This window comes from Arachis hypogaea, chromosome 16 (genome assembly GCF_003086295.3).
Source record: "Arachis hypogaea cultivar Tifrunner chromosome 16, arahy.Tifrunner.gnm2.J5K5, whole genome shotgun sequence".
NCBI classification, from domain to species: Eukaryota; Viridiplantae; Streptophyta; class Magnoliopsida; order Fabales; family Fabaceae; genus Arachis; species Arachis hypogaea.
Window position 1 is genome coordinate 136,393,457 of NC_092051.1, and position 72,089 is coordinate 136,465,545.

At 34.0% G+C, this 72,089-nt stretch overlaps 4 protein-coding genes across 4 annotated transcripts; all 4 read right to left on the reverse strand.

Annotated features, from left to right (window-relative positions):
- Positions 1 to 1,786: 1,786 nt before the first annotated feature.
- On the reverse strand, positions 1,787 to 4,435 carry LOC112755177 (cytochrome P450 82A4-like). Its single transcript, XM_025803097.3, has 2 exons — positions 3,247 to 4,435; positions 1,787 to 2,563 (listed from the first exon to the last, which is right to left on the reverse strand). Exons 1-2 carry the CDS (start codon positions 4,210 to 4,212, stop codon positions 1,931 to 1,933), a joined length of 1,599 nt encoding a protein of 532 aa, XP_025658882.1. The 5' UTR covers positions 4,213 to 4,435; the 3' UTR covers positions 1,787 to 1,930.
- A 7,209-nt stretch (positions 4,436 to 11,644) lies between these two features.
- On the reverse strand, positions 11,645 to 13,790 carry LOC112757640 (uncharacterized). Its single transcript, XM_025806193.1, has 5 exons — positions 13,455 to 13,790; positions 13,004 to 13,413; positions 12,606 to 12,917; positions 12,413 to 12,509; positions 11,645 to 12,313 (listed from the first exon to the last, which is right to left on the reverse strand). The coding sequence occupies exons 1-5, from the start codon at positions 13,788 to 13,790 to the stop codon at positions 11,645 to 11,647; spliced, it is 1,824 nt and encodes a 607-aa protein (XP_025661978.1).
- Positions 13,791 to 16,330: 2,540 nt separating this feature from the next.
- LOC112757641 (uncharacterized) lies at positions 16,331 to 17,614 on the reverse strand. Its single transcript, XM_025806194.1, has one exon. The coding sequence runs from the start codon at positions 17,612 to 17,614 to the stop codon at positions 16,331 to 16,333; it is 1,284 nt and encodes a 427-aa protein (XP_025661979.1).
- Positions 17,615 to 29,357: 11,743 nt separating this feature from the next.
- On the reverse strand, positions 29,358 to 33,778 carry LOC112755179 (GDSL esterase/lipase At5g14450). The gene is made up of 5 exons (XM_025803100.2): positions 33,488 to 33,778; positions 32,867 to 33,073; positions 32,627 to 32,790; positions 31,762 to 32,128; positions 29,358 to 29,661 (listed from the first exon to the last, which is right to left on the reverse strand). The coding sequence occupies exons 1-5, from the start codon at positions 33,741 to 33,743 to the stop codon at positions 29,411 to 29,413; spliced, it is 1,245 nt and encodes a 414-aa protein (XP_025658885.1). The 5' UTR covers positions 33,744 to 33,778; the 3' UTR covers positions 29,358 to 29,410.
- Between the last annotated feature and the right edge of the window lie 38,311 nt (positions 33,779 to 72,089).

A 72,089-nucleotide genomic window follows, 5' to 3' on the forward strand; every position in this document is an offset into this window, starting at 1 on the left:
CAGAATGTTTCTTTTTCATACTAAATGGATGTTCTTTTATATATTTTTCAAATTTTTTTGTATTACAAATGTGAATGTCTCTATTTCTTTAAGAATTTCATAATTTTTTTAAATTTTATAGATATTTAATTATTTTTGCTAAAATATAACTGAATATTTCTTTTGTTAATTATTAGGATGTTTTTTTTATATTAAATGAATATTTTTTTATATTTCTGTAATTGAGATGAAGCGAAAGAGAAGAAAAGGAACATTTCTTCTTCCATGAAAGCTTTGAGGAACAAGGAGCAAACACAATCTGGCTACCCAAACAAGACACGAGGCTACTCCTTTCATACCACAGGGACAGTTGCTGCCGCTTAATAATAATAAAAGCTAGTTCCATAGATCTTGTATGGAATAATAGGCTTCAATTTTCTGATGCAGTACTGCTATTCCCTTCGGAAAAGCAAAAAAAAAAAAAGAAACAGAGGAAAAAACATTGAAAAAGAGATTGAAAATTAACCAAAAAAAAAAAAACAAGAATAACAAACGGGAGGTGGACTTCGTGTTGAATCAGTTGTCTTGGATGCGCTTGTTGAGGGCGTCGCGGAGAGCATGGAAGTCGCCGGCGCTTCCAGCAGTATTGGTGAGAGAGAGAGGTTTGTGTGTATGATTGTTGTAGGTGGGTAGATTAATGTGAGAGAGAAGAGGAAGATTTTTATAGGTTTTAATTAGATTTATTTAATCAATTTTGAATTTTTTAAATTTTGAATTTAAAAAATTTAAAATTAATAATTAATATAAATTAATATGATTTTGTTTAGTTTTTGGCTGGTAACCTCTTGGTTCCATATACTTTTTCATATTAAAATTGAATTAAATAATATGTATATTCATATATAAATATATAATAACTGATTTTAGTAGCTGATTTTAGTATGTAAATAGTATTTTTGTTTGATATATATTTTACGCAAGTAGTTAATTTTAATATATATCTAATATCATTGGCTAAAAAATAAATGCTTAATTGTTGTCGTGTTACTTAGGAGATGGGATTATATTAGGTAATCAATGACTTTTTTGAACATAAACAACGAATTTTTAAATTGGCCTAATTCAAGTAAAACACACTAAATCTCCAAATTACTCACCTAAATTTTAATATTAAAATAACCATATGCACACTTAATAAATTGAACATCCGATATATCAATTATTTATATTGTTTAATATTTTCATTCTCTACTTATACTTTTTTTTTTTTTAAATTCTACTATGCTCTTTATCCTTAGTTTGTGGGTAATACCCTAAACTATTACTCCTTTTAATTTCACACTTATTGGAGTAGAGAGATATTTATGACTTATAATATATCGAAAAGAGAAAGTATAGGGAGCCAATGACCTAAACGTACAATGTGTACAATGAAGGTTTAGAAAGTATTAGAGATATTATTATTAGTGTTACATTGTCCTGTCAAGTTATGTTTTTGGGATGAGTGGTTTCAGGACATGGTATAAGAATTCTAGATCCGGAAGGTCAAGGGTTCAAACCTTGGTGAATCCAAAATTAGCTTTTTATAACATGAGATGTTTATTATCCCTGGTATCTGGATGGTTATCCCTGGTATTCGGATGGTTATTCTGTATAGTATAGGTGATGTTCATTTGATTCATAAACCAAAGATTTAGCCCATTGTACACTTAGACCATTGGCTCCCTAGCACTACTTGGTAATTTTGCATGGCATCCTATGATTTATATAAAACAACATAAAATAAAAATGAACATTATTACCTATATATTGTTTTTGAAATATGCTCGTTTTTATTCAAACATGACAAAATAAGTAAAATGACGAAGGCCCTAAAGATTATTCATTATTATCACAATACAAGATTATTCAAGGATCTTTTGCATTATTTAACTAATTAAGATATCATACATCACATGGCTTTATAATAAAGATTGGGAGGTAAACGCGGTTTGATAAGAACCTTCAATGGAGTAACTTTGATGTTGGTTATCTCAACCACTGAAGTCATATCAACAGGCTCATTGGATAATTTTGAGATTTCAAAAGAGTGAAGAAAGCTTGCTAGAGTCAAATGTGCACTTCGCAGGCCAAATGATATTCCAGGACATATCCTTCTACCACTCCCAAAAGGTATATACTCAAAATGGTTCCCTTTTGCATCAACATCCTTATGAGTAGTGAGGAACCTCTCTGGCTTGAACTCCAATGGATCTTCCCAAATGCTTGGGTCTACTTGGATCTTCCAAATATTTGTTAGTAGTCGAGTTCCCTTCCTCACATGGTAGCCACCAAGGGTGCAATCTTCTCTAAATTCGCGGATTCCTGAGAGAGGAGAAGGTGGATACAACCTTAGTGTCTCCTTAACCACAGCTTGAAGGTACACCAACTTGTTTATGTCTGACTCGTTTATGCACCTTTCTTTTCCAACATGAATGTCCATTTCTTCTCTTAGTTTTTCCAAGGTACGAGGATTGTTCAGTAACAAACATATTGCCCATATATTAGTAACACTGCTAGTGTCGGTTGCTCCCAAAATTAATGCCTACAAGTTCATTGAGCGTACATTATATAAGAAGTAATGCTATTTATTTTAGTCGTGAGTGTGGTAAAATGTATATTATTAGGTGCAAGTTAAAAAAAAGTAATATAATAGGTTGATCAAATTTCGCACAATGTGACAAAATGAAATAGGATTTTATTTAAATTTTAACTTATGTTCTATTTCATAACGATGAAAAGTGATAAATCTTATACAAGTATACAAAATATAAGTATAAAAATATTTATTTGTGTATAATAAAGTGTAGAAAAAATATATTGTTTTACATGCATAGCACATTGACAATGACTACTCTCATAATATTCATATAATATTCATATCATATTGGTATTTTAGCAATTTTTAATCATATAATATTCATATCATATTGGTGTTTTAGTAACGATTAAAAATTACTAAATACTAATATACTTAAAAAATTTTCTTTTTTTTTTTATTTATTCCAACCTATTGCTAGCATATTGACTATTGTCCCTCTCATAACTCCCAAATTAGTTTATTACAATTTTGTCCCTTCCTCAATTTTTATTCCTTCTATTACCAACTTGGGTCTCTAACATTGTAACCCTATATTGATTAGTTTCTTAAGTCTCAGATAAAGCATCGGTTAGAAAATTACATAAAAGTCATCAACACTTATTGTTTTTTTGTAAGGAAGCACATACCATTGTTGTTGCTTTAATGATGGTATCACAATCAAACCCTTGAATTGTTGTTCCATCAATCAAAGAAAGCATGACATCTATGAAATCCTTATCACCTTCATTATTTGTTTTACCTGTAACCCTATTCTGCCGATGCTCTTGTATCCACCCACTCACCACACCATCCAATTGCTTCACATTCTCTTTCATGGCTGTCTCAACGCCTCCAAAATCAAACCACCTCAAAAAAGGAACAGCATCTCCAACAGTGAACGTTCCAATCAGCCTCATGAATTCCCTTAACGCTTTCAAACATCTCTGTGCTTCTTCCTCATTAACCACAGCAGTTTCCCCAAAATACCGATTCCCAGCTACGATTCTGAGAGCCGTATTGAAAGCTAACTCATGGAACCATTGCTTCAATTCCACTTGTGAAAAGTCAGAACTGTCCTTCTTCCGCGTCCAAACATTGAAGAGCTCTTTAATCGATGTCTGGACTTCAGAGACGCGGACATGACTGAGAAGGTCAATTTGGTAATTTGAAAGGAACCCTAGAGTGACGATTTTCCGAATCTCGCGCCAATAGGGACCGTAAGGTGCGAACCCAAACATGGCGTGGTTGTATGTCATGGTTTCAACGGCAACGAGATTGGGACGATATGACACGGCCAAATCGTTTGTGGTGAAACACTCTTTTGCGGTTTCTGAGTTGTTGATGACTAGTACTCGGGGGTGACCGATTTTGATGGTGAAAAGGGGTCCGTACTTGTCAGCGATGGAACCGAAGAGATGGTGAGTTGCTTTGGAACCGCTCAGTAATGGGAGGTGACCGAGTAAAGGCCATGCACCGTCAACCATAGGGGGTTCTCTTCTTCTCGTTTGAGAAGCTTTGGAGCGATGAAAAAAGAAGAAGCAGCAAAGCGTGGTGATGATCACACAAAAGAGTCCAATTGCAACTACGGTTTGGGAATTTTGAGTCAAATCCATTTGTTGTCTTATGGTATTGCAGTTGTTCTCACGATCTTGGGGGAGAGATGTTTTTAGTTTACGAGCATATTACTCAATGTATAATTGTATATATCTCTCTTTTAGATGGTTTTAAGTCTTTAGCTAGCCTTTGTTTTCAGGTGTAGGGATTGGGAGAGTGACTCAGTCGTATTATGTTTGTTGGTAGAGAGACTGGTATTAAATTTTTTATTTCTGTTCCAAAATTTTAGTATTTTAGTTTTTTTTTTAAATGTTCTTACATAGGGGACTAAAATTTTTAGAGATGAAGACTAAAACTTTAATAACATTTTATATCTAAAATACCTTCATTTTAATTAATTAATTCTAATTTTACCATATGTATAAATTAAATTAGAATTTCATTCTTATTTCAATTTCTGTCTCCTACTTTGCATCAAACAGAATACTGAGATTTATTTCAATCTCTATTTCTTAGTCTTTATCTCTCAGTCTCAGTCCTTCCGTTTCTGTCTCTCCACCAAACACTACCTAAGGATGTCATCAAATTATTAGGACTATGCTACGTATACACTAAATTAACCAAAAAAATCAATCATCAGAATAAAATACATATTAAAATATATATATTAAAAATGAATTAAATTATATATATTTATATACAAATATACTGGTGACTGATTTTATTAGTGATTAATTTTAATATACAGATAATATTTTTAAATTATAAAAGAGAAATGTTAGAACAAAAATAAATTTATTGTTTTTTGCCTATTAATCAGTAATATTTAAAAATATTAGTAACAAATATAATTAGATTAATAATTAAAAATAATAAATTTCATTACTTTTTAAATTTTTTGTTATATAATATTATTATATAAATTTAATTTTTATATTATAATATGAATTTAATTTTTATGTAATATTATTATAAAAAATTATATAGACAATAATATATTGTCATATTAAATTAAATTATTTTAAATAAATTTTAACTATTATTTTCGCATAAAAATATTTTTATGTGAGTATTTATTATCTTAATTTTTATGGATTATTTTTGTTAATTAGTGTAAGACTTTTATATATAATAAATAATTTTTATAATATACTACTTAAAAAAATTATCTTATCAACGTATAAATTTAATTGGATAATCATATAAAATTATTTAAATGATCAGTATATTAAAATTAAATTTTTATTATATTATATGTGGGTCAATTTTTATTTTTAAATTTAAAATAATTTGAATAGATGTAAAAATAATAAAAATAAAAATAAATATTTATTACTATATTAAATTATATTTTTTAAAATTTTAATAAATATAAAATAATTCAAAAAATACTTCCTCGGGTATTTTCAAAAATATCTCAACTTTAAAAAGTTACAAATGACAAATGCATACAAATACACGTTGATATTTTTATTTATTAAATACAAAATATTTTACCAAATGTAACCTAACTATTTCATCAACGGTTAGATATAGATATATAAGATATATAAGATGTGATTTCATTGTAAGTAAAATTCATATCTTATTTAATAATGAATAAAAGTTAAGAGTCTTTAATACTTAATTAATATGTTTATATAATATTAAATCATTTCACTTTTTTAAAGTAAGAATTTATAAGGTAAGAGTAAGATACTCAATGATTAATCATTCAGTTATGTAATATGTATATAAATTAATAATTAAATTAATTATTTCTTTAAAAAATATATATTAAAATAAATATATATTATATATTAAAAATAAATTAAATAACATACCCCTCTCTCTCTCTCTCTCTATATATATATATATAGACCTAGATTTTTAGAAATTAAATAATAAATTAATTATGATTTATTTTATTTATTCAGGATATTAATTTTAGAAATTTATATATTGATTGGACATTTTCTTATTATTGATTTGAAAGTTTGAGTAATTGAAAAATAATGAGAATTTTAGATAAATGGTTTAAGTTGAATAATTAGATTTTGAACTCTATTTTATGATTTTAAAAAAAATTAATTATGTTATCTTTAATTATTGAATTAGAATATTTATTTGAAAATAAATAAAGTTAATAATTAAATAGTATTTTTACAAATATTATTATTGGATTAAATTTGGTTTCAAATTATTACTTTATTCTCCTAATTTTTATAAAATTACCGAATTATCCCTAAATCCAATTATACAAAACCCTAATTGAGACACTAACCTTAAATTCCCTAAACTAGCCGCCTTTACCCTTTTACCCTTTCCTTTTCTTCCTAATCTAGCACACACTACACAACAGCAGTAAAAAAAAAAACAAAAGAAAGAAAAGAGAGACAGAGAGTTGGAGTGAGGGAGCTGAATGGAAAGGGAAAAGAGAGAGAGCGTTTGGGAACCGAGAGAAAGAGAACGACGGGGAAGAGGAGAGGGATCTGCTGCGCCGCCACCGCTATCCCGTCACTGTGGCCATTGAGTCACCGTCATAGAGCTGAGTCGCGAAGAGAGAGTTCACGAGAGAGAGAAAGCGATGTGGAGGGCGAGAGTCGCAAGCCTGGGACCGTCGTGACCGTCGCATCACTGCCATCGTCGCGCCAGCCATCGCCGCAGTCGGTGATGAAGCCTGTCACCACCATCCGCACCTCCATGGTCGCCGCCGAGCTTGCTCCCCCGTTGCGGAGGAAGAGATGCGCGCGAGGAGAAGGCCGCGGGTCACTGTCCTCGAAGCTTCCGTCGTCACCGTGCAGAGTTGCCGCCATCTCATCATCGCGGGCTGCTGCTGCTGCGCATGTGATGTCGCTGCCTCTGGGTCCGTCACCGTCGAGGCTGGTCGCGGGCAGAAGAAGGAGAAGAGACCTCCGTCGCCGCCGAGCCAAACGCAGGAGGGAGAAGGAGCCCGTGGGAGAGGAGCTTGTTACCGCCGCTTCTGCCGCCGGAGAACACCTCTGCCGCCACTGAGATCTGCCGCCGGTAAGGTTTTAAGTTGGTTTTTGTTTCCTTTGAATTTTCGGGAGCTTAATCATCGCTGTATGTCTATTTCAGTCGCCATTGCCGGGGTTCTGGTTACCGCTACTGTTCAAGGTGGTTGCCGGAGCTGCCGCCAAACCGGTTCAACGACCGTCGCTGTTTCATTTTCTTAGTTCGGTGAGTATTTATGTTTCGAAAACCCGTGTTAATATTCTGCTATGTTTGGTTATAAACTGTGAGGTTCTGGTAACGTAGGGTCGTGTTTTGAGCGTTGCATGTCGCTTTTAAGTTGCTGTGAATGCTGCGAAAGTAATCAGGGACCAAGTTTGCGGTTGCTGTTGGTTTTGAGTTAAGAGAAATAGTTTCGTTGACGCGTTTTGAGTTATGGTTTCGACGAGTCGAGGTAGGGGTTTTTTTTAAAATCTAATTTACATTACAGAGTTGTGATAAATAGATATTGATGCAAAAAGATATATTTCTGTGATTATATTTGTCTTGTGGATGTGATGGTTTGTTGGACTGGATTATTGGGTGCTTGATTGCTTGAGTGAAGTACGGTTGTTGATAAGAAATGGATTTGGAAGGTTATTTACTTGATTATTATGAAAAGTGGTTTTCTTGGTTTGAAGTTAAAGCGGTTTGATTTTGAATCGGTCTGATTTTATAAATAATTTAATATTTGAGCTGGTTTGACTTTAAAAAGTGTTTTATTATTGGAATTGGTCTGATTTAAAAATACTTTGATACTGGAATTGGTTAAATTTTGGAAAGTGATTGAGATTTGGAAATGGTTGAGAAAGGATTTGAGAAATGTTTGGATGGGACCCGAAAAGGGTGGCAGTGTCCGAGTTCTAAAGGAAATGCTGCTGAAATTTTATAAAATTGGAAGTTTTATTTGAAGTAATTAATTAAAAAGATTTGTTTTTAAACATTCTATGTTTTAAGATTGATTTATTTATCAAAGAAAGAATTATGTTTTGAATTAGGATTGTTAATGAATGGGATGGAAAGAAGGATGATGAGGATTGATGAGGATTTTTCTTGAAATATGGTTTTTGAATGAATTTGGAAATGAGATTTGGATTGATGAATGATTATGATGTTGAGAATGTTGAGATATGATCTTTAAATTATTTATAGGCTTATGAATTTAAAATATCTGAGATACGAGGTTCCCTGGATTAAGTGCCGTGGCTTGCCACCACGTGTACTAGGTTGAAAACTCGATACTCTGTTGACCCTACGACGTAAGTGTGACCGGGTACTATATAAATTCCCGGGAATGTTACCCCCATTGAGCATTATTGATTATTTGAGAAAAAGCTATGCATAGACTCTTGGGGATGCATGTCGGGGGACAGTCTAAGGACAATTCAGACTTGTCGGGTTGGCTGGATAACCGACAGATGAGCCTCATCAGCCATAGGACAGGCATGCATCATATGCATTTGTATGCTTTGCTTGGGTTTGAACTTGTTTTGGTTTGCCTAATTGCTAAACTGTTCTTAACTGCTACTTGAACTATTTGATGTAACTGCTGCCTACTTGTGCTTTCCTTGTCTGTCTTGCCTGTGTTTGTCCTGGCGTGCTACATTTGAGAATGAACTTGGGTGCTGAATTAATGATTGTGTTGTTTGATTGCGTAGTTGGTTTTTGATTGAGATCTTCTTATAAGAAAGGAAAGGTTTCGGATTCCTGAAAGATTAAACATTGTTTCTTTGAAAAGGTTTTGAACGATTATCTATTGGTTTTTAAAAGATTCATAAGGCAATGATAATCACTGAGCTAGAAAACAATTTTCTTGTTGAATATCTTCTTATGACAACTTTGAAACTCCATGGTGAGGCCATGTGGTTAGGTTCTCACCCCCCTACAGCTTTACCTTTTCAGGAACCGGATGAAGAAGCATTAAGAAGAGTTAAACTGCGTTTGGTTTTATATGTTGTTGTATTAATTAGATTATTTTCTTCCCTCGTCTTTGTTATTACAATTTTGTAAGAGGGATAGGAGTTTGTATGATTTATATATATTATATTATAAAATATTATGTAAGAAGTCTTGTATATGAATCTATGCCTGCTTGTTTTTTTTAAGATAAAATATTTATTTCCAGTTTTCAAAGAAATCAGCGATACGGTGTTGAGTCATAGGCTCCTATTTTAATATTAAGTATATAAAGTAGTCGTAATACTTATTGCTATCAGAGTAGCGCAGGTGGAAGCGTGACATTCTGGTAATGAGGGTGTTACAGATTATTTTAGTGATTTATATTTTAAATGCATATAACATTTTTATTAATCATTATTAAAAGAAGTATAATATAATTTTTTCATTAATGACAAGAAAACCGATAGATAGCGACGGTTATTTAGTAGCAATTTTATTAAACCGCTGCTAAATAAAATATGCCAGCAGTTCTTGTAGCGATTTTAGGAGACGCTACCAAATGATCATATTTTGCAGCGTTTTTTTGGTAACCGCTGCAAAATGTATCCATTTCGTAGCGGTTTTTGTAGTGGTTTGCGGGGACGCTGCTAAATAATGTCATTTTTCAGCGGTTTTTCTGTAACCCCTGCTAAATGTCCAGTTGTTGACTACATTGATACTCGTTTTGCAGCGATTTTTTTTCAACCGTTGCAATATTCTTTGTAACTTAAATTTTTTTTGTATAAACATTATTGCCTTCTTATAACTGTTCTAATCCTCGCTATTTTTTTTAACGAAAAAATAAGGTTCAAATACTGCAACTTAATTAATGCATTAAATAAATTTTCAATATTGTGTTACATAAAAAATAATTCATTAATTAAAAAAAATTTATACATGAATAACTAAAAACGAATTTACGAATCAAGTTTTCTCTTATAGTATCAGCCATTTTGAGTTTGTATTTAACCATAACTGGTAACATAAAAATCAAGTGAACGTCCGATTTCATATACTCAAAACAAAGTTCAATGGAGCATAAAAATCAGAATTACTAAAGTAGACAAACAAGTTTTGAGTCAAAATTTCTCATCAACATCGTATTGACCTGGCCAGAAATACTCTGTCAAAAAAGCGCTGCAGTGACGTGATAACAGATCTGATAAGTCATCTCCAAACCATGGCATCTTGTTCAGATCGAAACCCTTTTTGCAGCATGTACGGCATCTTCTCTGTGTTGGGTGTTTAAAATTTCATCGTCTTCTTCTGGAACCCTATTAAGCTCAACATCCCTGGAGATGTCATATCCACCGGAGGAGATAGCATCTAAATCGTCTTCTGAATCAGTGTCTGTTCCATCTAGAGTGTCAGCAACTATTTCGCCTGAATATTCAGCTGACACTGAATATATGAACATACAACCAACAACATATTAATCTACTTAAAAGATAATGATAACTTCCAAGTCATTCTAGTTATTAAGGAAAAAAAATTTCGGAATTATGGAAAGAGGACTTTCAAAATTAACAAATACAAAATTAACTATTACCGTCTCCTTCGTCAGTAGTTTGGACAGATTTCTTGGAAAGAAGCTCTCTAATAGCACGTTCTATATACTTTAATTCCTCTTTGGAAGCAATCTCCAACTCAACACCATGCGAGTTATTAAAGCGCATCTGCACCATAATATAATGTATAGTTGATGGTCTATTTTATAAAGCATATTGTGTCTCTGTAATTCACTTTCTGTGCTAGAAATTTATTTCCAACCTTTAATTCAGCAAGTATGTCTGCAGATGTCCTACCAGCTACAAATGTCACAAAAACATAGCCAAATTTCTCCTCGTACCTTGATCCCCATTCATGAAGTTCCTACAAATTTTAGCATGAACGGAACAACTATCACTGGTTAAATGTCATAAGCATATAACAACTTAAAATACTTATTTTTCAAATAATGTTTAACTCAAGTGTTTAAGGGTACGGCTAATGAACATACCTGCACAGTAGCTTCGTTCGCCGCTTTCAAGTATTCATTAGAACAAGATCGAGCTGATAAAGCCTCCAACCAAGACCTAACATTCAACTTTCGGGATCATATGTCTCTGAAAATCGTAATTGCATGTTCCAATGAAGAGAATAGAGAGGCCAAAGTCATTTTGTTAGCGAATGTTGTGCCTGCACAGCACAATGAAAAATCCTCCGTTTTCATTTCTCCTGTTACAACACTATTTTATATTAACTATATTTGTCAATAATAACAATATTGTAATTCAAGATAATTTACTCGATGTCATAATTTTCTTTGTTGGAGGTTAAGAACAATAACAATGATGATGAGAACAACAAAGCCTTGACAACTAACTTTTAAAAGCAAAAATCGTTGGAAGAAATGAGGAACTGGTGGCATTCATTAAAATCAACTTGAAATGAAAACTTAATTTAAATACAAAAACACAAATAGTATGTAACTAGCAAACTACGTACATCATAAACACTGTTAAACTTATCAAACACACACAGATACTCTGAAAATGTTGCACATGTTTTGCCATATTTTCACTATGGCACATAATCTATGTTATCAGAACCATCTGCTACTGGGTCTTCTATATCATCATCCCTTGTCAACTGTAAATCACTGATGTCACCTGCTGCTGACATGTTCAACCCGGGTTGAGGAGAAAAAGCAGCTTCAGCATCCTCATTCTCTCCTTCCATGTCATACAAGTCTCGTGGTTTTACATGAACCACTACACTCCATTCTTGATCTACTTCATCACGTACATAGTACACGAGCTGAGCTTCTGATGCCAATATGTACGATTTATCCTCTTCTCGATCACCGGTGTGAATTGGACGAGCGAAATTAACGCTGGTAAGGCCCAGATGGTCTTCTTTAATTCCTTTGCTCGTAGTTGTATCAGCCCAAATACATTTGAACAAAACTACTGTGAAATGGCAGCTGTAGTTCAGTTCGATTATGTCCACAATTTTTCCATAATATGGAACACTACCAACAGCCACTCTGTTGTCACGCATGCTGTCATAACTTCTTATATTTGATGAGACATAAACTCTACTATTTTGTGTTTTCAGCCCGTCTTCCTTTGTGATAGTTCTAAACTTGTACCCATTAACGTTGTATGCCCCAAACCGTCTTGCCTGAAGCATGGGACCACATGCCAGCAACTTCATTTCTTTCGAATGTACAGTACTGTCCATTGGAACCTAGCACCATAAATTAGAGTTTGTTCGTATAAAAAATTGGAATTTACAATTTATAATTCTAGGGCACAAATAAGTTGGTCAGGTTAAATTTCTACGAACCTCACGCTTGAATCGACAAGGAAATTCTGCATGCACAACACGGTCTATCTTAGAGTGCAACCTTGTTTGATCCCGTAATTTTCGCTTGGTTTCTGACCTAAATTTACTTTACGACATAACAAGAAATTAGTCCAACGACTAAGTGTTTGAAATTGGTTATAATCGTGCTTAATGATTACATGTGCATACTTACTCAATAAATGGAGCGACGGCCTCGCAATTGACTAGCACATGACGATGTGCCTGATCTCTTTCCATTGGGGTCAGTACAAAATGTGATACAGCCCCTGAAGCTTTTCCAATTTCAGGGAACATAGTACATCCTATATTGTTTGTAATATCAACAGGTCGATCGTCAACTCGCGCTGGTCGGTTGATTCTAGTCTCAGTATTATCCAAATATCTGGAGCAGAATGTCAAAATCTCCTCGGATAAATAGCCCTCCGCAATTGAGCCTTCAGCTTGTGCCCTGTTACGCACGTATTGGTTCAATCGTCCCAAGTACCTTTTACATAAATACGACATAACGCTTAGTATATACGTAACGAAATTGGAAAAAGATGTCTTAAATGCGTATAGTAGCACGCTAACCTTTCTATTGGATACATCCACCGATAATGTACCGGGCCACCAAGTTTTAGTTCATCAACGAGGTGCACCGTAAGGTGAACCATGACAGTGAAGAAGGACGGAGGAAATATCATTTCCATCTGACACAGAGTTTGCACAACATGATTCTGAAGGGCACCAAGCTGCATAGGATTTACAGCTTTTCCATAGAGTTCTCGTAAAAATGAGGACAGATTCGCAATCACATTCGATACTGGACTTGGCAATGCATTCTTCACCAAAATTGGAAGTAATTGTTCCATTAGAATGTGGCAGTCGTGACTCTTCAACCCATACAACTTGCGCTGCCGGATGTCAACACAACGAGCAATATTGCTCGAGTAACCATCTAGAAAAATCACCTTCTGTAGAGCCTTCAGGAATACATCCTTCTGTGGATTCGACATTGTGAAGATTGCTGAATGATATTTACCACTTCGTCCGGCCACAATTCAGGCCTTATGCCCATGCTTTGTAAATCTTTGCGAGCTTTAAGATTATCTTTTGATTTGACGCTATCGTTTAAGATAGTGTAGACCACATTGTCACAAATGTTCTTCTCTATGTGCATCACGTCAAGGTTATGACGCAACATGTGATCCTTCCAGTACGGGAGTTCAAAGAACACACTTCTCTTTTTCCAAACTGAGTCATCTTGATCTGCATCTTCACCAATGCGTCTTCTTTTGGCTGTCAGAGTTGGGTTCTTCCCAAACGAAACTTGCATGTTACACTGCTGCCTTAAGACATCTGTTCTAGAATACTTCATTGGTGGATCTCTGCTTTCAACTTGTTCGTCAAATCTAATCCGGTCTACTCTATATTTATGGCCCTGATTCAAGAAGCGGCGATGGCTCGTGTAACACCAGTTTCGACTGAATGTTAGTCGCTGAGCCTTAGTGTCCACGTTACACGTGGGACAAGCTAACCCACTATACGTGTTTGATGCACAGAAAACTTGTCTCACAACAAATTTCCTTCGGCAAGTGTACCGAATTTGTCGTCAAGTAAAAACTCACAATAGAGTGAGGTCGAATCCCACAAGGATTGATTGATCAAGCAACTTTAATTAGAGGAATGCTCTAGTTGAGCGAATCCAGGATTTGAGTTTAAAATTGCAGAAAATAAAATGGCAGAAAGTTAAATGACAGAAAAAGTAAATGCTAGAATTAAAGCACTGAAGGTAAATGACTGAAGTAAATTGTAGAATTGTAAATGGGAATGGGAGAATTGCTCATAAGAGTAAGTAACAGAAAATAAAGAAAATGGGTAAGATCAGAAATGGGGAGTTCATTGGGCTCAGGAGATGTTGCATTCTCCGGATCAATTTCATTTTCATCTCTTCCTCAATCAATGCACTCATTGATCTCCTTGGCAATCTTAAGTGATTGAATTACAATTTCTTGTAATTCAATCTCTCAAATCTTGATCAATAGCCAATTCCTTGGTCAATTGCTCATGAGAAGAGATGAAGTATGGTCACTGATTATACCACATGCATTTCCCAAATCAGGTGTTGAGAGGATTATAGTCACATATCCATCCAAACCCAATTTGGTCCAGCATGAGAAAGCATTTCTAGCTTGATCTCTTCATTCCTCTTTCAAGGTTCAGAAGAGATCCAAGTATGAATAGCTTCTTTTCCAAGATGACTACCCAATTGGATGAAGATCGAAAGCTTTCAAGTAAAATCAAGAGAAAAGATAGAAGAAGAATAATGAAAACTAGTATTGATCCATCAAATTACAACAGAGATTCCTAACCCAATGAAAAGGGTTTAGTTGTTCATAGCTCTGGAAAATGAAAACAAAGATGGAGAATACATGATAAAACTAGAAGTGCAGAGAAAGTAAATACAGAGAGTAATTCTATGCCAAGAGGCTCCCTATATTTTCCAAACTCCCTAAAATAATTCAAAGTTACTCCTATATATACTACTCTTCTACTCTTCTAGTTGGTTCTTCAAGTCTTGGGTCTGGGCCTTTGGATCTTGAGTTTGAAGCAGTTATCTTCTTCATTGGGCTTGGCTTTACTAGCAGAGAGAAATTGTGAAGTGGGCAAAGACTTTAGCTCAGGACGTTAGTGGTGTTAACGTTCAGTGAAAATATGGGTTCGAGAACGTTAGTGACATTCAACTTTTTCACTAACGTTCCTTACCCAAGTAAGAGCCACGTTAACCTCAACGTTAGTGGTACAAACGTTGCCACTAACGTTGCCTCTTTGTCCTTCACGCACGTTATTGGGACTCAACTTTCCCAATAACGTTGAGAAGCCTCCCCCTTCCCAACGTTAGAGTCCACGTTAACTTAGTTAACGTGGCTCTTTTAACGTAGGCTTGCCAACCTTCGAGAACGTTAGTGACACTTAACATTATCACTAACATTCTAGTGTGCCCCTTAGCTCCCACGTTAGAGTCCACGTTAACTAGGTTAACGTGGCTTCTAATGTGGCCATGCTAGCCATCTCCAACGTTAGTGACAAAGTTGAGTGTCACTAACGTTGGTTCAATATTCTCTTATCCACGTTAGCTTCCACGTTAACTAAGTTAACGTGGGAGTTAACGTGGCTCATGGTGGCAATTGTGGGCTCCTTCCAACGTTAGTGACAATGTTGGGTGTCACTAACGTTGGCGTCACCTCCCTTCCTCACGTTAGCTTCCACGTTAACTAGGTTAACGTGGGAGTTAACGTGGCCTAGTGTAACTTGGCCAACGTTAGTGATAATGTTGAATGTCACTAACGTTGGCTTCCCCCCTTTCTTCTTAACGTTAGAGGCCACGTTAACTAAGTTAACGTGGTGACTAACGTGGCCACTTATGAGCTTGGTCCAACGTTAGTGATAATGTTAAGTGTCACTAACGTTGGCTCTATTCCTTTCTTCCACGTTAGAGTTCACGTTAACTTAGTTAACGTGACTCTTAACGTGGGCAATGATGGCTTCGAGAGCGTTATTGGCAATCACTTTTCTCATTAACTTTGCAAGTTACTCCCATTCCACGTTAGTGTTAACGTTAGTGTAACTAACGTAGCCACTAATGTGGTTCTTCTTTGCTTCCCTTGTCCTGAAATCAAGCAATAAAGTGCATCAAAGTTCTAGTCTAAGTCATGGAAAATGCAACATCCAATTTGTCCTTAAATTCATGCAAAATCCTCATGAAATCATGTAAATTGCACAATGCATACTTGAATCAAGATGTAAGTGAATATCTACCCAAAACCAGCTTATTTCCTAAGGAAATGCATGAAACTACCCTAAAAACAGTAAAGAAAAGGTCAGTGAAACTGGCCAAAATGCCCTGGCATTAGTGTTCTACCCAGATAAATTTCCCAACCCTAGAAAATCGCTAATAGTCCACATTAGCGCCGCACGCATCTTGAAAGTGGTTCCCTTATTAGCATCATAAGTTTCAACGCCATCCCAGAGTTGTTTCAACTTAACCACCAGGGGCTCCAAAGAAACATCGATGTCGTTACCCGGCATTTTAGGACCGGGAATAATCATAGATAGTATAAAAGATGTCTGTTTCATGCATAGCCAGGGAGGAAGATTGTACGGAATAAGAATCATAGGCCAAATGGAATACGTGGTACTCATATCTCTGAAAGGATTAAAACCGTCACTTGCTAAAGCTAAGCGAACACTGCGAGCATCGTTGGAAAAAAAAGGATACTTTGCATCAAAGTCTTTCCATGCTTCAGCGTCCCTTGGATGCCTCAAGTACCCATCGTTATTATCTGCCTCTTTATGCCATAACATGTCAGATGAAGTTTTGCTACACATGAATAACCGTTGCAGTCGTGGTATAAGAGGAAAGTAACAGAGAGTCTTTGCTGGGAGAGGCTTTCCATTTTTTCTGACAGGTATTTTTAATTTCGTAACAGAACCCTTTCGCGTCTTCTGCTTCCATCGTGAAGTCCCACACTGCTTGCATTTCGTCGCGTCCTCATCATCACCCCGATACAGCATGCAATCATTCGGGCATGCATCTACCTTTTTGTACTCAATCCCTAACTTTTGGATAGTTTTCTTGATTTCATACAAAGTGGACGGGAATTTGGCTTGCTCAAATGCATCCCGCAATAAGTCCAGAATCATCGACATAGCCTTGTCACTCACACCACACATACACTTAATGTGATAAAACTTCACTAGGAAAGATAATTTTGAGTATTTCGAGCAGCCGGGATATAACTCCTCCGCTCCATCCGCAAGAAGATCGGAAAAATTATGTGCATCGCGACTTGGACCATCGTACAAGTACGACAACTCTATATCATCGTCTTCTACAGGATTCGCTGTTGTGGTCTCCTCACTTCCAGGAGGCATTGTGAAGTTAAATGCCTCGTGCACCATTTGAAGATATGGATTCACCTCGGGTGTAGGTTTCTCAACTATCGGTGTGCAACTAGAGCTCTCCTCAGATGGTTTCTCACCATGACGCAACCACAAAGTATATCCAGCGGGAAAGGGCTTTATCAACAGGTGGTCGTACGCATCCTCTCTTGTTTGCATAAATTGAAACCCACATTGAGGGCATGGACACTTTATCATGTTATCCGACGATGCATTCGCAAATGCAAAGTCTAGGAACATATTAAGTCCTCGTCTATATTCTATGCTATCCCGTGGCTTAAAAATTCAGGTTTTGTCCATATCTATTATACACCAAATATATGGTTTAATAATTAATGTGAAACAACTTTTTCAAAGCTAAAATAATGTTAAGTATCGTACTGTATTCATTCCGCATGATATAAGAAATATCGTTCTAAAAAACATAACATATATGGTAAAATACGTGTGCAACTACGAACACTAAAATTTATACTAAAATGGAGGTAGTTTGCCAATGGAGAGTATGGGAAATTTGTTAAGATACATAATCCAGCAACAAGGAGATAGTTTGCCACCTGAAATAGCTGCAGATTTGGATTCTTTGAGAAGTGCACCAACCTCATCCCTTGTAAGATGATGTGCGGGCAGCTAATGATTTGAATTATGAAAGTTGGAATCTGAATACTCTTTAATTTTTCACTGTCATAATGACTTTTGAGATATTTATTTGTAGTTTTTCATTTTGGTGACTTTATCGGTAGTTTACAGTCATCGATGCACTGAATTCAAATAATTATTATAATGATTCACTTTTGCATATATTTTTGTTTTGTTTCGTGTGTTGTAGTTTGATTGACTGTTAGTTATTTTAATAAGGTAACACAATTGAGTGGAAGAATGTATAAAGTATAAAAGAATTGGCATATATTAGTGTAAGTTCGGATTTTTTTTTTATAAAAAAAAGTGTAACTCTACATTTGGCAGCGGTTTTAAATCCGCTGCTAGATCTTAACAGAATATTTCAACGAATAGCATTTTGCAGCGGTTAACAACCGCTGCTATCTTCAAGCATACATATTCTTACGATTTTGTAGCGGAAAAAACCGCTGCAAAATTATACTGCTGCAAAATACCATTTAGCAGCGGTTGTTCCAGCGGTTGCTATTAATCGCTGCAAACGATTTAGCCGCACGCTATCTTCCGGCGGGTATATCAACCGCTGCTATCCGTTTGACAGCGGTTAAAAACCGCTGCTAATCCTATGCATAACCACTGTTATTTGTCAAATATGGTGTAGTGATTTTTTTCTTATAAAAGTTAGCCTTTTTTTAATTTTAATTTGTTTTTGTTGTTAAAGAGTTTGTCTCAGATATACCTCATCATAGAAGGAGAGATATTGTCCATATTTTTTTATAGATGAAATATATGTTGAACTCTAAAAAATATCAGACAAGACAATAAATAAGTACCTGTAAAATATATTCGGAAGTTTAAGTTAATAATAATTTAAAGAAGAGAGGAAAAACAACTTAAATGAGTATTATATTTTTATGTATGTTATATTTTTTACATTTTTTTATTTTATATAGACTTACTTGTAGAAAAATGAACATTTTTAAATATTTTCAGTTGTCAAGATATTAGTGAAGATGTGATATTTGAAGTTTTAATGTATATTTTAATTACTTCTCTGAATTATTAAGAATGACGTATAAAGAGATTATTTTTCTATTTTACTTAAATGGTTTTATCTATTTGTTTAATTTGTTCTCTAAACTAGATGACAATTATCAAATAATATGAGATGAATTAAATTATAACTATCGAATTATAGGTATAATGGCTGAATTATATACAATAATTTAACATAAATGATATTATTTATGAATCATAAAAATTTTAATATTTTTTTGACTTAATTTTTAAATTATAATTTTTATTGGTCGAATTATAGTGACCAAATTAAATTTTTAGTAGTGGTTGTAGTTTATATATCCTTTTCATTTTTTTTGGTGCTATTAGTTATATCTTTTTATTTATTAGTTACCTATTTTTAAATATATTCTTCATATGATTTAGCTATAAATATATGTGAATTCTGATCTTCAATAAAACCGACTCATATATACTTTCTAATAATTAAAAGTTTTCCCAAATAGTTTATTTATGCAAATGTAAAATAACCTTTTTTTGAAAGATAAGAATTTTCTTTCCAAAAGGTTATTGAAACACGGCCTTAAAAAATATGGAAGAAAGTATGGATAAGCACAACATCCTCGCTAGATAATGTTTAACCACGAGATAAGTACAATTTGTGTTTTTTAGAAATGGCATGTGAACAAATCTTTTAAGTCTAACAAAATCTTATTATATTTGTATTTTTTTAACAGAGTATGCACGTTCACGTTCTTCTTCTCTCTTTTTTTTTTTCTTTCTCGTTTTTTTCTTTTTTTTTTTTGTCTTCTTCTTTTACGTCTTTTACTTTCTTTTTTTTTTTTTTACTTTTCTTCTTTTTTTTTTTCTCTTTCTGTATCTTCTTGTCTTTCTTTTTTCTTATTTTTTATATTTTAAAATTTTATTTTATTTAATAAAAAAGAAAAGAAAAAATAATAAAGAATTACAAGGAAAAAAAATGCATAGAAAACAAAAACTATAAAAAAATTTGTCACGATAAATATATACAATTTTTTATGATAAACACAGATTTTTTATTAGAAAGGTAATATTATCTAACACCATCAAAATCCGGTCAGTAATGGAGAAAGATAACATTACAATAGAGGTTTACAACAACAAAATTTATCTCACTCGGTGAATAGATTACACATATAGAGAATGAATTTTTTATTTTTTTTCATTTAATTATTGTTTTAAAATATGATCTCTCATTAATTATTTTTTAAATGAGACTAAAAAATATATATAAAATATTATACTTAACAAAATAATTAAAAAAATATTGAAAGGATTCATTCCCACATAAACGATATCATTATATTTTAACATGTTTAAATTTATATTGGATTATTTATATGTAGATTTTATTTTACTATCTCATTAAAATTTTTTTGTCTTTTTTTATCTTTAATTATTAGTCTATCTTTCATCTGATTTATCGTTCTAAGCTCACATGGTCAGTTTGTCATTTTTCTGCATATTCAGATCACCTAAGACGAAATAATTTTACTATCTTTTAATAATTGATGTCATTCTAACTTTCTCTTTCATGTCTTTGTTCATTATTATATTATACATTCATTGTGGTCATCACTATCTATTTAAGCATCTTTATTGCAACAACCAAAGTTTATGTTAATGTTCATCCTTCATTGTGTTAGTAAATAAGCTTATGACATTTAAGAGGGGTGAATTGAGTATCCAAAAATCATAATAAATTTTCAGACAAATTAAACAAATTTAAAATGAATATGTGAATAGCTTTGTATTAGTATTTTTTTGAAGGACTTGCAAACGAACTCTAAACACTTATAAGGTTCTCTACTTTTTACAATATTTTATAAATTAAGTAATAGTGAAAATAAAAAAGTTAAAGAGTTGAGAGAAATAAAAATGTCGATATATGCTAGTTCGATCACTTCTCTTGTATCCGACGTCCAATCTTCTCTCACCAGTATTTTTGGAAATGTTTCATTATAATACCAAATTTTAAATGTGCTTGCTAAATCGCAACAAAGAGCACTTTGTATACGTCTGGTAAGAATCGAGTCGCTTAATTAAATAATTTAATTGTTTAAAATAGGATTTAAAAATTTAGAATTTTAATTAAAAAATTTAAATATGATTTTTGGACTTAATAGATTTTTCTGAGTTGAAAAATATAATTTTTTGTAAAAAATTACATAAAAATACGTACCAGTGAGATTGTGTTAAAGTTGTTGATATTGGAATCTTGATGTAGAAATTGTGAAATTGTTGAGTTTACGAAGGATGACTTGATTAAAGTAGATGTTGAATTGATTGAATTGTAATGAAGAGGTAAAATATAGTATTTGGTAGTGTTTTGTGGTGAAATTAAGTAGGCTTTGATTTTGTTTGATTGTGAGTTTTGAAAGTTTGAGAATCTAGCTAACTTTTGGTAAAAATCAAAAGAGTAAAGTATCGTTTTTGTCCCCAACGTTTGGGATAAGTCCTATTTGTGTCCCTAACGTTTAAATCGTTCTATTTGTATCCCTAACGTTTATAAAAGTGATTCAATGTTATCCTACTATCAATTATACTAACAAATCAGATTATATTTTTCAATTATTCTCACTTGAATGTATTCATTCTCAATTAGATCTCACTTGGATGTGTTCGATTTTAATATTATACCCACTCTTTGTGTTTAGATTCAATTATGTCCCTAGAAAAGTGAATTATGTAAATGTTGTAGGAATTAGTTTCAACTTTTGATGAGCTATTTTTCGGAGTGGATCATCAATTCTATCCCAGACATTTGTATTCTAACTTCAAGAAGAGATTTTTAAAACTCAAACTAAAGCGTTCATGATGTGTAATTGACGGCAGGATAACATTGAATCACTTTTACAAACGTTAGGGATACAATTAGGACAATTTAAACGTTAGGGACACAAATAGGATTTACCCCAAACGTTAGAGACAAAAATGATACTTTACTCAAATCAAAATTTTAGTGAACTTTGGCGGATTATAACTTGAAACTTAGTTTTCAAAATTGGTTGAAATTTATCTTAAATTAAAGTTCATTTAAAGATCTTTAAATTGATATAAAGTTTGAGGAAAAATAGAATTTTGTAGAAGAAGTTATGAACGTTTAAAGTTTGGTATTTAAAACTAATTTCTGCAACTTTACAGAATTTTGTAAATCTGGGATGGCATGCATATGCGGATGGGCCAAAAGCAGGGATGCGTACGCGGCCTCCTGCCCATACGCGGGTGATGGTTTCTGTCCAGCACCCCGCGTACACGACTCATGAATGCGTACGCCTGATGGTCCAAAACTGAAGTGTGCGTACGCACACTTGGGCATGCGTATGCACGGATCCTGTTTTGCTGAAAAATGATTTTTTTTTTCATTTTTAAGGGGTTCTCTTACTTTCTACACTTTCTTAAATTGCTGTTTGAGATGGCTACCTAGTATTTAGGCTCTAAGGCCATTAGAGATGAGTTAGTTTGTTGAATTTAGTAATTTTCTATCATGAATTAGAAAACAGAGCCTTAGATTTCTAGAGTACTGAGGATGGATTAGTTGTGTGGGTTGGAAGGGTATTGTATGGATGATGAGTATGATGAGCTGTGGGAATGTGAATTGATAATATTGTGGTGAGTCTGGGACTCAAAGAATAATGATGAATCTATGAATATTGAAAGTGATCACTGAGGAATATGGATATACTGTTTATTACTGGTATTGCTGAGAAGCTATGCGCCTGGCAAGAATGGTTGGTTAATCTCGCTTGTCAAGGTTGCGACGACAGCGTAAGGGCAGTGGTTAGTTCCGCTTACGTTGAGACGTGAGATCTGTGGCTGAGTATCCCGCTCGCATCCTTTCGGAATTATAAGAGTGTGCGCGGACACTATATCCCTGGACCGTGTGCCGGGCACGATATCCCTGGGGGTACCCATTTTATTCGTGACTGAAAGGCAACATCTCCATAGAGATGTGTCGGGTTGGCAGTTGAACCAACAATGTGATATCACAGCCAATATGGCAGGCATTCATCATGTGCATCTTCTATATGGTTGCTTCCTTTGTTTACTTTCATAATATGCCTAATTGTATAACATGCTTAATTGCTTTTTGATTTACCTGCTATACTTGATAATTACTTGTACTTTACTTGTATGAATTATTTGTGTTTTCTACTGGGATTGAGGAGGTTCGGTAAGCGGTGACGATGGGATCGCATGGCGGTTAGGCTGGTGAAGGCTGTGGGACAGCGGTGTAAATGTTAGACTAGAAATCCCCTAAATTAGATTACCTCATTTTATTATGATTTTAAAGTTATGGTTTTAAATTTAGTTATGATTTAAGTTTGAATCTTATGATTGATATGAAGTTCTAGGATTGCCTCTAGCGTCCCGGAGTCTTATATCTTACCATACTGAGAACCTCCGGTTCTTATACCATATTCTTTTGTTGTTTTTCAGATGCAGGTCGTAACCTACCTCGGTAAGTTACGAGATGGTGACAGAGCTGAGAATCTTGATTATCTTTTGGAATCTTTTGATTACTTCTGTTTTTAGTACTCTCGCTTTTGTATCTTTATTTGCCTTAGAGGCTAACTTTGAGAGAGATATGTTGTACACTGTTTTAACTTTCAAAATTCTATATGTCTGTATATAACTAGTCGGCCTAAACTCTGCGGGCCGAGGCTAGTATATTATGATTATTATACTCTTATATATACTTATGCTTTATTATCTTGTATATATACCTTGTACCTTTATGCTTTTAGCTTCGTGTGAACGTTTGCGCTTTTGAAACTCTGTTTTTGAGCTTATTTCTTCATTAGGCTTCTAGAATTACTATTTCTTTCTATATATATTATTGTATAAGCCTTAGAATTATCGTGACCTTTAGTTATCCTTTGCTTTATAGCATGAGGTAATAAGGCTTAGAGTAATTAGGGTGTTACACGTCTCACATAATTTATCACCATTCGTATATTAAGTTATTCAACTTAGAAACACTAGCTAGCTCTAGGAATTTGAAGCAATTCCAACTTTAAGTATGTTTTACTTGAGTACTTAACATACCTCTTCGATATCCTTTCTAATTACAGTGTATAGCAAGTCTCGCACTATGAAAAATTACACTCCAAATCACTCAAACAAAAAAAGATATACAATTCTTCTTTCACAATGAATAGAAAGCAAAAATTTGAAAATTTTTTTAGGAAGAATATGTGTTTAAAAATAAGTTTAATGAACCAAATTTTGAATAGGAAAAACAACAATTTGTACTCATGAACTTTACGAACGTTGACAAAAGTATCCATTAAAGAAAGAAACTAATGTTATACCCATGAAAGATGAGTTCCGTACGACAAAAATATCCAAATCCTAATTTTTTGTTGACTTTTTAATAGAATACTCAAATTACCCCTACCTTTTATCTTCAACCTCAACTCCACACCATCTCTACTTTCTCTCCAAATTCCAACGCCTCCGAAGTCTCCAAAAATAACAATACAAGACTTAAATGTAAGGCACAATTAATTCAAATATATTGTACAAGTATTAGAATGAGAATGAGAATTACCTTCTCATGCGAGGATAGGAATTGGAGACGAGGACAAAATCGATAATTAGGGCATCGACTCGAACTTTGCGCTTGTCAAGGCCTTTGTAGGAGGAGAAGAAGAAAGAGTTCCTGCTACCATGGCCCGTTGGAGATGGCGAACATCGTTCAATAGAGCTATGTCAGTTTCTACCATGGAAGGAGAGCTCCTCTGGCAAGGGCAAGGGCTGAGGAGCAACAGTTTCGGCGAAGAAGTGGAAGATGAGGGTTGAGATCGTATATAGGTGCGGTCATTGATGCTTACAGAACGACCCATGAGAACAATGGCGTAAGAGTCATCGTCGTCCAGATTATCATCTTGCAAGTCCTCCCTTTTGAGACAAATCTTAATACCAAGTCTCTCAGAGAGCTTAGGAGTGAGCTGAAGAGGTAAGACCCAAAGACGTGGTGGAGACACTGACAACAACGGATCTTCAACGGCAGAGGAAGAGGGAGTTGTGGTGATTTCATTGGCGACAGCTGAGTGTGGGTTGGTGAGGATGGCGGCGATAAAGTAGCGGGGGTGGTGACGGAGGGGTTGTTTCTGGAGGACGGAGGAGCTGGAGATGATAGGATTTAGGAAAAAAAGAAATAGTGTGAAGTTGAGGTTAAAGATAAAGAAGTAATTTAAAAATTCTATTAAAAGGTTAACAAAAAATTAGAATTTAAATATTTTTGTCATATGAAATCTATTTTTTTATGAATATAATGTTAATTTTTCTTTTTACGGATATTTTTATCAACATTCACAAAATTTATGAATACAAATAATTGTGTTTTCCTTTTGAATATCTCTTAAATTTAGACAAAAATTCACTTTGAAATGTATAGAAATTGATATGAAACCTTAAGAATATTTAGAAGAAGGACTAAATATCCTATAAGGCTTCAACACATGAATTTATAGCTATGTGACACCTAAGAGACGTTGCATACTTGCATGATTAACGAAAATGAGCTATTTTATCAAAACTATCCGTTAACAACTTTTTTATCATAGAAATTAAAGAATAGATTCTTTCATCAAGCAACTGATTCTGTACTAGCCGTTATAAGAAAATTTTGAATTTTCAAATGAAGGAATGGACCGTGTCCTCCCTTCCGGCCTTCCCTCCTCTACTACCATGTCGGCATTCCTCTGCTTCGTTCCATAGTGCAGTGCCTTTGCCTTCAACCGCCAACGCCTCAATTAACTCTTTCTTCTTTTATTGTTGGTATATCCAACCATTATCTTTCTTCTCCTCTACAATAGATATTGTAGGATAGGATTTAGATCCAACTCGAATTTTATTCGCAGGTTAAAATTTTTATATAAATTCAATTCTACTTTATTCGTGACCCGCAGGTTGAGAATATCTCAACTCTAACCCTACCAATTTTTAACACGCAGATTACTAAAAAAATATAATATTATTATATAACTTGATGATAATTTAAAATATAATTGATTTTTATGTAAAAAAATGTATTAAATTATCAATTAATAATATTCTCTTAATGTCTAAGGATCTTTTGCATTTAGTGAGAGGTCTTTAGTTTAACATTCACTTGAAACATATTTTTATATAAGTATATAACATATACATAATTACATATATAGGATACGAATTGGTGGGTTGGGTTGAGGCTCAACTCGCACGAAAACCCTATCCACACCCTATCCGACCGGATTGGATTGGATTGATATCCACAGATAAGATGTATATTGCGACCAAAGTTGCGAGAACCGGACCGGTCAATAAACCGGTGAGGACACTGGTTCAATGGTTTACTGGTTCGACCAGAGTTCAACCGGAGTTCAACTGGTTTAATTAAATATTAAATAAAATTATTAAAAAAACTATATATAATTTTGAATATATAAATTTAATAATTTCTAACTTAATAAAATTTAAAATTTCACAATTTTACATCATAAATTCTCCATAATTTAATATTAAAAGTTCACAAACAACTTCAATCATCAAAGTTCATAACAAAAAACAACCATTTCTCCAAGGCATGACCCAAATTGCTTCCATTTACACAACATGCAACGATCATATCAATCAAAATCAAAATCAAAGTTTTATTACTCAACGAGAACCATAGTTCACTTGAGCTGCAACTATTCATAACTAAATATGCATTAACAAACATGTTGAATAATGATAAGCGCATGTGAAGGATCATCAGGAACAATAATAATAATAATCATAAGGAGCAGCATGTGAAGAGGATCAAGAAAGGGATAGAGATAGAATTAGACCAATGATTAATGTTCCAATTTGCACCTAGGTCAAAGGCAGTGCCTTGCCACCTCTTTTTCCACTCAAGAAAGGAAGATTAGAGAGTAAAAAAAATAAAAGAAAGATTTTGGAGTATTCATAAGTTTGTTTAGTTTGATCCTCCTTATTAGTCCTCAGAGTTCTTCTCAAATGAATTTCCTTATTTGTTTTTATGATCAAATTATGCTTTCATGCTTATTAGGCTAGTTGTTAATTTAGATGGATATGAGAGACTTAGAATGTAAATTCTAACTTATGTATAATCATATGGAATGTGCATTCCCTTGTGATGTCACTAGAGGCCAGAAATATTTGATGTTCTGCATGTGAGTAGCTAATTAGGAAAGAAGTGGGGGTCATCTCACATGATGGATGCAGAATTCTTCAAATAAGTGAGTCCCACATGGCTGCTTGATCCATCAACCTCAAAGATCTGATCAATCGACACAATATTAATGAGTGAGTGGTGCAACAATTCAGTTTTAGGAAAAAAGCATAGTTGAATAAAATTCAGCTCAGACTTACAACAACATCCAAGTTCCATAGAGAAGCGCGGGTTCCACAACAAACAATAACTTCAGAAAAAACAATCATGAACGGAAAATCAGATTCCAATATAAACAAAACCAAAATTATGAACAGATACCAAAATCATGAATCCAAAATAACCTTAGAAAATCATGAACAAATACCAAAATCATGAAGTTCAGTAAATCAGAAAATCATGAACAGATACCAAAATCATGAACAGAAAATCAGAAGGCAGCGAGGAGGAATAACAGAGTATTACTTACCGGCGGCGAACAACGGCGTCGACAGAGGAGGCGAGGTCGGCAATGACAAGGACGCGGTGGAGGCTGCGGTGGTCAAACCCATCGCTACTGTGGCTGCGGAACGTGGTGGCTGCGGGACGCGGTGGCGGTGGGCTGCTCGATTGGTGGGGGTGGCTGCAATGGTTCTCAGAGAAGAGAGGAGATATGAGTGTGAATTGGTGATTAGGGTTCAGTCGTTCAGACTTCAGCACTTCAGCGTTTAGCCTTTCTTCTTTTTTTTTTTTTTTTTTTTTAATTTTTATAAGCTAAACGACGACGTTTCAGAGGGTGTATTTCCGAACCAGAAACCCTCAAAAAAATCGAACGATTCTACCGGTTCACCGGTTAATCGCCAGTTATACCGATTTTCACTAATTTTTTGCCATGCGGTTTATAGGCTTATCCGGACCGGCTAGGTGACCTGTTTCCGATTAACCCGGTTGAACCGGTCGGTCCGGTTCGATTTTCAGATCCATGATTGCGACCCCTACTCCTCCACCTCAATCGTACTCCAACTAGTAATTTATCTCGATTTTTTCTTAAAAAATAGAGTAAAGTATCGTTTTTGTCCCCAACGTTTGGGGTAAGTCATATTTGTGTCCCTAACGTTTAAATCGTCCTATTTGTATCCTTAACGTTTATAAAAGTGATTCAATGTTATCCTACTATCAATTATACTAACAAATCAAATTATATTTTTCAATTATTCTCACTTGGATGTATTCATTCTCAATTAGGTCTTAGTTGGATGTGTTCGATTTTAATATTATACCCACTATTTGTGTTTAGATTCAATTATGTCCCTAGAAAAGTGAATTATGTAGATATTGTAGGAATTAGTTTCAATATTTGATAAGTTATTTTTCGAAGTAGATCATCGATTCTATCCTAGACATTTGTATTCTAACTTCAAGAAGAGATTTTTAAAACTCAAACTAAAGCGCTCATGATGTGTAATTGACGGCAGAATAACATTGAATCATTTTTACAAATGTTAGGGATACAAATAGGATGATTTAAACGTTAGGAACACAAATAGGATTTACCCAAAACGTTGGGGATAAAAACGATACTTTACTCTAAAAAATATTTACTATTTTTTGTTGTTAATTGTTGGTAAATTTAATTTGATTTAATTTTTTTATATTTTGAATTTGATTTATGTAGGCAAACTAAAGATTGATTCTGTTATCTCTTGGTAATGCTCAGGTCTGGATTTAGCCTTAATTTTTCTCTGGTAATTAAATTACTCCTAAAGGTATTCGGACATTACATATTGTAATACCTTATAACATGTAATGAACAAATAAATAACAAAGATCAAATATAAAACCATAATTTAATTGGAACAATCAATTAATTCAATTTTTATTTTATTTAGGTTAAAAACACTAAACAAAATACACACACACGCAAAAATGGTTGTAATCCTTTACGAAAAACTCAATATTAGTCACAATTGTTTTAACCAATATTATCTGCAAAAAGTTATTAATTTAAAAACTTTTAAAGAATTACGATTTTCGTGCATCACTGGAACAAAAACACTAGTTTCCAATAGTTCTTCCACTAGAAAATACCTTCACCAAAAAGAAAAAAAAATATAATTATTTACCAAATGAGATTATTAAGATGAAAGTCACATAAATAGAGTTAAATTATTGAATAATCAAGTTGCTCAATTGATTTATGGGAATGGTGTCAAATACCACTATGGAGTCCTTTTACAAGAGTGTGTTATAGGAAGTGGAGGATCTGACAATGAACCATTTAATATGCGATTAGCAATCCATCGATTTGCTGCCTCAGTGTAGTGCACACCATCCCAGCTAATGTACTTTGACGGATCTTTACAAGAACCAGCATAAATTTCTTTACCTTTAATCATTGCTTTGTTCCCACAATTTACATGGTACCCATCCTCATGATAACCACAACAAATTTCTGAAGGATCAACAAATCCTGCAATTACATATACAATTAACTATATATTAAGTTGTGATTTTTTTTTTTTAAAAAAAAGAGACCAAACCAATATAATTAATTAATGGAGATTAAACTAACATATATTGATGAGAAATGTTAGATACTTAATATTTTTTATATTTACTCTATGTTTATGATAACATTAATTATTTTTTTATTTTTTTGAGAAAAATGACACCTCCTCTATTTTTAAAATATACACTTTTCTTTTCTGCAATAGTTAAATAAAATACAGTTTAATCGATTTGGCTAAAATACTCTTCAATAATCATTATTATAATTATATATTAGTAAAATTTAATTTATTTTTAATATTTTAACTTGTTACAAAAATATTTAATTTAAATCTTTTTATATATTTCATGATTAATGATAAAATATTAAAAATAAATAAAATTTATTACTTTAACAATAAATATATTATTATTACTATTACATAATATAAAATATTTTAACTTTGTACAAAAATATTTGATCTAAAATTTTTATATATTTCATGATTAATGATAACATATTGAAAATAAATAAAATATAATTTAATATTATTTTTTTTACTCTACAGTAATATTAATAATAATATAAAATATATATTACTAATAATGTAATAAATTTTATTTATTTTTAATATTTTTATTAATCATAAAATATATAAAAAATTTTGAATTAAATATTTTTGTAACAAATTAAAATATTAATGATAAATAAAATTTATACAATAATAATAAGTATTTATTTATATTATTGTTTCTTTTTTTGAATCAATAAAATAATTATCACTAATTTTTATATATATAATTATTGAAAAGTATTTTAATTAAATAAACTAAAATGTATGCTATTTAATTTTTGTAAAAAATGGAGTGTATATCTTAGAAATAGAGTAAAGAAGAGTATTATTTAAATATCTTACACGAGAAGTAAATATCTTTTTATTAAAATTATAATAGAAATTTATGTATAATGATTTTTTATATAAAATTAATAGTTAAAAATTATTAAATAATTTAATATATTTAACTAAATTAATATTTAAAAATTTTTATCTATTAATTTTAAGCAAAAACAATATCACGTGAGTTTTTCCATAAAAAATTTTACCCTAATCGCGCGTTTCTCTGTATTTATATTGAAGTCTTCAATCAAAAGTCAAAACATAGTAACATGTCAAGAATCACCATTTTAATTTATTATATTTTGGGAATAATGCCGTTCTACACTATGTCCATTATATTGTCTGCCAATTCATTTTGTCATTATATCGGTGCTCTACATTTATCTGTGGCAATGTCTGGTATTATGTGTAACATGTCTTCGTTAATCATATATTAGTCTTTTGAAAAAAAAAAAAAAAAAAACAAGAACCATTTAGTATAAGAAATGCATTCAAGTATATGTATGTAAAGAAACGACATGATGAAGTAAATTTCAAATTTATTGTAAGTAATAACCAAATTTTGTATTTGGCAAGAGGGTTATGCATTTAATTTTTAAATTTTTTTGGAAATATTTAAATTAATCATATTTTACAAAAAATGTAAAATTTTAAAGATGTAAAATTTTTAATTTTTTAATCATATTTACAAAAAATCACATCAAAATTTAATTTATAAAGTTCTTTTTGAGAATTTATATATAATATTCTGTTATTTTAATTATATTTTTAAATCTTTCTAACATATTTTTCGTTCATAATTTTTTAAATTATTTTTGTTAATAATATAATTTTCAGGTATCAGTTTAATCGTTTATCCTAAATTATATTGATATACATTATGACATGTACTAAAAAACAAACGGGGTCAACACGCATTTCATGTAATTTTGGAAAATAAGTCCAGGAAAAAAAAAAACTTTGAAGTTCAACATTTTAAGTATCATTTTTTTTTCATTTAGAATTGGTTTTTAAAATTTTTTTGGTATTCATACCAGCACGTATCCATAGAGAACAAGGTGAAAACCGAAGAGAATTCACAAATGGGGAACAAGGGACGTGAGCTCATTTTTATGGAATATTATCATTACAATCCCTAATAAGAAATTCAATTCAGATGGATGAAAAATTAAAAGAAGAGTTACCTTCTCTTTTGGAGTTGCTGATGAGCTCATACTTAGCAGAGAACATGTCCACGTATGTTAAAGATGCATCTGGATACTGTGCCCTCAATTTGAGGACTCCATCCTTGAGCTTACTATTGAAATCTTTGGCTATGTTGTTTGCATATATGACACACCCGTTTTCATCAACTGACCCAGAAACCGCAATGTCGTTTTCTTTTTGGTTTTCTACTGTATTTTCTTTTCTAGGCCAAAAATGTAAACTCCATTTAAAAGTTTGAACTGGAGTATTATTATTTGCATTGTGCTTAGGCATGCTCAGTGGCAAGCAACCAATTGGACCCGTGTTATGTATCCAAAATACCCTTGCTCCTTGTTCATATAATATCTAACATAGGTACACTTAAATTAGTGTTTGCCAAACACAAAAAAATACAGAGAGAAGGAAAAAGTCGGTGCTATTGCCTCATTTAATTATCATAAATGAATAACATACTTTCTAAATATTATAAAATGTATAGGTATGGTATGGTATGCCATGTTAAGATTCAGAAAATAGAAATATTATAATATTTTATTTTATTTTAATATATTACCTGACAAAATTTTTTTTTATGAAAATTCCCAATCCCAAAAAAGACTTTCTAAGCTGTCCCGTTGAATAATTTCTCTATTACAAAAAGTAGCATTAAACTTTTGTTAATTTTTTCCCAGCTAAAGCACAGGTTAACAAAATGCACAAAATGAAACTTAAAAAATACTGTGCGTAATGGATGTATTTGTGTATAAATATATATATTATTTAATTTATTTTTAAGATATATTTTATATATATATATATATATTAATAATTGGTTTTAGTGACAGATTTTAGCGTGACTTTTACCTTAATTTGCTTTAAAAAATTTTCAAGCATGTCAGAGATGAGTGCTTGGGAATCTTGGTGGCCCATGCCAAGAGCGATATCATTTTGCCCAATATCAAATGTGTAGATGGCTTTGGCGAACTCCTCTGGCCTCGGAAAGTTAACCGTGTAAGGATTTTCCTTCTCTGCAAATCACAGCTACATTATAATCCTAATTATATATAATTTAACAATTATGCATATGATGGTAAAATAGAAAACCTTGGTTGAAGAACTTGGCGGTGCGAGCCTTAAACTGGACAAACTGGGCAGTTTGGATTTCGAGTGTGAAAGGAGAACCGCCATCAAAGTAGGTCCTGTTTTGTCGCCTAATGGTTGATGATCCTGCACCAAAGTTTGCGCCATGCCTATAGCTTGTTCCAATTGAATCTATGTATGCACTCAAGTACGGGAAACCAAGCTTCTCCGCTGCATATAATAGTATATACAAGTAATCCATAGTTAGCATCTTTAATATAGTTTTTTCAACAGACTTGATTGGTCAAATGGTTAGTTCACTGAACTGTATAAACAAAATGTTGGATTTTCAAAAGTTATTTTGTGTATGCAGTAACACATTCATCACTAATAATATATATATTACCTTTAAGGATAAAAAAAAGTGATGATGAAGAGAACAGTAATAATCTAAGATCTATGAAAAAGGGGGTACTGGTGGCAATACTCTTGAAAACCAGGCTTTTGGAGGAGTTGTAATTATACATATCCAAACAAATTCAACGTGAAATCGCATATGGATCCCCCGAAAAAATAAAAAATCATAACTAGTGTTTTAATAAACTCAGAAGAAGCATAGAACACAAGCATCAGCAAGAATATTACCAATGAAATCTATAATAAGGCGTCCATCAGAAGCTCTGCCAGCAGCATCATGGAAGAAAGTCTGACCATATGGCAAAATAGCAGGGTAAAATGCAGACGACATGCAACCAGTGTCTGAATTGGAATCACCGAAGTTGAATATAGCTGGAAAATCACAAGCTGGGCTTGCGGGTTTTGGTTCCTCTGCTATTACACTAGGAAACCACGGGAGTATTAGTAACAGAACAAATCCAAACTCAGTTATTAGAGGGCCCATTATTATTGTCCCTACGCTCGCACAAATAATAGGATGCTTCACGTACTCCTCTATTTATACTCATCTTTGCCATCTTGGACACAACATTGTCGCTTTTATTCTAATATATTCTTTGAAGAGAAATCGAGAAAATGACGCCTCCCTTATTGGAAGATATCTAAATGGCATTTTTTGCTTTCTATTTTAAAAAAAGTAAATAATTACTTTTTATTACGAAAGATTTTACTATTCACAAAATTAACCATGAAAAAAATTAAATTGATGTTATACATATGAAAAATTAATATCGTTTGATAAAAATATCCGATCACTAAATTTAACATTGATTCTATTAAAAATTTTATAAAATTCTCAAAATATTCTTTTTATTACCTTCTCTTTCCTAATTTTAGGAAAAGTTTAAGGGCAACAATTTTATTAAATTTTGGCTAGCATGTAACAAATAAAAGAGAAGTGAGTAATCCTACACTATTGGATGAAATCTCACACCATTAAAAACATAATTGATGACTACAAATCACAAAAGTTGCTGCCCCTAACACTCCTCATTCTTTAATCTAACTGAATCTATCATCCAATCCTAATAAGTAATAACAATCCTATAATCCCTCACTTTATTTCCCTCGTTCTTCTTCAATCACCACTTTCGGTTACTTAACTCTCAACTGTCATTCTCGCTGGCTCAGCCTCTAATGAAGGCCAAAGTGTGGGTTTGAAATTTTCGTTATAAGTATAGTTCCAAACCAACAATTGACCCTAATCAAAGTTTAATTCAAAGATGTCACAACCAACACAAAATAACCGAAAATTTTAAATTCCAGGTCGTTCTCCCTAAGAATTGCAATGAAGTGCTCAATTATTGGCTATGAGAAAATGGGGGTTTGAGGACAAAAGGCAAGTAATGTAAATAGCAATTAATGAAAGAAACAAAAATAACTAAATATCAAAAAGAATCAAACTCAAGGCAATTAATCAAAGAAAAGAAAATTCAAGTGCTAAAAATCCCCTTGGCAAGGATTGAGAGTTAAGGTTACCTATCCTAACCATTGACCACAAACATAGATGATTATGAAGAGTTAATCCTACTTAGTCAATCCTAACATCGATGATAAGTCAAATAGGCATAATTGATCTCAATCCACAAGTCCTAGTCAACTCACTAATTAACTTAGTGAAAGACTAGCGTTAGTGGAAACCAAATCAACTAATTACCCTAATATATCAATTAAGAATGGATATCAATGACTCAAGATCATCAAAGTCCTCAATTCCAAGCCAAAAGTGTGAAAAACTACACTATAACTAAGCCAAGCATTTTATCAAACACTTGGTGTGCATAAAAAGAAAAGCATATTAAATTGCAATAATAAAATCTAAAGCTACCAAATGCAAGATAACAATAATAACAACTCAATTAGGCTGCGTTTGTTTACAGAGACAGGACATTGACACAGGGACACAGAAACACATAATCATGTTTGGCAGAAGAGACATGGACAGAGACAATGTGTCCAGAGACACTGAATTAGTGTATTTTGTGTCCATCCTGACAAAAAGGATACAGAGACACTAACAAGGGACACAACTTATTTTTTATTTTTTCTTTCATTATTCTTATTAATTTTTCATGATTATATTTTTTATTATTATATTTTTCATCTCAAATTTTTTAAATGAAAAAAAATGAGAATAAGTTGAATTTTCATAATTTGTTCTAGTTTTTCACCAAACAGAATACAAGAACACAAAAATTTGTGTATCTGTCTTTCAGTGTCTTGTCCTGTCCTGTTCTCAAAAATAAACGCAGCCTTAAATAACAATAAACAAAGAAACATTAAATTGCATTAATAGAAATTCAATTCCAACAATAATGCATGAACATAAAAGTGACAAAATAAATGAAATAACAAGCAAAACTAAGAGAGCAAGGATGTAATAACAAGAAATTGAAAGGAAAACTAAATTAAAGCAAGTATCAAAATATAAATCTAAGAGAAATTTAACTAATCTATCCTAAATTCTAGAGAGAAGAGAGAGCTTCTCTCTCTAGAATATAACCTAAAACATGTTACTAAACTAAACCTAATTGTTCTCCCCTTGTTTCTTCTTGAATTTGGCCTCAAATAGCTTTAGAAATGAGTTGGAGTGGATTTTGGAAGCCCAGAATTTGCCCCAGTGTATTGCATTAAATGAAGTCACGTGCTGGGTATCACGCGTACGCGGAATTTGACAGATTTTCAAACTTTATTCTTCATGAATTCTACACTTTTACATGCTTTTTCTTCACTTCTTCAATCCAATCTTTGCCTTCTAATCCTGAAATTACTCAACAAACACATCAAGGCATCAAATGGAATTAAAGTGAATAAAATTTAGCAATTTTAGGACCTAAAAAGTATGTTTTTACTTTTAAGCACAACTTAGGAGGAATTCACAAAACCATGCTATTTTAGTGAGTAAATATGAGAAAAGTTGATAAAATTCACTCAATTAAAACAAATAAATACCATAAAATGTGAATTTATCAGCCTCACTCACACAATCACAATGGCAACCTCACGAACTTGAATATCTTCCTTATCCTCTCTAAGCATGTGAGCCACGTATGGTTCATCTGAGATCCAAGCTTCAGCGAATGCATCGTCGGACTGAGTTCCAATTCAAACAAAAAGTTAAATGTCACCGGAAAATTTTTTTGAAATCTGATCAACGATACAACCTTCTAAATGGTACCACTGCAGAGCAAGTGGGCTATTGGGAAGATTACGAGTTGGCACATCGGAGAGATCAAAGCAAATGCTGCTGAAGAAATTCTTCGACAATGAGTCTCAAACTGACATCTCCAATGTGGCGGTGTTAGCATCAGTTTGTTGTAAGCTCAAGGCAAAGACATGATGAACGTTAACAATTGGCGGCAGAGACCACCACCACGGCGAGTGAGGTTATTGGTAAGAATCTGATTTTTGATATACATATTTTTTTTGCTATTTTAAAATTTATTTCGGAAAATTTTGAACTACGGCCTAATAAAAAATAGTGAGGTTGACCCAATAGTAAAAAATAAAAAATTAAATAGAAAAAGACTATTAATAAGGTCAAAATTGACTTAATAAGGGTAATTAATCTCCCTAAGTCAAGTTTCACTAGTAAATAATAAATATTAGCTTAACATTTGTTTATTTTTCTAACTAGAGACTTTTTGAGCTGGAAATTCACTTTTAGTGACAGTTTTGCGTGCGTCGAGAAAAACTCTTGTAACCAAAAATTTCGAAATCAGTGGTAAAAATAATTTCTACCTTAGTAATTGTGTCCCAAAATTAATATTAGTCATCCATTCATGATTTATTTCTTTAAAAATAAATTTTATCCATTAATTACTTTACCACACGGCAAAATTTATTCCGAACCAAATTTCTGATTAGTATTCCGCAAACGACTCCTAAAGACCCCAAATCTTCTTACTTGCCACCCAAGTAATAGGCCGTCAAAATGGGCTGATGAGTTTGGAAAACTCTAATTTAAATTGATGATGATCAAATATTATTAAAATAATTAGTTGTAAAATTATTAATGTAATTTTAATCCATATGTGCTAATTGAAATAATTTTGCTATGCAGGTTTTTGCAATTGGGCCGAAAAGAAAAGAAAATTATAACAAGCCCAATTGTATCAAAAATGTATTCAGCCTTGGTATTAAATTATTGTGATTATGGTGGCTGAAATTATGGTTATGTCACTTAGGCCGAAAAGGAAAGAAAAAATTCCAAGCCCAATATGAATGTAAACATTCAGCCTTGTTCAAAATGCTTAAGTATTATGGCTGAAGCAATTTGTGGTTAATTGAGCCTGAATCAAATTGATCTAGCCCAAAATGATTTGCCTCAAGACCATTAAGGTTGGTTCGAAAGTTAAAAGAAGAGAAAGCAAGGAATGCTTCCAACGGATCTCTTTCTCTCATGTGATGGATTCCAAATTCATTCAATTATCATTAATTGCATGGGAACAATGAGAGAGAAAAGGCAATTGATTTGATTGCTGCCTTAATGATACACGCTACTCAGCAAAGGGAAGAAACAAATTTAATTAATTTTATTCTCTTTCCTAATTCAATGCCTTTCTAATTTCTCTCTCTACTTGCTTCTCACTTTCGGTCACTTCCATCACAGCAAGCATGGAAGCTATGGCAAGCTACCGTAGATAAGAAGATGAAGCAAGCAACAAGCCCATTGTAATGATGCAAAAAAAAAAAAAGAAAACAAAAAGTATGTTGTGGCTGAGATTTTCATCACTTATGGTAAGATTTTGTGAAGAGATCTCAGCTTCTCCATACCAAAAATGGGTGATGAAGATTTTGGTCAGAGGAGAAAGATCCTTGGAGGGATGGCTTGTCTCTGATTTTGCTCAACCACCACAGGAGGTAGCTACAGTGGCTATGTGATGGAGGAGGCAGAAGTTGGAGCAGATGAAGCTGTCATCATCAATAACTCATCAAGGGCTAGGAATCCATCTTGGAGTGCAAGACAAGATGGAAGGCTCGGATTGATGAAGATTGGTGACCAAGGAAGGACCAGAGGTAATTGCATGTTGAGTTTTGCATTCGGTTATCTCTCCTCTCTCTATGGCCGAACCGGTTTACATGAAGAAGAGGAAGTTTGGCTTGGTTTATTTGGTTTCAACTGTGGAGGCTTCTCCCTATAAGTAAGGGAGAACAGCCAGGGCTTGAAGTAAGGAAAAGAGTGAGCACAGAGTTCCTATAGCTCCCCAAGTTAACAGAAGTTCTTCTCCTTCAATGATCTTTATTTTGTAATTTTCTGTTTAATTTTGTCTGTCTTGAGTCTCATGGAAAAAGGCAAACAGTGAGGTTTGTATGAAAAAGCCCTAGAGCGGAAAAAGGCAGAGTGCACAAAATTAAAAGAAAATCCATAGATGTCCTTAGAGGTCCTTTGTACATCTGTGTTATGTTTCATGATTTTGTGGGAATCCCCTTGCAAGTTGGGTTAGCACTTGGTAGTTGAAATCTTGGCAGTGACCAAGTCAAGTTCAGGATTGGGGTTTAGATTCTGGACTTGTCCCGGATAGTAAGGGTAGTTCCTAGGGAGAATTGGTGTATGTAATCAAGATGATTATAGTGAAATTCCATCATTGTTGTGATGGAGACTGGATGTAGGCTGTATTGCACTTGGCAGCTGAACCAGGATACTTCGTGGTGTGATTTTCTATCTCTCTTCTACTCCATTTCTGTTTCTGCTGCATAGGAAATAAAACTGGAAAATATCTCGTGCCGGGTTACAATATAAAAAGAAAAAGTCTCGTGGCTAGGTACGAGACAAAAATAAAAAAGTCTTCAGAAATTGTTTCAAAGACCAGCAAGTGTTACTAAGCAAAAAAGGGGCTAAGATTCAACCTCCCATTCTCTTAGCCACTGAAAAACCATCAATTGGTATCAGAGCTTGGTCTCAAAGAGATCAAGCTTTGCAGCTTGGAGAAAAGATCCAGATGGCAGAAAACAGTGGCTCAATCCTGGTGTCCTACAATCTTACAGAAGGACAGTCAAGCAACAGACCTCCTCTTTTCAATAGTAAAAACTACACCTATTGGAAAGAGAGAATGAAGATTTTTGTGCAAGCAGTAGATTACATACTATGGAAGATCATCCTGGAGGGTCCTCAATATCTAACCACCACAAGTGCTGCAGGAGTAGTTTCCTTTAAACCAGAAGCCAGTTGGACCGAAGAAGACAGAAATAAGGTGGAGCTTAATGCCAAGGCTATCAACTTGCTCAACTGTGTAGTCAGCTTCGAGGAGTACCGACGGGTATCACGATGCACAACGGCAAAGGAAATCTGGGACAAACTTCAAGTCACTCATGAAGGAACCACCTTAGTAAAGAAGACCAGGATAGACATGCTGAACAGAGAATATGAAATGTTCTCAATGAAGGAAGGAGAATCCATAGATGAAATGTTTGAAAGATTCAACATCATCATTGTTGGCTTGGATGCTATGGGGATTAAGTATCCTGAATCTGTGCTTGTGAGGAGAGTTTTAAGATGTTTTACAAAAGAGTGGAAAACAAAAGCATTGATAATATCTGAGAATAGTGGTCTTGATTCTATGACATATGATGACTTGAGAGGAAATTTACTTGCTTTTGAAAATACTTATTTGAAAAAGGATTCAAAAAATAAAGGAACTGCTTTTACATCTGTTACTAACCCCCTGGATGATGAATCCAGTGATAACTCATCTGAAAATAAATTTGTGTTGTTTGCCAAAAAATTCAGGAAAATGGTAAAGTTCAAGGAGAGAAGCAAGGGAAGCAGCTCTAGGAAACAAAGAAAAGATATCAGCAAAGTGATATGTTACAACTGCAAAGAAACTGGGCATTTCAAATCAGATTGCCTTAAGTTGAAGAAAGAAGAGAAGCCAAAGAAGGGAAAGAAGAAAGGTCTGATGGCCTCTTGGGAGGACTTGGAAAACAATTCAGAAGATGATGAAGAATTCGAAACCAAGTCTCAACCATGCCTTATGGCAAACCACGTTGAACAGGTAGTCATTCATAACCCTGATACTGAAGCTCTTCATCTTATGATATACCACCTTTATGAAAAAATTAGATGCTTCTTGCTTGATAACCAAGATCTTGAACAACAAATCACCATTCTTAAAGCAGAAAACGGTTTTCTCAAAGATAAATTAAGGGAGGCTGAAGCTGCTGTTGAACTTGTTGAAGAAAACAAGTAGCTGAAAGCCCAACTTAAAAGTTGTGAAAGTGATCATTGTGTTGTTGCATATGTGGACTGTTTTAAAAGAAATGAAGAGTTGCTTAAAGAGGTCAATGAGCTTAAAGAAGACTTAGCCAAGTTCACTCAAAGTTCTGAAAATCTAAATCAAATCTTGGCTAGTCAAAAACCTTTTTATGATAAAGCTGGCTTGGGCTTCTTTAAATCTGTTGAGAAACCTTATTTTGAAAACATTGCTTCATCTTTTAATGATACAAGGTTTCAAAACCCAACAAGCTTTAACAAAACAGCAACTCCAAGGTTTTGTAGACTATGTAACCGAAATGGACACTTTCCCATTCAATGCTTCTTTGGTGAAAGAATGATTGGTGACAAAGTTTACAAAGTTATTTTTTATTATAATGGATTGGGACAAAGGAGATGGTTTAACGTGAAAGGATCCAAGAAGATTTGGATACCTAAGGTCACTTGAGCTCATTTTGTAGGTATGCCTATCATCCAAGCGGAAGGACAATATGTGGTATATGGACAGCGGATGCTCTAGGCATATGACCGGAAAGACAACCTTCTTCATAAAGCTTGATGAGTATGATGGAGGGTTTGTCAGATGGTAAAGGAAAAATAGTGGCCGTTGGAAAAGTTGGTAAAAGTTTCTCATCTTGTATAAATGATGTTCTTCTTGTAAATGGTTTGAAACACAATTTACTTAGTGTAAGCCAATTGTGTGATTTAGGATATGAAGTTATTTTTAGAAAGTATGTATGCTTAGTTATGTGTGAAAAATCTGGGGATATTTTGTTTGAGGCTAAAAGATGCAATAATGTGTATGTATTGACTCTTGAAGACTTAAAAGATCAAAGAGTAACATGCTTCACTTCTCTTGAATATGAAAAATGGCTATGGCATAGAAAATTGGGTCATGCTAGCATGTACCAAATTTCTAAGCTAGTCAAGAAAAATTTGGTTAGAGAAATTCCAAATATCAAATTTGATAAGGATCTTACTTGTGATGCTTGCCAATTAGGTAAACAAGTAAAATCTTCTTTTAAACCAAAAGATGAAATTTCAACCAAGAGGCCATTAGAGATGTTACACATTGATCTTTTTGGTCCAACAAGAACTCAAAGTTTAGGAGGTAAACACTATGGTCTAGTGGTGGTGGATGATTACTCTAGATTCGGTTGGGTACTTTTCCTTGCTCATAAAAATTATGCCTTTCGTGCTTTCTCAACCCTTTGCAAAAGAATTCAAAATGAAAAAGATTTAAAGATTGCCCATTTGAGAAGTGATCACGGAAAAGAATTTGAAAACCAAGACTTTAAAAAATTCTGTGATGATTTTGAAATTGCTCATAACTTCTCATGTCCTAGAACCCTTCAACAAAATGGGGTGGTTGAGAGAAGGAATAGAAGCCTTCAAGAGATGACTAGGGCTATGCTATGTGAAAAAGAGATTCCAAAATTCCTATGGGCTGAAGTTGTAAATACAGCTTGTTACATTTTGAATAGGACCATTATTAGAAAAGGGTTAGAGAAAACTCCTTATGAGCTATGGAAAGGAACCCCTCCTAATCTTAAGTATTTCCATGTCTTTGGATGCAAATGCTTTGTACTTAACAATAAAGAAAACCTTGGTAAATTTGATCCAAAATCGTATGAGGGAATGTTTGTTGGATACTCCACCACTAGCAAGGCTTATAGAATTTACCTCAAAGATCATAGGACCATAGAGGAATCCATACATGTTTCTTTTTGTAATACTAATGCAATTCCCAGTGCTCCTTTAGATGATGATACAGGTAGTGAAGTAGAAACAAGCCATCAACCAAGTAAAGAAGGTCCCAATGCTGTCCCAAGTGAAGAATTTGTCCGTCCAGTTTTGTCTCATCAGGATGGAGGAGACATTTCTGTTTTGTCTCCTGAGCCAGCAAGAGAATCTGGAACAGAACAACCCACTGAAGCTCATCAAAGCTCAACATCACTCCGGAAGCCAAGAGAATGGAAGTCCATGAGGGGTTATCCTCATGACTTTATCATTGGTGATCCCTCTCAAGGTGTAACAACAAGATCCTCAACCAAAAAGCAAACCGAACCAAGCAATCTTGCTCTCTTATCACAAATGGAGCCCAATAATGTGAAGCAAGCTCTTGAAGATCCTTCTTGGATCAAAGCCATGCAAGAAGAGCTTGCTCAATTTGACAAGAATGAGGTTTGGACACTAGTACCTCATCCAGATGGTAAGAAGGTAACAGGTACTAAGTGGGTTTTCAAAAATAAATTAGGTGAGGATGAGAAAGTTGTTCGTAACAAGGCTAGATTAGTGGCCCAAGGTTACAATCAAGAAGAGGGTATAGATTTTGATGAGTCTTTTGCTCCGGTAGCTAGAATGGAAGCAATTAGGTTACTTCTTGCCTATGCTGCCCATAAGGGTTTTAAAATGTTTCAAATGGATGTCAAATGTGCTTTCCTTAATGACTTTATTGATAGAGAAGTGTTTGTGGCACAACCCTCCGGTTTTGAAGATAAAGAATTTCCAAACCATGTTTTTAAACTCTCAAAGGCTCTTTATGGCCTTAGACAAGCTCCAAGAGCTTGGTATGAAAGACTTAGTGCCTTCTTGTTGGAAAATTAATTTCAAAGGGGTACCACCGATACTACTTTATTTATTAAAGCATCTAATGATGATATTCTTCTAGTTCAAGTTTATGTGGATGACGTTGTGTTTGGATCGGCCAATGAATCCTTGTGTGAAGAGTTTGGAAAACTCATGACTAGTGAGTTTGAAATGAGTTTAACGGGAGAGCTAACATTCTTTCTTGGTCTCCAAATTAAACAAACTCCTAGTGGCACCTTTATTCATCAAGGAAAGTATGCTAAAGAATTAATAAAAAAATTTGGCCTAGAGAATTCCAAACCAATGGGTACTCCAATGCATCCAAACACTAAACTTGAAAAGGATGAAAATGGTAAAGATGTGGATGAAACTAAGTATAGAGGAATGATAGGTTCACTCATGTATCTTACTTCCTCTAGACCGGATATTGTTCAAAGCGTGGGTGTATGTTCAAGATTTCAATCTCACTCAAAAGAATCCCATCTTTCAGCCGTTAAACGCATCATTAGATACATTAAGGGAACTAGTGACTATGGCTTATGGTATCCAAAATCTGATGCTTTTTGTGTAGTAGGGTTTTGTGATGCAGATTATGCGGGAGATAGAGTGGATAGAAGAAGTACATCCGGCATGTGTTGCTTCTTTGGAAGCTCACTCAACATGTGGTTAAGCAAAAACAAGCCACCGTAGCTCTATCCACAGCCGAAGCTGAATATATTTCTGCATCTGCATGTTGTTCACAATTAATTTGGTTGAAAACACAATTAGAAGATTACAAATTAAAAATCAATAGTATACCCTTGTTTTGTGACAACATGAGTGCTATAAACATATCAAAAAATCCTGTTTTGCACTCAAGAACCAAGCACATTGAGATCAAATATCATTTTATTAGAGAACATGTGCAAAAGGGTACTATTCATATTTAATTTGTAAAATCCGAAGAACAACTTGCGAACATTTTCACTAAGCCCTTGTGTGAAGACAGATTCTGTTCCTTGAGAAATAGTTTGGGAATCATAGAATTAAGTTCTGTTAATAATTCGTGAAATTTTTTTACTCTGTTTGGTTTTGTCTCGTAGGAAGGCAGGAAACATTTTTAGGACGTGAGGAACGGGCCATGATTCAGGGGGAGATTGAACTGATATTAATTATCTTGGACCCCACCAAATTTATTTGACCCTACTCTGACCCGTTTTGAACCTCTCATTGTGTTAATCATACTTTTAGTTGTTGTCAAATCAAATCTTTATCTTTCCCTCATCCCTTGATTCTAGGAGCTAACCCTTCAACTTTTAATTTTAAAATCTTTCTTTGTTGATCACCGCGCATAACCCTCTCTCTCCACTCAACTCAATGGTCATTAACCACCTAATCTTCTATCTCCACTCAGCATTTAATACTCCCTGTTGCTGCTACTGCTGTTGAATGCTCTGTTATTTTGCTCTCTTTATATATTTGATGCTTTGTTATGTTTCATTGATTTGTTGCCATGTTTTGCTTTGTTATGTTTCATTGATTTGTTGTCCTATTTTGTTTTTCTTTGATCTGGCTCTATTTTGAGCACTTTATGGATTAATTTCGACTTGAGCTTTGATTGTCATTGATAAATTTATTTGCTCAAATGCATGTGTGATATGAAATTTTATTAAGGTGTTTGAAAAACATTTTCTTGTGAAAATATGATTCGGTCTTAAAGGATCCAAATCCTTGAAATTTTCATCTTTTAGGAATCCTTTGGAGCTTGTACACAGTTTTTGCTTTCTTATTTTGGTATTGTACTTGGATACTCTAGACCATTGTGTTTTGGTAGAAAAAAATTTTCTGCTCTTTGGTATGTTGTTTTCATTTATTTTGCAGGACCCCATTGATGACAAAAGGGGGAGAAAAAGATGAAAAAATTGAAAGAACAGGGGCTGAAATCATTTTTGATTCATGATCACCCCTATGCATAAACTCTATGTTTTCCAATGATTATGATCCGTTTTGTTGAAATGCTTGCTGTATTTGGAACAATTCTCGAAATGCTTGCTGTATTTGGAACTTAGTTAGTTATGATAATTTTCTTGTGCTCTGATATAACTCTGTTTAAGTGAAAATATTTTCCTTGCTAAAAACTGATAATTTTTGCTCTGATATGTTGATTGGAAAATGTTGTTCAAATTATTTGGCAGCAAATTGTTTTGAATTATCAATTGTGTTTTTGGTTGCTATGAACTCTGTACTCAAGCATTTTGTTTGCGTTTGAGCAGAAAATCAATTTTATGAAAACAAATGAGTTTTGTTTATCACTCCAATTCTGCTCATAAATCAAGCCATTCTACATTACAAAATTTTATATGTTGAATAACATAGTTGCCTTAAGCTTGATTTCAAAAGTTACAGGTAAAAATTCCCTTGGTAAAATAGCATACATTAAGGGGGAGCCATGTAACAATTGAAAAGGAAGGAATCCAAGTATTCACAAAGGGAGTGTTCTAATTTTTTATCCTTTTCCATTTCAATTTTTAATAATGTTTGTCATCAAGGGGGAGATTGATGAGTTTGGAAAACTCTAATTTAAATTGATGATGATCAAACATTATTAAAATAATTAGTTACAAAATTATTAATGTAATTTTAATCCATATGTGCTAATTGAAATAATTTTGCTATGCAGGTTTTTACAATTGGGCCGAAAAAAAAAGAAAATTATAACAAGCCCAATTGTATCAAAAATGTATTCAGCCTTGGTATTAAATTATTGTGATTATGGTGGCTGAAATTATGGTTATGTCACTTGGGCCGAAAAGAAAAGAAAAAATTCCAAGCCCAATATGAATGTAAACATTCAGCCTTGTTCAAAATGCTTAAGTATTATGGCTGAAGCAATTTGTGGTTAATTGGGCCTGAATCAAATTGATCTAGCCCAAAATAATTTGCCTCAAGACCATTAAGGTTGGTCCGAAAATTAAAAGAAGAGAAAGCAAGGAATGCTTCCAACGGATCTATTTCTCTCATGTGATGGATTCCAAATTCATTCAATTATCATTAATTGCATGGGAATAATGAGAGAGAAAAGGCAATTGATTTGATTGCTGCCTTAATGATACACGCTACTCAGCAAAGGGAAGAAACAAATTCAATTAATTTCATTCTCTTTCCTAATTTAATGCCTTTCTAATTTCTCTCTCTTCTCTCTCTACTTGCTTCTCACTTTCGGTCACTTCCATCACAGCAAGCATGGAAGCTATGGCAAGCTACCGTAGAGAGGAAGATGAAGCAAGCAACAAGACTATTGTAATGATGGCAAGAAAAAGAAAACAAAAAGTATGTTGTGATTGAGATTTTCATCACTTATGGTAAGATTTTGTGAAGAGATCTCAGCTTCTCCATACCAAAAATGGGTGATGAAGATTTCGGTCAGAAGAGGAAGATCCTTGGAGGGATGGCTTGTCTCTGATTTTGCTCAACCACCACAGGAGGTAGCTACAGTGGCCTCCGTGATGGAGGAGGCAGAAGTTGGAGCAGATGAAGCTGTCATCATCAATAACTCATCAAGGGCTAGGAATCCATCTTGGAGTACAAGACAAGATGGAAGGCTCGGATTGATGAAGATTGGTGACCAAGGAAGGACCAGAATTAATTGCATGTTAGGTTTTGCATTCGGTTATCTCTCCTGTCTCTATGGCCGAACCGGTTTGCATGAAGAAGAGGAAGTTTGGATTGATTTATTTGGTTTCAACCGTGGAGGCTTCTCCCTATAAGTAAGGGAGAATAGCCAGGGCTTGAAGTAAGGAAAAGAGTGAGCACAGAGTTCCTATAACTCCCCAAGATAACAGAAGTTCTTCTCCTTCAATGTTCTTTATTTTGTAATTTTCTGTTTAATTTTGTCTGTCTTGAGTCTCATGGAAAAAGGCAAACAGTGATGTTTGTATGAAAAAGCCATAGAGCGGAAAAAGGCAGAGTGCACAAAATTAAAAGAAAATCCATAGATGTCCTAAGAGGTCCTTTGTACATCTGTGTTATGTTTCATGATTCTGTGGGAATTCCCTTGCAAGTTAGGTTAGCACTTGGCAGTTGAAATCTTGGCAGTGCCAAGTCAAGTTCAGGATTGGGGTTTAGATTCTGGACTTGTCCCGGATAGGAAGGGTAGTTCCTAGGGAGAATTGGTGTATGTAATCAAGATGATTATAGTGAAATTCCATCATTGTTGTGATGGAGACTGGATGTAGGCTGCATTGCACTTGGCAGCTGAACCAGGATACTTCGTGGTGTGATTTTCTATCTCTCTTCTACTCCATTTCTGTTTCTACTGCATAGGAGATAAAACTGGAAAATATCTCGTGCCGGGTTACGAGATAAAAAGAAAAAGTCTCGTGGCTATGTACGAGACAAAAATAAAAAAGTTCCCAGAAATTGTTTCAAAGACTAGCAAGTGTTACTAAGCGAAAAAGGACTAAGATTCAACCCCCTCTTCTCTTAGCCACTGAAAAACCATCATGGGCTAAACCCATCGGGTCAGCCCGTTTACCCATTTAAGTGGGCGAGCTTTGCCTCTAAAATTAAGCCCGTTTAAATTTCGGGCTAAACAGGCTGAGCCCAATTAACCCAAAAAAAAATGACGGGTTAAACGGACTAGCCCACGGGCTAAACGGGTGGCCCGTTTATATTTTTTTTGCATTTCTTCAAAAAAAGTAGCACTTTTAGCCGATATTTCTCTCGATCCGACCTGAAAATCCGACCCATCAACAAAAAATATTATTTTTTAAAGGTTTTTGACCTAAAAAAAGTGATATTTTTGTCAAAATATTATTCAAAAAATAAAATAAAAGGATAAACGGGTTGGCCCGTTTAACCCATGGGACTGACCATAAACGGTCCGGGCTAAAAAATTATGGCCCGCGAATAAAGCGGGCTTAAACGGTCCAGCCCATTTAACCCACGGGCTTAACGGGCCGGACCTAAATAGACCGGACTAGCCCGTTTGACAGCCCTACAAGTAACTTGTCTCTCCTTCTCAACCTCTGAGCCGAGATTATCTTAGTCTTTCACCTCTTTCTGTTGTGTTTTTAACCTCGGGTAACTAAGTGCGGTTAACTGTGAATAAGCTCGACATGCAAGCACTAACTAAGTTTTCTCGTATTCACGCCCCTTCTTCATTAAAGTCCAGTCCTTGTCCACGAAGATTTTAGCCTCTTTTACCATCATAAATTTAGCAAGACTTTAATTTTTTATTTAAGGAAGCATTGACCACAAAATTCACAAAACACTTTACACATTTTTACACTCTTTTGACCGAATTCTTGAGAGAGAAAGAGAAAAAATTCTTACACTTTTTCTTTGCGTCCCAGCCCTTATTTCAACTCTTCTTCCATTGTTCTTCATGTGTTTTTCAAGTACTCAATCCATACAAACATAAACTCTTGCCCCGTTTTCACTAATTCTTGTGTTTATATCAAAATTTTGGCAAGGTAAACTCTTGTTCCTTCTCTTTTTTTCTGTTTTTTTTAAATAGTAGCTATGATGAGTTCTTACTCTCCTCCATGTATAGAAAACTATTTTTTAATCATCCATGGAGCACGCCTAAAAACATAGAGAAATTTGAGCTTAAAGTGATTGAATTTTGATGTTTTTGTGACACTTTTCAACCAAAAATGAAATTGCACCACCACCAGTCGTGCCTCTGCCTTTATGTGTGTTTTTTCTAGTGTGTGAAAGTTTTAAGAACTGAATTAAATAAGAGGTAAGGGTTACACATAGTTAGAATATATATTTGTGCTTGATTCGATGTTCATATAAGCCATTTTATGGTGATTTTGTGCTTAATTTTGTAATCTGTAAATTTAGTGGTGCTTCTCTGTTTTTGCCTTATTATTTGAGTGATATATGAAACTTATTTATCTCTAGAAATTGCATGAAACCACTGAAATTATTTGAAACACTTTGAATTTACGTTTCAAGCTTTAAAAGTTACTAAAAGTGGATAAAAATAAAAAACTGCACCCCTGAAAATTCAGCCACTAAATAATAATGAAAGTCACGTGTATAAGGGTTAAAAAGATGATAGAAAATTGATTTTAATCCTATGGAACAAAGGTGTAAAAGTAAAAAAAGTATTATGGTCATTTTTAAATAAAAAGAAGGTTAAAAATATAATTTAATTAAAAGATAAGTAAAATTCTAAATTTAGTGTCATTAAGGATAAATTAAAAATTCTATAAATTAATTGCGTCAAAATTATCATTACAAGTATGGATTATTGTTTAGATCCAAATTTGAATTGGACTGATTTCGATTTGCTTGCATGAGATTGAGTTGGTCGAAGGAAGAGTATAGAAGAATGAAGGAGAGAAGGATGATGGGGAATAATGATATGATTTGGAGAATTATGGTCAAGAACACTAGAGAAATCGATCAAGAAAATTGTAAGAAAATGAAAGAAAGATCCAAATTCAGATTCTTTTAAAGATTTTCGACTGTTTTCTCTTTCACGCTCATCACACCATGTAAAAAGAGGTGAGTTCAAAAAGAATGCAGTAGGAGAAAACTTCACGAATTCAAAACAATGTGTTCTTAGTCTCTAAAAACTTCATTTTCTCAAACAAGTTCTTACAAGCAAGTCACATGCTATATATACTAACAACTAGCCAGCTAACTCCTATAATCATAATTAGTTTTAACTACCCAACTAACACAATTACAGCTACGATTAACTAACTATATTTTATTATTAGACTTTAGTCCATGTAACAGAGACAAGTCGTCACTCGACTTAGCATTTTGGAAGTTGTATGGGGACCATTTCATAGAAAAATGCTTCTGCAAATGCATATAAGAACTAAGGATTAAACAAATATTCTCCTTAGTCGAACAACCTCGGTTAAATAGACTAGTGGAAGCAGCAAACAAAGTTGTGCTCAAAGAGCTTAAGAAGAGACTCGAAGATGCTAAGGAGCTATGGGCATACGAACTAGTTAAGTACTGTCTTCTCGTCATATCGTACCACACTCCAATCCACTATTAAAAAAGCATCTTTTTGGCTAACCTATGGAAATGAGATGATGATTTCAATGGAGATTGACAAGGCCATCCCCAAGGTGCTAATAGAAGGATTTATCAAAAGCCCTCAAGCAAAGCGGCTCTCAAGCAACGGATTACCCAAAGCTATAACCATAGTGTCTCACTGAGGAGCTTATGAGAAAATGATCTCGCATTACAACATGATAACATTCTAGCACCCACCCCTGACAAAAGAAAGCTAGCCCCAAATCGGAAAAGATCCTATAGAGTAACTCAAGGGTGCCGAGACACGAGTTTACGAAACACTGCCAACTTAAGATAGTTTATCCCTAGAGTACATTAATGACATGGTAACCTTTCTCTACTTGTCCAAACAGAAACTCTCTCTTACCTCAAATACCTTAAAAATCATTCACGAAAACTTTAGCCGGACACAATTATAAAGTTATTATTAGGATAAAGTACTAAATTGGTTTCTATGTTTTGACTTAATTTTGTTTTGGTCTTTAAGGTTTAAAGTGTCTTATTTAAATCCAAAAATTTTTTATTTAATTTCAATGTAGTATTGCCGTGAAGTCAATGTTAAATAATTAATGTCACTGTTTCATCAAACCTTAATGTCCTTTCCTAAAAAAGAAACACAAACTCAATAGGCACAATATCAGCCGCGGATGCATCATCGCGAGCCATTAACCTTGGTCCAAGCACATGGAGAACATCGTCGAGAACTCGCTTTCTGCAGGAAAGTTCATCGGTGGCAACGAGAATAAGACCATCGTCACCTCTACTGCGGAGAACTTCCCTTGAGAATCGAAGAGTTTGGTTATATAAGTTTTCTATATCTGAAAAATTGAGTTTCGTTAATTATTTAACATTGACTTCATGGCAGGACTATGTTAAAATTAAATAAAATTTTTTTGGAATAAGACAATTTAAACTTTCAAAACCAACATAAGATTAGATCCAAACATAAAAAATCAATTTAGTACTTTATTCTTATTATTATTTGAATTTATATATCCAATTTTAACATTGATTATACAAATGCTTACCCCTAATTGCTCAAAATCATATTTACTTCTATTCAACTCAAATAAGCAACTATTCAAAAATGAATCTTTCTCTTAAGCAATAAGGCGCAAAAGTATAAATCAACTATTAAAGAAACTCCTCATAGCTAGAGACTGAGCATTTTTTAGAAAGGATTTAGATTCTCTAAATTTTGAATTTTATTTTAAAGGGTAAAATATGATCTTTTATCATTTATTTTATAGCTGAAATCCAGAGAAAATATGAAAAAAAAATTATTTAAGAATGAGAAATCACACTTTATCCTATATCCTCTAAAATGAAAATTCAAAATTTAGAAGATCCAAATTTTCTTAAAAAATATGTTCATGAATAACGCACTACACAACCTAAAATGACATCCGGATAAAGCGATTCAGCGGGACAAAAAGTTTCACATAGACGGAAAGATACACACGCCACAAATATTGCGATTTTTTTCTGAAATAAAATAAAAAAACTATTATTTTTTTAAACACGATTTTGAATTTTAATTCTCTAAATACGATTTTTTTTAGAGCAAGTTCGACGCACTCCTGGCGAACTCTATAAAAATTATAGAGTTCGCCGGCGAACTCCACTCAAAATTTTTAAAATCCACGTTTTTAATCCATATCATCGTATCCAAAATAGTATATAGATCTTCAAATAGTATATAGATGTACACAAATTCTTCAAAAAAAATTTTAATTATAAATTTAAAAAAACAAGTCATATTTAACAATGACAATCATTATCATCGTCTCCAAAAATACACAGATACACCAGAATAAGTCATATTTAAGAAGAATTTTTTAATTATAAATTAAAAAAATAAATATTTCCCAAAAATAAAATACGACTTATTCCTATGTACTATTGTGTACTCTTATGTACTCTGGAAACGATGATAATGGTTACCATTGATAACTTTTCAAATTACATTTTAAGTGAAGTTTGCGGGGGTAAGGTGAACTCTATAAAATTTATAGAGTTTACCAGGGTAAGACGAACTCTATAATTTTATAGAGTTCGCCGAAGGGTGTGGCGAACTTGCCCAAATGCAAAAAAGAATCGTATTTGGAGAATTAAAGTTCAAAAATCGTATTTGAAAAAAAAATTTATTTTATTTTAGTGAAAAATCTCAAATATTGCACAATAAATAAAAAAACAAATGCACCACAAAATGGCTAAGGAAAGCCAAATATCAAACAAAATACAAAATGAGATATCCTATTTTGTATTCTGCTAAAATCTATGAAGCACAGATACTTTGTTGAATTGTTATGTCCATGTGTCGGACACATTTTGGACACGACACTTACTGACACTCATTTGACATGCGTGTTTGCTGTGTCTAATTGTGTCTTAATAAAAATAAAAAAAAATTTCTGGACACACCTAAATACCATCATGTGTCAATGTGTCCAATTTTATTCTTAATATGTATTCTTAAAATAAATTTAGAAATAGTATGTATTATTTATTAAAACAAAAAATATTTTAAATACTTTATATAATTAAAATAAGATATTAAAAATAATTAAAAAATTATTTATGTTTTAATATCAAGAAAATATAAAAATATTATTACGATTTATCTAAAAAATATTTTATATTTTATATGTATGTATGTTTTCATATCGTATAAGATTTTAAAATTTGTGTGTCAACGTGTCTCATATCATGTCGTATCCTATGTCTATGTCAATGTCGAGTTAAGCCCCATTTTGGTCCCTGAGATTTGCGAGTTGTACTGATTTAGTCCTCCAGATCCCGATTGCACTAAATTAGTCCCCCAGAATCGAAAAAATACACCACGTTGGTCCTTAGCCTATTTTCCGTCACCGGAGGACTGACGCCGTTAGTGACGTGGCCAAATATTGCCACGCTGGACACACTAACGATTAGATGACGTGGCTTAAAATTTGATTTGTTCCAATTTAGTCCTTATCCCCCTTTTAAAACCTAAATTCATCCCGTGACTTCATCATCTTCTTCTTCTTCCCGTTTCTCTCTGGTTCTTCGTCTCCTACTCCCTTCCGAGTTTACCATCATGATTGCAGGTGGGAGCCAGAGTTCCATGCGGTCCAACACAAGGAGTTCCAGTCGAAGTAGAGCATCGGGTGTTCCACAGTGGTGTGGGTGTGGGTGCCGCCCTGTTCTTCGGTGGTCCACAACAGAGGCTAACCCTAACAAGCCATTCTTTGGGTACCCTAACTACAATATTAATGGTAAGAAGTGGTGTGGTTTGTTTGTCTGGGATGATATTGGAGAAGAAGACCTCAGAGGAAGGGTAATTCTACTGTGGATGGTGACCAAGTTAGGGTGGATTTGGCTTGGAGAATTGGAAAGATAGAGGCTGAAGTTAGAACCCAAAAAATGTACATTTTAGTTTTGGCTTTGTTTATAGTATTTGTTGTTGGTTTTATGTTGGTAGTTAAAGCTTGAAGATGAGTTTGTATTACTATGTTCAGGGTTAATGTGTAGTAGAAGAAAGAAAAATTCTCCTTCTCAAATTTCCTAGTTGTTTTCTGTTATTCAATGAAATTCTTAAAAAAAATTGCAAAAAAGAAATCTGAAGTAGCATAATTAAAGCTGGAACAAATTGTCATAATAATAATAACCATATCAATAAGTTTTAACAAAAGTAACAATAATCCTGCCATACTAATGACAACTCTCCCAGACAAGTAAAGAGTAGTTCTAATTCCAAAATACACCCTAGCTAAAGGACATAGAGTGCCATCATTGTCATATTGTATTCAAATATATTAAAACTCTACTGCCATAAATTCAGCCCACAAAACAAAAAGTATGATTCACAAAAAAAATTCACAGTTTCATCCAAAATAGGCTACACAGATAAAGTACATCTTCATTTCTTCTTCCTTGGTGGCTTGAAGCCAGGTGTTGGGACAAATTTCAGGAAGTTGTCAGGTTCATCACTAACCTCTCTCAAATCATCATGGTCACCCTCAACATACACCACAATCTCATTTCCCTCAAGAATTTCTGGTGTTGAAACTGCATGCTCAAAGTAAACATCAACCAGCCTATCATTCTTTTCACCCATGAAACACATCTCTCTCAACTCATCATCACAATTCAGAGCTCTTAACCCACTGTCTAAACTCCTCCCGGGAACATGCCACCAACATTATCCTATCCTATCATATCCTAGTTCTTTATAATAATTTCTAACCCAAAAAACATCTAAAGTATTGATGAGCGGATAATTTATACCATTTTTGGCATTATTTTTACATAGTTTTTAGTATGCTTTATCTACTTTTTATTATATTTTTATTAGTTTTTATCCAAAAATTATATTTCTAGACTTTACTATGAGTTTGTGTATTTTTCTGTAATTTCAGGAATTTTCTGGCTGAAATTGAGGGACCTGAGCAAAAATCTGATTCAGAGACTGAAAAAGGACTGCTGATGCTATTAGATTCTGACCTCCCTGCACTCGAAATAGATTTTCTGGAGATACAGAAGCCCAATTGGCGCGCTCTCAATTGCGTTGGAAATTAGACATCCTGGACTTTCCAGCAATATATAATATTCTATACTTTACCCGAGATTTGATGGCCCAAACTGGCGTCCAAAGTCAGCCTAAAACATCTTGGCGTAAAACGCCCAAACTGGCACCAGAATTGGAGTTAAACACCCAAACTGGCACCAAAGCTGGTGTTTAACTCCAGGAACAGCCTAAGCACGAAAAATCTTCAATGCTCAGCCCAAGCACACACCAAGTGGGCTCCGAAAGTGGATTTCTGCACTATCTATACCTAGTTACTCATTATCTGTAACCCTAGGTTACTAGTTTAGTATAAAACTACTTTTAGAGATTTATTTTACATCTTTGATCACTTTTGATCTTTGATCAGTTCTATGCTATCATAGACCTTTGTTCACGTTTGGAGGCTGGCCTCATGGCCATGCCTAGACCTTTTTCACTTATGTATTTTCTACGGTGGAGTTTCTACACCCCATAGATTAAGGTGTGGAGCTTTGCTGTTCTTCATGAATTAATGCAAGTACTATTGTTTTTCCTTCAATTCATGCCTACTTCTTCTCCAAGATATACTCTTGTTCTTAATTCAGTTAAGTCAGAATGAAGGGATGACACGTGACAATCACCCAATCTTCGTTACTCGCTTAGCCAGGATCGCGTGCCTGACAACGACAAAGCGGTCTACATGATGTTCAACGTAGTCATTGGACGACAGCCAGAATATATTCTATTGGGTCCCTAATCACAATTCACATCGTCTCTCCTAACAACAGAGCATTTGAATCTGAGATTAGAACCTTCGTGGTATTGGCTAGAACCATTAGCAGCATTCCTGAGATCCGAAAAGTCTAAACCTTGTCTGTGGTATTTCGAGTAGGATCTGGAAAGGGATGACTGTAAAGAGCTTCAAACATGCGAATGTTGGGCGCAGTGACAGTGTGCAAAAGGACAATGGTCCTATTCCGACGCTAGCGGGAACCGACAGATGATTAGTCGTGCAGTGACAGTGCATATGGATTTGTTTTCATCCGAGAGGATCATACAACTTGCCATGGAAGGAGGTAACGCATGGTTGGACGAAGGCAGTAGGAAAGCAGAAGTTCAGAAGCAACAAAGCATCTCCAGACGCTTATCTGAAATTCCCACCAAGGAATTACATAAGTAACTTTATCTTATTTTATATTTTATTTATATTTTAATCATTAAAACCTCATAACCAATTTAACCCTTCTGACCGAGATTTACAAGGATGACCATAGCTTGCTTCAAACCGATAATCTCCGTGGGATCGACCCTTACTCACATAAGGTTTATTACTTGGATGACCCAGTGCACTTGCTGGTTAGTTACGCGGATTTGTGTAGAAGTCTTGAGATCACGTTCTCCCACACCAAGTTTTTGACGCTGTAGCCAGGGAACGAACAATCACGATTTTGCGTACTAAGTTTTTGGCGCCGTTGCCGGGGATTGTTCAAGTTTGGACAACTGACGATTCATCTTGTTGCTGAGATTAGGTAATTTTATTTTATGTTTAAGCTTTTTGTTTTTATTCTTTTCTATTTTCGAAAAAAATTTTCAAAAAATATATATGTTCTTCAGAATTTTTAAGAATGAATTATAGAGTTTTAGATGATATGTGAAGCCTGGCTGGCTGCTAAACCATGTCTAATTTTTTTTGGACTGAGGCTTTCACTTATCATTGCAGGAGCTTTTTGATTTCCATCAATTTGGCTATTGTATGTAATGCTCTGCTGAAGCTTGGCTGGCCATTTGGCCATTCTAATCTTTTGGATCGAAGCTTTCACATAAAGCTTGGCTAGCTATTTAGCCATGTCTAAATTTTTGGACCGAAGCTTTAGACTAACATTGCATGATTCCTGGAATTCCTATTAAAAATTTTGAATTTATTTATTTTCTCTTTTTCCAAATAATTTTCGAAAAATAAAAAAAATTAATAAAATCATAAAACCAAAAATATTTTGTGTTTCTTGTTTGAGTCTTGTGTCAAGTTTTAAGTTTGGTGTCAATTGCATGCCTTTAATTTTTTTTAAATTTTCGAAAATTCATGCATGTGTTCTTCATTGATCTTCAAGTTGTTCTTGATGATTGTCTTTGTTTGATCTTTACATTTTCTTGTTTTGTGTCTTTTCTTGTTTTTCATATCCATTCTTGAATTATTAGTGTCTATAATTTAAAAATTTTTAAGTTTGGTGTCTTGCATGTTTTTCTTTTCTTAAAAATTTTCAAAAACATGTTCTTGATGTTCATCTTGATATTCAAAGTGTTCTTGGTGTTCATCTTGACATTCAAAGTATTCTTGCAAGCATTATTAGTTTTGATTTTAAATTTTTGTGTTTTGTGTCATTTTTATGTTTTTCTCTCTCCTCATTAAAACTCAAAAATAAAAAAAAATATCTTTCCCTTATTTTGCTCATAATTTTTGAAATTTTAGATTGATTTAGTCAAAAAGTTTTAAAATTTAGTTGTTTCTTGTTAGTCAAGTCAAAATTTTAAATTAAAAAATTCTATCTTTTTCAAAAATCAAATCTTTTTCATTTTTTTATTATTTTCAAAAATTTTCAAAATTGATTTTCAAAATCTTTTTCTTATTTTTATTTCATATTTTCGAAATTAATGCTAACATTTAATGTTTAGATTAAAAAATTTTCAAGTTGTTACTTTCCTATTAAGAAAGGATCAATCTTTAAATTCCAAAATCATATCTCTTAGTTTCTTATTAGTTAAGTAATCAACTTTAATTTCAAAAATAAAATCTTTTTAATTTCCTTTTCAAATCTTTTTCAAAATAAATTTCAATCATATATTTTTCAAAATCAATTTCAAAATCTTTTCTAACCTCTTATCTTTTCAAAATTGATTTTCAAATCTTTTTCAATTAACTACTTGACTTTTTGTTTGATTTTAAAAAGTTTACTATTTCTTATCTTTTTCAAAACCACCTAACTACTTTTCTCTCTCTAATTTTCGAAAACTCCTCACCACTTTTTCAAAATTCTTTTTAATTAACTAATTGTTTTAAATTTTAATTTAATTCTATTCCTTTTTTATAATTTTCGAATACTAACCAATAATTAAAATAAAAACAAAAATATCTTCCTTTTATTTTAATTTAAATTCGAATTCTCTCTCTCTCTCTCTCTCTCTCTCATCTCTTTCTATTTATTTATTTATTTATTTACTAACACTTATCTTATTCTTATAATTTGAACCCTCTCTCCCTCTCTGTGTTCGAATTTTTCTCTTCTCATTCTTCTACTCTTCTCTTCTACTCACATAAAGGAATCTCTATACTGTGACATAGAGGATTCCTATTCTTTTCTGTTCTCTTCTTTTTCATATGAGCAGGAGCAAGGATAAGAACATTCTTGTTGAAGCTGATCCAGAACCTGAAAGGACTCTAAAGAGGAAGCTAAGAGAAGCTAAAGCACAACACTCTGGAGAAGACCTGACAGAATTTTTTGAAAAAGAAGAATAGATGGCCGAATCCAACAACAATGGTGGAGATGCAAGGAAGATGCCTGGTGACTTTATTGCACCTTCTTTTGACTTCTGTGGAAGGAGCATCTCAATTCCTGCAATTTGAGCAAACAACTTTGAGCTTAAGCCTCAATTAGTTTCTCTAATGCAGCAGAATTGTAAGTTTCATGGACTTCCATTAGAAGATCCTCATCAGTTCTTAGCTGAATTCTTACAAATCTGTGACATTGTTAAGACCAATGGGGTTAATCCTGAGGTCTACAGATTTATGCTTTTCCCCTTTGCTGTAAGAGACAGAGCTAGGACATGGGTGGATTCACAACCTAAAGATAGCCTGAACTCTTGGAAAAAGTTGGTCAATGCTTTCTTGGGCAAATTCTTTCCACCTCAAAAGTTGAGCAAGCTTAGAGTGAAAGTCCAAACCTTCAGACAGAAGGAAGGTGAATCCCTCTATGAAGCTTGGAAAAGATACAAGCAATTGATCAGAAGGTGTCCTTCTGACATATTTTCAGAATGGAGCATCATATGTATATTCTATGATGGTCTGTCTGAGTTGTCCAAGATGTCATTGGATCACTCTGCTGGTGGATCCCTTCATCTGAAGAAGACGCCTGCAGAAGCCCAGGAACTCATTGAAATGGTTGCAAATAACCAGTTCATGTACACTTCTGAAAGGAATCCTGTGAATAATGGGATAACTCAGAAGAAAGGAGTTCTTGAGATTGATACTCTGAATGCCATATTGGCTCAGAACAAAATATTGACTTAGTAAGTCAATATGATTTCTCAGAGTCTGACTGAGCTGCATCAGGCAGTACTAAAGAAGCCTCCCCTGAAGGAGAAGCTTATGATCCTGAGAATCCTGGAATGGAAAAGGTGAATTACATGGGAGAATCCTATGGAAACACCTATAATCCTTCATGGAGGAATCATCATAATCTCTCATGGAAGGATTAGTAGAAGCCTAATCAAGGCTTTAATAATAATAATGGTGGAAGAAACAGGTTTGAAAATAGCAAACCTTTTCCATCATCTTCTCAGCAACAGATAAAGAATTCTAAGCAGAGTCACTCTGACTTAGCAACTGTAGTCTCTGATCTATCTAAGACCACTCTCAGTTTTATGACTGAAGCAAGGTCCTCCATTAGAAATTTGAAGGCACAAGTGGGTCAGCTGAGTAAAAGAGTTAGTGAACTCCCTCCTAGTACTCTTCCAAGCAATCTAGAAGAGAATCCAAAGAGAGAGTGCAATGCCATCTACACGTCCAACATGGCCGAACCTGTAGAGGAGAGAAAAGCAGCGATTTCTAGTGAGGAAGACCTCAATGGACGTCTACTGGCCTCCAAGGAGTTCCTTAATGAGGAACCAAAGGAATCTGAGGCTCATATAGAGACCATAGAGATTCCACTAAACTTACTGTTGCCATTCATGAGCTCTGATGAGTATTCTTCCTCTGAAGAGGATGAAGATATTATTGAAGAGCAAGTTGCTCAATATCTAGGAGCAATCATGAAGCTGAATGCCAAGTTATTTGGTAATGAGACTTGGGAGGATGAACCCCCATTGTTCATCAATGAACTAAATGATCTGGTTCAACTGAAATTACCTCAGAAGAAACAGAATCCTAAAAAGTTCTTAATACCTTATACCATAGGTACCATGACCTTTGAGAAGGCTCTGTGTGACCTTGGTTCAAGTATAAACCTCATGCCCCTCTCTATAATGGAGAAACTAGGGATCTTTGAGGTACAAGATGCTAAAATCTCACTAGAGATGGCAGACAATTCAAGGAAACAGGCTTATGGACTTGTAGAGGATGTCTTAGTGAAGGTTGAAAACCTGTACATCCCTACTGACTTCATAATCCTAGACACTGGGAAGGATGAAGATGAATCCATCATCCTAGGAAGACCCTTCCTAGCCACAGCAAGAGCTGTGATTGATGTGGACAGAGGAGAGCTAGTCCTTCAATTGAATGAGGACTACCTTGTGTTTAAGACTCAAGGATCTTCTTCTGTAACCATGGAGAGGAAGCATGAAAAGCTTCTCTCAATACAAAGTCAAACAAAGCCCCCACACTCAACTTCTAAGTTTGGTGTTGAGAGGCCACCATCAAGCTCTGAGTCTATGTGAAGCTCTCTAAGAGCTCACTGTCAAGCTATTGACATTAAAGAAGCGCTTATTCGGAGGCAACCCAATGTTATTTAATTATATTTATTATTTTTCATTGTTATTTTATGTTTTTTTTAGGTTGATGATCATGTGAAGTCACAAAAACAACTGAAAAATAAAAAACAAAATAAAAAACAGCATAAAAAAATAGCACACCTTGGAGGACAGGCTTACTAGCATTTAAACGCCAGTAAGGATAGCAGAATGGGCGTTTAACGCCCAGCCTGGCAGCATTCTGGGCGTTAAACACCAGAATGGGCAGCACTCTGGGCGTTTAATGCCAGAAAGGGCTGTCTGGCATCTGGCTGGCGTTAAACGCCAGAAATGGGCATCTGGCTGGCGTTTAATACCAGAAATGGGCAACAGACTGGCGTTTAACGCCAGAAAAGGTAGCAGAGCTAGCGTTAAATGCCAGAATTGACATAGAATGGGCGTTTGAACGCCAGATTGGTGCAGGGACTCAAATTCCTTGACACCTCAGGATCTGTGGACCTCACAGGATCCCCACCTATCCCACCTCTTATTCTCTCCTCTTCAAACCTTTCCATAACACTCTTTCCCAAACACCCCTCACCTATCACATCCTACCCTCTTCCCCAACCTCTTCACCACTCACATCTATCCATCATTAAACCCCACCTACCTCACCATTCAAATTTAAACCATTTCCCTCCCAAACCCAACCCCTCATACACGGCTAGCCTCTCTCCCTTACCCTATAAATATCCCTCCTTATCACCTTCATCTTCACACAACATACACACTACTAACCCCTTGGCCGAATTCACATCCCCCTCCATCTCCTTCATTTCTTCTTCTTCTACTCCTCTCTTTCTTCTTTTGCTCGAGGACGAGCAACCATTCTAAGTTTGGTGTGGGAAAAGCTAAAGCTTTTTGTTTTCCATAACCACTAATGGCACCTAAGGCCAGAGAAACCTCTAGAAAGAGGAAAGAAAAGACAATTGCTTCCACCTCTGAGCCATGGGAGATGGAGAGATTCATCTCAAAGGTCTATCAATACCACTTCTATAAAGTTGTGGCCAAGAAAAAGGTGATCTCCGAGGTCCCCTTCAAGCTCAAAAAGAGTGAATATCCGGAGATCTGATATGAAGTTCGAAGAAGAGGTTGGAAAATCCTCACCAAGCCCATTCAACAAGTCGGGATCTTAATGGTTCAAGAGTTCTATGCCAATGCATAGATCACTAAGAACCATGATCAAAGTATGAACCCGAACCCAAAGAATTGGCTTACAATGGTTCGGGGGAATTACTTGGATTTCAGTCCAGAAAATGTGAGGTTAGCATTCAACTTGCCAATGATGCAAGAAAATCCTCACTCTTTCACTAGAAGGGTCAACTTTGATCAAAAGTTGGACCAAGTCCTTATGGACATTTGTGTGGAAGGAGCTCAATAGAAGAGAGACTCAAGAGGCAAGCCGGTTTAACTAAGAAGGCTTGACCTCAAGCCCGTGGCTAGGGGATGTTTGGAGTTTATCCAACATTCTATAATTTCTACTAGCAACCGGTCTGAAGTCACAATAGACCGGGATATCATGATCCATAGTATCATGAACAGAGAGGAAGTAGAAGTTCATGAGATCATATCCCCTAGAACTCTACAAGGTGGTGGACAAGTCTTCCACTTTGGCAAGGTTAGCCTTTTCTCATCTCATTTGTCACCTATGCAATTCAGCTGAAATTGCCATAGAGGAAGATATCCTCATTGAAGAGGACAAGCCCATTACTAAGAGAAGGATGGAGCAAACAAGAGAGCCCACTCATGGACCTCAACAAGAGCATGAGGAAATTCCTCATCATGAAATCCCTGAGATTCCTCAAGGGATGCACTTTCCTCTACAAAACTGTTGGGAGAAAATCAACACCTCCTTAGGAGAATTGAGTTCCAACATAGGACAACTAAGGATGGAGCACCAAGAGCATTCAATCCTCCTCCATGAAATTAGAGAAGACTAAAGGGCCATGAGAGAGGAGCAACAAAGGCAAGGAAGAGACATAGAGGAGCTCAAGCACTCCATAAGATCTTCAAGAGGAAGAACTAGCCGCCATCACTAAGGTGGACCTGTTCTTTAATTTCCTTGTTCTTATTTTTCTGTTTTTCTAATTATATGCTTTATGTTTTGTCTATATTTGTGTCTTTATTACATGATCATTAGTGTCTAGTGTCTATGTCTTAAAGCTATGAATGTCCTATGAATCCATCACCTTTCTTAAATGAAAAATATTTTTAATTGCAAAAGAACTAGAAATGCATGATTTCGAATTCTATCTTGAAATTAGTTTAATTATTTTGATGTGGTGGAAATACTTTTTGTTTTTTGAATGAATGCTTGAACAATGCATATTTTTGAATTTGTTGTTTATGAATGTTAAAATTGTTGGCTCTTGAAAGAATAATGAAAAAGGAGAAATGTTGTTGATTATCTGAAAAATCATAAAATTAATTCTTGAAGCAAGAAAAAGCAGTGAAAAGCTTGCAGAAAAAAAAAGGCGAAAAAATTGTTTGAAAAAAAAAAAGGAAAAAGCAAGCAGAAAAAGCCAATAGCCCTTTAAACCAAAAGGTAAGGGTAAAAAGGATCCAAGGCTTTGAGCATTAATGGATAGGAGGGTCCAAGGAATAAAATCCTGGCCTAAGCAGCTAAACCAAGCTGTCCCTAACCATGTGCTTGTGGCGTGAAGGTGTCAAGTGAAAACTTGAGACTGAGGGGTTAAATTCGTGGTCCAAAGCAAAAAGAGTTTGCTTAAGAGCTCTGGACACCTCTAATTGGGGACTCTAGCAAAGCTGAGTCACAATCTGAAAAGGTTCACCCAGTTATGTGTCTGTGGCATTTATGTATCCGGTGGTAATACTAGAAAACAAAATGCTTAAGGTCACGACCAAGACTCATAAAGTAGCTGTGTTCAAGAATCAACATACTGAACTAGGAGAATCGATAACACTATCTGAATTCTAAGTTTCTATAGATGCCAATCATTCTGAACTTCAAAGGATAAAGTGAGATGCCAAAACTATTCAGAAGCAAAAAGGCTACAAGTCCCGCTCATCTAATTGAAGCTAATCTTCATTGATAAGTTTGGAATTCATTGTATATTCTCTTCTTTTTATCCTATTTTATTTTCAGTTGCTTGGGGACAAGCAACAATTTAAGTTTGGTATTGTGATGAGCGGATAATTTATACCCTTTTCGGCATTGTTTTTACATAGTTTTTAGTATGTTTTAGCTACTTTTTATTATATTTTTATTAGTTTTTATCCAAAAATTACATTTTTGGACTTTACTATGAGTTTGTGTGTTTTTCTGTGATTTCAGATATTTTCTAGCTGAAATTGAGGGACCTGAGCAAAAATCTGATTCAGAGACTGAAAAAGGACTGCAAATGCTGTTGGATTCTGACCTCCCTGCACTCGAAATGGATTTTCTGGAGATATAGAAGCCCAATTGGTGCACTCTCAATTGTGTTGGAAAGTAGACATCCTGGAATTTCCAGGAATATATAATAATCTATACTTTGCCCGAGATTTGATGGCCCAAACTGGCGTCCAAAGTCAGCCTAAAACATCTTGGCGTAAAACGCCCAAACTGGCACCAGAATTGGAGTTAAACACCCAAACTGGCACCAAAGCTGGTGTTTAACTCCAGGAACAGCCTAAGCACAAAAAATCTTCAATGCTCAGCCCAAGCACACACCAAGTGGGCCCCAGAAGTGGATTTCTGCACTATCCGCACTTAGTTACTCGTTCTCTGTAACCCTAGGTTATTAGTTTAGTATAAAAACTAGTTTTAGAGATTTATTTTACATCTCTGATCACTTTTGATCTTTGATAAGTTCTATGCTATCATAGACCTTTGTTCACATTTGGAGGCTGGCCTCACGGCCATACCTAGACCTTTTTCACTTATGTATTTTCTACGGTGGAGTTTCTACACCACATAGATTAAGGTGTGGAGCTTTGCTGTTCTTCATGAATTAATGCAAGTACTATTGTTTTTTCTTCAATTCACGCCTACTTCTTCTCCAAGATATACTCTTTTTATTAATTCAGTTAAGTCAGAATGAAGGGGTGACCCGTGACAATCACCCAATCTTCGTTACTCGCTTAGTCAAGATCGCGTGCCTGACAACCACAAAGCGGTCTACATGATGTTCAACGTAGTCATTGGACGAAAGTCGGAGTATATTCTCTTGGGTCCCTAATCACAATTCACGTCGTCTCTCCTGATAACAGAGCATTTGAATCTGAGATTAGAACTTTCGTAGTATAGGCTAGAACCATTAGCAGCATTTCTGAGATTCGGAAAGTCTAAACCTTGTCTGTGGTATTCTGAGTAGGATCTGAGAAGGGATGACTGTAAAGAGCTTTAAACCTGCGAATGTTGGGCGCAGTGACAGTGTGCAAAAGGACAATGGTCCTATTCCGACGCTAGTGGGTACCGACAGATAATTAGCCGTGCGGTGACAGTGCATATGGATTTGTTTTCATCCGAGAGGGTCATACAGCTTGCCATGGAAGGAGGTAACGCATGGTTGGAAGAAGGCAGTAGGAAAGCAGAAGTTCAGAAGCAACAAAGCATCTCCAGACACTTATCTGAAATTCCCACCAAGGAATTACATAAGTAACTTTATCTTATTTTATATTTTATTTATATTTTAATCACTAAAACCTCATAACCAATTTAATCCGCCTGACTGAGATTTACAAGGATGACCATAGCTTGCTTCAAATCGACAATCTCCGTGGGATCGACCCTTACTCACGTAAGGTTTATTACTTGGACGACCCAGTGCACTTGCTGGTTAGTTACGCAGATTTGTGTAGAAGTCTTGAGATCACGTTCTCCCGCACCAAGTTTTTGGCGCTGTAGCCAGGGAACGAACAATCACGATTTCGCGTACCAAGTATCTACATCAATGTCACCAACGCATGCCTTCTTATCAGGAGAATATATAGTCATCCCGTTTTCATCTTTCTGAAACTTTTTCCCATGGTGGAATGTAATTTCTAAGTGCACATCCATCTGCATGATTCAAAAAAAATTCTTTTCAGCACCAGTTTCACACAATGATCCCTTTAAGATAGTTTTCATCAACTACATTCATACATGACAGAGAGATATATCAAAATAAAACACATTTATCCACCATTGGAACAGAGCATGAAGACAAACCCCAAAAAAACAGTGGCAGACAACCTTGAAATAAAACCCTAGCCCAAATTTCACTACAAACCTTAGGGAAAAACAATATACAAAGTAATAAGCTATGATAACAACCATCAACTCATTCCCCTAAAATTTGAAAAAATAAAATTTTAATCTCTTCACTAACCTCAGTGACGGAACAGAACCTCCTTGTAGCGGCAAAGTACCTCCTCAGACAACTGTACATTGTTCACTCGTGATCCAGCAGTCTCCGAGAATCCTATTGCAGTTACTCGTTTCTATTTTGAGTCACCCATGGAAGAGAGATGTTTTTCCACTGCGTCACTCATGGAGGAGTTGAAGACGAAGAGTGGAGACAAAATAGGGAAGCAAACGTTTTGTTTTCCATCGCATACAAATGACATCGCTCAAAGGAGTTTTTTAGCACCAAATTAAAAATGACGCCGTTTTCTAGTGTCCAGCATGGCAATATTTGGCCACGTCACTAATGGCGTCAGTCCTCCAGTGACGGAAAATAGGGTAAGGACTAACGTGGTGCATTTTTTTGAATCTGGGGGACTAATTTTGTGCAATTGGGATCTGGAGGACTAAATCAGTGCAACTCGTCAATCTCAGGGACCAAAATAGAGTTTAACTCTGTCAATGTCCATACATCATAGACTAAAACTATTTTACAAAATTAAAAAGAAAAAGATGTACATATATAAAATGTAAAAAAAAAAAAGGTACATATAACATTTCTTATTCTTTAATATTTTTCTTTGGCTGAGATTAAGATTGGATAGTCAATATTAATTTGCCTAACCAACGGCTACAAGTCATGTGAGGTATAAATATGAAAGATATAAAAACATGTCATGATGATTAGATTAATATACTACATTTGTCTCTGTACTTGCCATGGGAATACATACTCTCTTTGTTTTGTTAACAATGTTGAGTGTATATTTTTTATGATACAATTTTTTAGGTTGGATATGATGGTTATTTAAAGGGCACTAAAAAGGGTGGAAAAGAGAGGAAAGATAAAAATTTTAAATTTTTATTTATAATAGAATTAGAGAAGTAGTAAAGAAATAGTTAGTTTAATTTTATTTAATGGTATATTTTATTTTGAGTGAATCTTAGTATAGCACAGTTATATATATATATATATATATATATATATATATATATATATATATATATATATTTGTTTTCTCTTTATTGTTTTTCAATTTAACTTCTGCTTTCTATTTTTTTCTTTGTCTTTTCTTTTTTTTTTTTGAGTGTTTTGCTCTCTTTCGTTCAAATTCACAATTCTAAAATTTCTTTATGGTATCTAGAGCCTAGTCTTTCTTTCTTTTTGAAGATTCATGACTTCACCTTCCGATAATTCTGCTATCTCTAGCAATAAAGATCTAAATGTTGTCAATACAACTTTAATCAGATTTCATTTCAGATTTTCAATCAAAGATCTTTTCATTCGATTAAAGATAAGTTGGGAGAAAATAACCACAAGACATGAGAGCAACAAGCTTTAGCAGTTATTAAAGGACAAGCATTGAAATATCATTTGCATCAAAAAAAGATTCTTAAACGTTTTGATAACTCAAAAAATTAACTTGCCGAGATCGAATCTTCTCAATACATACAATTGATCAATATGACCAAAACCTAATTTTTTCATTATTGGCTTTTATGGGCTCAGTTTTCAAGCCAAAAATGGTTGGATGTATCTATAGCTATCAAATTTGGCACAAGATTGAGGCTTATTTTGAAGAGTCAACAAAATTTAGGATCAAGCAATTGAAGGCACAATTCAAGATTATCAAAAAACACAATCTCACAGCATCAAAGTACATTTCCAAAATCAAAACCATTGCAGATTCTCTCGCAGCCTTGGAATTGCCTCTCAAACAAAAAAAATAGGTTAAAATTATTCTTGAAGGACTTAATGAGAATTATCAAATACTTATGATTACTGTCAATTCAAAACAAAAAATTTTTAGTCTTTGTGAGGTTGAAACTATGCTACTAATTCATGATGAAATGCTTGCTAAGTATCAAAAGTTAGAGAAATTTGGTTTTAAAAGTGCTAATTCTGATACCTCTTTATTTATTCGAAGAACTACAGATTCTTTGATTTATATCTTGTGTTATGTCGATGATATAATTATAATTGGAAATAATTCTACTCATGTAAATTTTATGATTAAGCAACTTGATCAGATTTTCTCATTGAAGGATTCAGGTACTCTGAGTTATTTTTTGGGTGTTGAAGTCCAACATACAAGTGACGAGGTCTTACATTTGTCTCAAACAAAATATATAACAGATTTATTGTTCAAAGTAGGCATGGGAGAGGCTTTTCCTATGCCAACTCAAATGATTTTTTTCTTTATAGTTTTTGTCTTTAGGTGCTGAAACTTTTAAAGATCCAAAATTGTTTAGAACTGTGAGTGGTTCTTTACAATATTTTACCATCACTCGACCGGATTTCTCCTTTACCGTTAAAAAAATTAGTCAATTTATGCATGCTTCTCTTCTTTCTCACTGAAAAGCTGTAAAGAGAATCCTCAAATACTTGCAGGAAACGAAGGAACTTGGCTTGGCCTTTCACAGATACATTGACACAAGACTTTGTGCATTTTCAGACTCAGACTGGGCAGCTGACATTGAGAATAGAAGGTCAGTATCTAGATTTTATGTCTATTTTGGAATTAATTTAGTGTCTTAGTCGTGTAAGAAGCATCCTACTATAAGCAGGAGTTCTACAGAGGTAGAATTCAGGAGCTTGGCTTCTTGTGAAGCTGAATTGGTCTGGCTGCGAAATTTTTTTCATGAACTAGATGTCCTTCTGCCGACTCTTACGATTCACTGTGATAAGCTGAGCACGGTTCTCCTTATGCATAACCCAATCCTCCATGATGAAACGAAACATTTTTAACTTGAAATTTAGCTCATTAGAGAAAAGTTGAACTCTCTACATATTGTGTACGTTTCAGGTGCTGAACAGATTGCAGATATTCTTACCAAGCTTTTATCTGCTACTTTCTTTGAAAGATTGAGGATCAAACTACGAGTTACTCTTCGACTATACTCGAGTTTGAGGGGGTGTAAAGGAGAGAAAAGTTAAAGATTTAGATTCTTTTCTCTCCTTTACAAAAGGAACTTCAACGTAACCTACTATTGCAATCTTCCAAAAAATATTTTTTAAAACGATAAAGTATATTTTTTATCTTTAAAATTTTTCAAAAATTTAAAAAATATGCTTAAATTTTATTTTTTATTATTTTGTTTCTGAAATTTTTTATTTATCAAATATATATTCCTGACAGCTAAATTTTACAAAGTTTAGGACCAATCTAATAATAATATATGACAACTATGTTTGATTTTTATTTATGTTAAAAATTATTCTTGTAAAATTATTAATGAATTGATCCTAAATTTTTTAAAAAATTAGTCCATTAAAAATATATTTGATACAATTCAAAAAATTTTTAAATAAAATTGAAACAAAATAAAATTTAAAAATATTTTTAAAATTTTAAACAAATTTTAAAGACAAAAATATATATTTTACCCTTTTAAACTAGTTTGTATCTTTTAAAAATTAAATTAGTAGAATTTAAACTTTTTGAAAATAACTTTTAAATTTATGTTTTCAAATATAGCTTCCAAAAGTTGTACTAATTACGTTTGATGAATTAAAATAAAAATATTTTTAATAAATACAAGTTATCAAAATTAATTTTAACATTTAAAATGACTTAAATATAGATAAATGTAATAAAAAATAAAAATAAATGAAGATATTTATAATATATTTTTTGGGCGAATAGATATCCATTAGTAAATAACATTATGTCAGACTTTACAACTGTGAAATATATAAAATAGCTTTAAAATTATCTTATATATAAATATTTTCAATAAGAATTCATGATTTAAAAAATGTATAAGAACATGATTTTTAATTTATCAAAAATAAAAAAATTACTAAACCTTATTAAATTTAAAAAGTATAATATAACTTTATATATTAATAAATATGTAACTATATTTATTTTTACTCTTTATTATATTTATATGTATTAAAGTCATTTTAGATTTTTGGATAAAGTATTGTTTTGGTCTTGAATGTTTGTGGTGAATCCTATTTTAGTCCCTAACGTTTTAATCGTCATATTTTTATCTCAAAATATTTAAAATGACATTAATGTTATCCCACCGTTAAATCTTTTGCTAATATTTAACGAAATTGATGTACTGTTAATAATATTTTTGTTAAATCTATGTTTTACTTAATCCCTCTCTCCCACTTTTATCCTCTCAATAAGTTCAAATCCCATTCTCCTACTCCTTTCTTCATCTTCTTCAAACTCCTTTGAAAAATTAATAGTGTAAAAGAAAGAGAAAAAAAGGAGTAGGAAAATGAGGTTTGAGCTTGTTGAAAGGATGAAGGTGGGAGAAAGGAGATAAGCAAACGTAACTTCAATAAAAATATTAATGTTAAGTACTTTTTTCGTCCCTAAGGTCTTGGGTCAAAATCAAAATCGTCTCCGACTTTTTTTTCTTATTAAAATCACACTCAACGTTACAAACAGTTATAAAATCATCTTTTTATCCATAAACAATATTTTTTAGACAATTTTATCCTTGAACAAAAATAAAGAACTGTCTCTACCCTCACCACTAGCTTCTGTCTCATCATCACCATGACTACACCATGCATAACCACAAAATAAATCAAACAATCCAGCAATAGCAACATCCACAAAATTAGCAACAACATAAATTAAAAAAAAATTAAAAAAAAAGAACTCATGTATATGTTCTTCAAAAATTAAAAAAAAAAAAAAGGAAGAACGAAAAAGAGAGAAAGAGAGCCGCCGTGTCTTCTCCTTTCATTTTCTGTCTTTACCATTTATTCTTCACCCTCAACACTCCTCCCACCTCCATCACACCTCTGCCTTGTCCCTTTCTTCTCTTACTGTAATAAAATTATTACAAGTCTAACCTTAATTCTGCCCAAAATTAACAATAACAACACAAACAAAGAGAAAGTAAATCAAAGAAAAATGATACCGAAGAAAGAAAACTAGAAAAAATAAAAGAATGAAGAACAAATTGAAATCCAGGAAATCAAGTAAAAGGAAGAAAAAATGGAACAAAAGTTTGGCTGAAATCCAAATAACAAACTATTATTTTAATCAAGTTAACTACATCTTCTCCTCTTCCACAGACAGTACCATGCCTTAGCCAAAACCCTTTTGTTTTTCCTCTGTTGGCATCCCCTTTCTATTCGCAACAGCCCCCTCCCAGAGTAGTTCTCTCATTTCTCAATTTTGTAACCTTCTTCTCAAAAAACGCTTCCAATTCGTCATTTAATTCCACCGTGGAACTGTCTTCAATGACTACCGCATCTTTGGGCAGAATGAAGACCGAATTGGCAACAACTCATCGACATCTCCATCCTCCACCACGTCGTTCACAGTGCCGCCACCATCTGTTGCGGCTCCTCTTCTGTTGAGTTAAAAAATTAACTAACTTAATTGATGATGACAAACATTGATGAATTGGGTTATGTAAAATCCGGTTGATTAGTGATTAATTAACCCATAAATTAGAATTTATTCTAGAAAATGAGAAATGAGATTTTTATGGTTTAATGTGATAGAGAAAATTAAAACGAGAATTTTGACACCAATTTTAAAGAAATCAGCCCAAGATTGGGGCGAACGGGGCAAACCTGGCCAACCGGACCCAAGTTAGGCCCAAGGGCGCAGCCAAGCTCTCATTTAATGAGAGAGCTCAGCACTCTCTCTCCCCTAAACAAACACACACGCTGAACACAAAGGGAAAGGGGGAGAAGAAACATAAACCCTTGTTCTTATCTACCTCAATCTTCCATTAATCATAACTTTTAATCCGGAGTTCCGATTGACGCACTGTTTGGGGCCACGCGACCGCGGCATCGAACTCTACAAAACTTACACCAAGATTTCTGAGGTAAGCCATAGTTTCTTACTCAAATCCTCAGCCTTCATATTTGAAATTTTAGTGAGTAAAGTGTTGAGATTTTTGAGTTTGGATGTTATAGGCTTAAATTAACTTGAAGGATAGGCTTGTTCTTACTTCTTTGATCCTTGGGTAAGGTAAGGGATCTCAAACCCTAGTGAAAATATTGAATTTAAGGTATTGGGTATTGAGTTATTGTGTTTTTGTGTGATATTATGGTTTAGGCATTGTATATATGTGTATTGGAGCTTGATTTGGTGGTTTTGGAAAGCTTTGGTGTGGAGCCCCAAGCTTAGAAAATCTGTTGGTGGAGTTTGGAAATCTTGGAAGTTGAATTTGAGAGTGTTCCGGGTGCAACGAGAATCGGCTAAGGTATGGTTTCGGTTTCCTGTATCTAAAATGTAATGTGGTGTGAAAACATAGGCTAGTGATCCTAGGATAGGGCTTTGGAATTATTGACGTGGTTGTTGGATAATTTAGATTGAGTTAAAAATGTATGAATGATGGTGGGAATGATTGTGAGTGATTGTAGTGGTTGGTAAAGCATGTAATGTTGTGTGTGATA

What these genes read in the sequence shown, in the direction of transcription:
- LOC112757641 (XM_025806194.1), bottom strand. Translation starts at nt 17,614, where the DNA reads ATGTTCCTAGACTTTGCATTTGCGAATGCATCGTCGGATAACATGATA.
- LOC112757640 (XM_025806193.1), bottom strand. Translation starts at nt 13,790, where the DNA reads ATGAAGTATTCTAGAACAGATGTCTTAAGGCAGCAGTGTAACATGCAA. An exon ending in AATTGTGGCCGGACGAAGTG is followed by an intron (nt 13,414 to 13,454) that starts GTAAATATCATT and finishes TCGAATCCACAG; the next exon opens with AAGGATGTATTCCTGAAGGC. An exon ending in GCCGTCGCTCCATTTATTGA is followed by an intron (nt 12,510 to 12,605) that starts GTAAGTATGCAC and finishes AAGTAAATTTAG; the next exon opens with GTCAGAAACCAAGCGAAAAT.
- LOC112755179 (XM_025803100.2), bottom strand. Translation starts at nt 33,743, where the DNA reads ATGGGCCCTCTAATAACTGAGTTTGGATTTGTTCTGTTACTAATACTC. An exon ending in ATTTTTTAAAGCAAATTAAG is followed by an intron (nt 32,129 to 32,626) that starts GTAAAAGTCACG and finishes TACCTATGTTAG; the next exon opens with ATATTATATGAACAAGGAGC. An exon ending in CAGCAACTCCAAAAGAGAAG is followed by an intron (nt 29,662 to 31,761) that starts GTAACTCTTCTT and finishes ATGTAATTGCAG; the next exon opens with GATTTGTTGATCCTTCAGAA.
- LOC112755177 (XM_025803097.3), bottom strand. Translation starts at nt 4,212, where the DNA reads ATGGATTTGACTCAAAATTCCCAAACCGTAGTTGCAATTGGACTCTTT. An exon ending in TCATTAAAGCAACAACAATG is followed by an intron (nt 2,564 to 3,246) that starts GTATGTGCTTCC and finishes ATGAACTTGTAG; the next exon opens with GCATTAATTTTGGGAGCAAC.